The 69,124-nt window shown below is 53.1% G+C and overlaps 3 protein-coding genes across 4 annotated transcripts; 1 reads left to right on the forward strand and 2 right to left on the reverse strand.

Annotated features, from left to right (window-relative positions):
- The first annotated feature begins 7,375 nt into the window (after nt 1–7,375).
- Nucleotides 7,376–13,175, forward strand: LOC103348241 (cystatin-9-like). The gene is made up of 3 exons (XM_008256320.5): nt 7,376–7,643; nt 11,278–11,394; nt 12,297–13,175. The coding sequence occupies exons 1-3, from the start codon at nt 7,404–7,406 to the stop codon at nt 12,393–12,395; spliced, it is 456 nt and encodes a 151-aa protein (XP_008254542.2). The 5' UTR covers nt 7,376–7,403; the 3' UTR covers nt 12,396–13,175.
- A 15,510-nt stretch (nt 13,176–28,685) lies between these two features.
- Nucleotides 28,686–31,708, reverse strand: LOC103348240 (cystatin-9-like). Of its 2 annotated transcripts, none has more exons than XM_008256319.4 (3): nt 31,446–31,708; nt 29,893–30,009; nt 28,686–28,982 (listed from the first exon to the last, which is right to left on the reverse strand). In XM_008256319.4, the coding sequence occupies exons 1-3, from the start codon at nt 31,677–31,679 to the stop codon at nt 28,884–28,886; spliced, it is 450 nt and encodes a 149-aa protein (XP_008254541.3). In that variant the 5' UTR covers nt 31,680–31,708; the 3' UTR covers nt 28,686–28,883. The 2 variants fall into 2 exon arrangements, with proteins under 2 accessions (XP_008254541.3, XP_089165170.1); XM_089309044.1 differs by lacking the exon at nt 28,686–28,982 and adding an exon at nt 29,257–29,431.
- An 11,066-nt stretch (nt 31,709–42,774) lies between these two features.
- Nucleotides 42,775–46,236, reverse strand: LOC103348239 (cystatin-9-like). The gene is made up of 3 exons (XM_008256318.5): nt 45,881–46,236; nt 43,974–44,087; nt 42,775–43,104 (listed from the first exon to the last, which is right to left on the reverse strand). The coding sequence occupies exons 1-3, from the start codon at nt 46,115–46,117 to the stop codon at nt 43,015–43,017; spliced, it is 441 nt and encodes a 146-aa protein (XP_008254540.1). The 5' UTR covers nt 46,118–46,236; the 3' UTR covers nt 42,775–43,014.
- Nucleotides 46,237–69,124: the final 22,888 nt, after the last annotated feature.

Here is a 69,124-nt window from a genome sequence, read left to right on the forward strand (position 1 = left end):
GTGAAAACAATCTATTAGAATGGTGGAAGAGATCTGTAAATCCAATCAGTATCTAGAATATATTAAAAACTCTAACGAATCAACACCAAAAATACACACAACCTTATTTGTAAGAGGAGACTTCTCAAAGATGTTCAATAAGGTCATGATGTTCAACCTCATAGTCATCTGGGAAATCAAACCTAAACCAAGAGGAAGAACCCCGTTACACTTACCTACAATGGCTACACTCAGAAAAAGAAAATAGGGGTTGGCAAGGATTTGAAGAAGGTGGAATTGCTCAACTACTGTAAGTAACATCTTGGCAGGTCAAGATGTGAAACGTACAGTACCCGAATGGCCCAGTATTTCCCATCTACGTGCATACTTCCAAGCTCTGACAACTGGGGTGGGTCTTTGGGGCTGGGGTGAAGGGACACGTGGGGATTGCAGCCATCTCCTATCTGGCTGCATGGTTTTGAGGCCCCCTCTGCTTCTGATCCAGCAGTGGTTTATGAGGCATCCCAGGGCCGCCAACCGCCCCCTCTCATGTGGCAGTCCAGCTCCTGTCTTGTCGGTGTCCAATGCCCCCCCACCCCGCTTCCATCTGAAGATGGCATGCTGGCCACAGCTTCAGATACCATCTCATCCGAACCCTGAGGATGGTCCAAGTGCTTGGGCACCTGCACCTATGTGGGAGACCTGGAAGAAGCTCCTGGCTCTTGGCTTTGGCCTGACTCAGCATCCATTTGGGGAATATACTAGCAGATGGAAGATAGCTCTCTCTCTCTCTCTAATTCTGCCTTTCAAATAAATAAATATTTCTTTTAAAAATGTGCAGTTTTGATCATTTGGTTCCCTTCACTGTTGGGAGTTCAGACAAGGAAAGGACCAAGCGATACTCAGCTGCTGTCCTGAACAGCAGCACAGAGTCCCTCTCTGGTTACACACCCAAGGGCGCTGAGAGTCAGGGACTGCCTGGGGCCTTTCCTCAGCCCCTCGTGGAGCCTGAGGCTCCGGGTCCTGCAGAGACCTCAGGACAAAGAGGAACTCTCAAGTGGGAAAAACCCACCGGAGCCGCAGCTTCAGTAATGAATTGGAGGGCGGCCCTTCAGATGATCAATGACTACTAAAGTGAAGCCTATTTATGCATGCATTTCCATCAGTTCACCTTTGACATAGGCATATGACATAAGTATGGTTCCACGTATATTTCTATTTCTATACATTATGAATTCGTTGTGAGAAACATCAATTGTTAGAAAAAGCTATTGAGATATCTATCTATTTTTTTTTGACAGATAGAGCTAGACAGTGACAGAGAGAGACAGAGACAGAGACAGAGAGAAACGTCTTCCTTCCATTGGTTCACCCCCCAAAATGGCTGCTACAGCCAGGGCTACACCGATCTGAAGCCAGGATCCAGGTGCTTCTTCCTGGTCTCCCATGCAGGTGCAGGCGCCCAAACACTTGGGTCATCCTCCGCTGCCTTCCTGGGCCACAGCAGAGGACTTGAAGAGGAGCAACCGGGACTAGAACCCGGCACCCATATGGGATGCTGGTGCCGCAGGCGGAGGATTAGCCAAGTGAACCATGACACCGGCCCCGAGATATCTACCTATTTTCAATTAAGTTCTGTACAAATCATGTGCAAAGCACCCACCCACTCCCCAGTGCCCTAGAAGATCCAGGTTCTTGCCCAGGGGTGCAGAGGGTGCCTCAGGGGTCAGAGGGGTGCCCCGACACGTGCTCTCCACCCATGTGCCCATGTGTCCCTCAGGCAACAATGCAGCCAGGGAGGACGGCTGGGCTGGGCATGCAGGAGGAGCAGTACAAGCACGTGTCAGTCAAGGAACTGCCTTCCTACAGGTCTGCTTCTGTTCCCCGGAGCTGCTCCTCATCTTTTGTTCTCCTAACCTCGACTTCGCACTGTGGCTCCTGGCTCATTTTTTTTAAAAGGTTTCTTTATTTGAATGTCAGAGTTAGAGAGAGAGAGAGGGCGATATCTTCCATCCACTGATCCCCACTCCATCCCTTCCCCTAGATGGCCAGGAGCCAGGAGCTTTTTCCAGGTCTCTCACAGGGCTGCAGGGGCCCAAACAGTTGGGCCATCTTCTACTGCTTCCTTAGGCCACCACCAGGAAGCTGGATCAGAAGAGAAGCAGCCGGGACAGCAGAGGAGGTGGCTTTTCCTGCCGTGCCACAGTGCTGCCGCTGCCCCCAGCTATGCTTTCTGTCTTCTTTTATCCATTGGAGATGAGAAAAGTGTGTGGCTGATCAGCTGTCTCTAAGACTATTTCTTGCCCTTAGAAGACTGAGACCTGGACTCCCTTTATCCTGTGAACTGCCTCTGTCCATTTCCATCCATGCTTGTAGTGCTTGGCCAACACAGTGTTCTTACAGACGTGGGTTTCCTGGGACCCAGCTGTGCCTTGTTCCTTGCTTTGAAGTCAAACAAGACAAGCCCTTCTCTGCCCTGAGCACAGGGACAAAGATCTCCACATTCTCAGATGTGTGCTACTGGGGAGGGTCTACTCCACACAGCCCTATGTTTGCCAGAAGCCTTTGCCAAAGAAACCTAGCACCATACCCTTGACCTTCAACCCTGGGTCTCAATCGACTGAGAACACATGCCCAAGCCCAGACTGGAGAACACATCTCCGACTCTGCAAACAGTCCCCATCCTCGACCTGCAGCTTTACCCCCTACAGGTTAAGCCACCAAAGGTCGACCACAGCAGGATGATGCTGCTCTCTGTATTTGTCCTGACAGAGAGGCACCACGCACAGAACGTCCATCACAGTATCTTGCTGTCGCAGTGCTATTTAATATTAATCACTGTTCATCTCTTCCTTGCCTCCTTCGTAAATTAAATTGCATCGTGGGTGTGCATGCCTAGGGCCAGACATGGCCCATAGAGAAGACTCAAAGCCCCCTCCTCCCTTTGCCCCTCCCTGTGCTCAGGCAGCTTGGCCCTGGGCTGTGTCCCCAGCCCCCTGCCCCTTATCTCTCCTCGCTCTTCCCTGTAGGCCCCTGGATGCCTCCACCTTGCCCAGAGAGCCCCTCTGCCTGCTGATTCTGTTCCTTCCTCTCCTCCCTCCCTGGCCTCTGCCCAGCTCATGGCTGCCTCCTTCTGGCCCCGCCGTAGACTCCATTGCTCTCCTCTCTTGGGCCCAAAGGGACTCTGAAGGCTGCAGCCTTCCCACTCCCCAGCCGGCTTGTGTCCTCTCCCCATGTTGAAATGAACCCGACCCTGGGTTGATGCAGGGGCACAAACATTCCCTCTGTCACCTTATAGCCCCTCCCCACAGCTCACTGGAACTGAGTCTTTTTATCTTTGCTGTTTAGAGCAGTAAAGGTCATCTCTGCCCTCTCAAGAGGCAGTCCAGCTGCTACTGGAGAGGTTGCCCCAGGCCATTTGCATCATGATGACCAGCCTTGGTCCCCTTGGGATAGAGGAAGCATGGTGGATAAGGTGTGGAAACCCTTCCCAACAAACCCACTCCCTCTGTCTTGTTGTATGTGATTCACCAACATGCTTAAAATTATTGGGAATTCATTTGTAACTCTCTCTGTGTGTATATATATACACACACACACACACACACATATATATACACACAGATATCACAGTATACATACATGCATACATACAGATGGACAGAAAAAAACGGACTCCTAGTAAAACCCCCAGTGTATCAAGAAATCACGTCAGCAGCCTGAGAAACAAAATGCCCTTCTCTTCTCCTCACTCCCAGCCTGCTCCTGCCTCTTCATGGGTGTCTGCCGCCTTGTTCAGCTGTGTTGGGTTAGACCCCGGGCATGAATTAAATGCAGTTGTTCTGGGTAAGACATCTGGATTTGATCCTAGCTCCGCAAACAGTGTGTGAATATGGCCAAGTTGCACCTGTCCTAGCCCCACTGCGTCTCACAGGGCAGTTCTGAGATGCTAATTCACATGACACACTTGTGACCCTGCAGGCCTTTGGTAAAGTCTCAGTGTTTGCCACTCTGCCTGGATGCAGAGGTACAGAAATACTCACCCGAGGGCCTGGCGGGTCGTAGACATGCATGCACATTACTGGATGCGTACCATCCATTCCATGTTCTCATTGATTCCTTCTTTTTAAAAAGGTTTATTTATTTTATTTGAAAGGCAAAGTTACAGAGAAAAAGGGAGACACAGACACATACACACAGGGTGGTGGGGAATCTCCCATCCACTGATTCACACCCTAAATGGCCACAATGGCCGGGGCTGAGCTGGACCAACACCAAGACCAAGGTGCTTCTTCTGAGTCTCCCACGTGGATACAGGGGCCCAAGTACTTGAGCTACTATCCACTGCTTTCCCAGGTGCACTAACAGGGAGCTGGATCCAAAGTGGAGCAGCTGGGACTTGAAGCAGAGCCCACATGGGATGCCAGTGCCACAGACGGAGGCTTAGCCTACTATGCCACACACCGGCCCCAGTCGGTACTTACATAGTCATCATTTCCTCCATTAGGGAAAGTTTTTGTTAATTTCAGAATTTAAAATTTTTTATGTAAGAATCCCACTATAGGAACACACCATGCTGAAAAGTCTACTCGAGCCTGAACTAGAGAAAAGTTGTATTTCATGACCATGATTTATGAACCTCAGGTCACCAGCAGGCCCTAAGTTGTTTAAGGAGTCAGATGCGTGTGGATGGCCTCACGCAGAATCTGTTAACATGACCGGGTAAGGGCAGCAAAGGGCCCCAGAGCATAGCAGGCTCAGCAGGGGCAGCCCCGCCCAAGCAGGATGGACACACACAGCAGCGCTGGGCTTCACTCTCTAGATCTCCGCGTGTGTCTACACCAGCTCAGTACTCAGCAGGTCTGGATGAATGAACCACACCAGTGTGGGTCTCTGTTCAGGACGGCCAAGAGAACACTGCATGAACAGGGCTCCCTTGGGGGATGGCTTCACCTACGCTATGCTCTGGAATCTGAAACAGTTGAGAAACTCGGGAACTATAGAGAACAGGCAGGCTTACACATCAGACCTGGACTAGGTAAGTGCACACTCTTTAGTTTGAAGACGAGGTGAGTCTGCACCCATGCGCTGAGTGTGCAGAGTGTACGCTGACTGTGCAAGGGCAAGACTAAGGGTAAAGAAAGAAAAAGGTGACAAGACCCCTGGGACGCTCACCTGGGATCTGGCTGGAGAGCTGCTGGGAGTCCTGGTCATGTTTAGACATCGGACTTCAACTTGCGGGACATGCAAAGAACTAGCACCAGGAAAAGATGTGTGTGTGCACGCAGCAAAGCAAAGTACCAAGTATCCCTGTGGGAAAAGACCTTTGAGATGATCAGTTAGAAGGCAGGACAGGTGCAGACTCCTTCTCTTCAATTCCACGTTAGCACATCAGCTTCCAAAGGCCTATTTGGCTTTTACGAGAAGGACAGCCACAGAGGGAAGTGAGCTTTCCAAAGGTGGGGCCTTGAGGTCTGCATCTCCACGGTATCCTGTTCTAAGACTGGAACCAGAGAGTGCTGCTCACAACAAGGTTACCTATGTTACCTATGTAACATTTCACTTCCTGAGCACAAATGAAAGAAGTAAACACTGGGGTTTGCTTTTGCAGCAGACTTTTTTTTTTTTTTTTTTTTTTGACAGAGTGGACAGTGAGAGAGAGACAGAGAGAAAGGTCTTCCTTTTCCATTGGTTCACCCCCCAGTGGCCGCTGCGGCTGGTGCACCGCGCTGATCCGAAGCCAGGAGCCAGGTGCTTCTCCTGGTCTCCCATGCAGGTGCAGGGCCCAAGCACTTGGGCCATCCTCCACTGCACTCCCTGGCCACAGCAGAGAGCTAGACAGGAAGAGGAGCCACCAGGACAGAATCCGGTGCCCCGACCGGGACTAGAACCTGGAGTGCTGGCGTCGCAGGCGGAGGATTAGCCTATTGAGCTGCGGTGCCGGCCTGCAGCAGACTTTTTGTGGGGGAGGGGCTGAAACCTGGAGCTGAGGTCCCTGCAGTTCCCTTCTATGAAATCCCAGCGTCCACTACACCCCGAGGGTCGGAGCCGGTTTTTAACTGAGCTGTGAGTGATTTTCTAGTGTGCTTGAGAGAGGCTGAGGCAGTGTCATTCATTTACAGGCCTTGTTTTAGCCTGGAAATTCCTGTCTGCTTAAGGAGTGTTTCATGGACACCGTGTGTGTGCTACTGGGACCTGAGGTATAAACCTAGGGACGTGGCCCTCTCAGCCAGACCTGGCTGCATGCTTAAGAGAAAAGTAAAGTACAAAGCCGACTCCTAGCTACAGAAATAGAACAGCAGAAGAGAAATGCTCCCTACGGCTATGACCCTACCAGTTCCTCACTGCAGATGCAGACTGCCACATTCTGCTCGTTCCTGAGTGGCCTTTGCTGTCCCCTGGAAAGGAAGGGTAATGCCATTTTCTGCTCATCTCACCAAAGCCTTCATCCCCTGCCCGCCAAGCCTCTCGATCCACCAAACATCATTGACATTTCTAGAACGCTATGCCATGATATCTGAGTCCATGAATCCACAAATGGCTTCAGCTCTGTAAAGGAATGCTAAAGCAACACAGGACTTCTGGCTTCTTGGGTATGGGCATCTGAGAGATAAGCCAAGTTCAGCTTCTCAGTGCATCACTGTGGAACAGCCACAGGCCCTTTAACATTGTCCCTTGTGCATCCGGGTCTCCCACATGGGTACAGGGGACAACACCCATGGGCCACCTTCTATGCTTTCCCAGGCATGTTAGCAGGGGGCTGGATCAGAAGTGGAGCAGCCAGACTTGACCCAGCACCAATATAGGATGCTGGTGTCGCAGGCAGCAGCCCTCCCACGTACCCCATAATGCTAGCCCCATGGGCCGGTCTGTCCCTGTGCCGAGGCTGCTCGGCCCCAGACAGCAGGGCCAGTGCTGACGCACACACGGAAGGGAGGTGCAGGGCAGCAGCCATTCCTTGGCAATGACCTCCTCATCCCAGACCAGTGATGCTTAGGAAGGTTCTGGAACCACAGGCTCATCTCCCAGAGCCTCCTGGGATGCCCAGGGAGCACCTGCCTTGCACACCTCTTGAGCCTGGTTCCTAGATCAGGATCTGCCCTGGGGCCTCCTCACTCAGGTCTCCTCTAACTCACAGAGCTCTGAGAGAGCAGCTGGGGCTGGGCCATGTCCCCAGCTGGGCCCCTCGCTCCCATGGCTGTGCCTTCCCGTCCTTCCTCCCTCGTGGGCAGAGATGACAGAGTTCCCACTTGGACTGGGGGAGGTGAGGCCACACGAGTGCAAGGACAGGGTGTCCTGGCAGAGGAGGCCTGGAGGGAGGAGTCTGTGGCCAGCACTGGGACTCAAGGCCAGGGCCAGCCCGGAAGGCTCCTGGGTGTTCCAGAGCTGGGGGAACGGAGGCAGAGGTGCCAGCTCCTGCAGCAATGTCCTGGCGGCCTGGGAGTTGGGCTCTGCCCTGGGCCCTGTTGCCCCTTCTCTTCGGCTTCTGTCTGTTGGAGACCTACTCTGTGATTACTGAAGAGCAAAACGACCTAGCCGACCGAAAAGTGATGAACAGTTACCTGCCTGCCACGGTGGAGTTCGCCTTGTACACTTTCAACCAGCAGAGCAAGGACGAGCAGGCCTACAGGCTGGAGCGCATCCTGGCATCCTGGAGGGACAAGGTGGGTGAAGCCCCTCCCTGCTGCCTGCCTCCTGCCTGGGACAGAGAAGGGCAGGAAGGGGCAGTGGTTTTTTTTTTTTTTTTGACAGGCAGAGTGGACAGTGAGAGAGAGAGACAGAGAGAAAGGTCTTCCTTTGCCGTTGGTTCACCCTCCAATGGCCGCTGCGGCCAGTGTGCTGCGGCCGGCGCACCGCGCTAATCCGATGGCAGGAGCCAGGTGCTTCTCCTGGTCTCCCATGGGGTGCAGGGCCCAAGCACTTGGGCCATCCTCCACTGCACTCCCTGGCCACAGCAGAGAGCTGGCCTGGAAGAGGGGCAACCGGGACAGAATCCGGCGCCCCGACAGGGACTAGAACCTGGTGTGCTGGTGCCGCAAGGCAGAGGATTAGCCTAGTAAGCCGCGGCGCTGGCCGGTTGTGGGTTCTTCTGTCGGGGAACGGGACAGCCTGGCCAGCTGTGACCCTCCCGACATGTACGAGCACAAGAAGTTTAGTGCTGGGCTTTTTCCACCCTGCCCGTTGCTAATTGCAAGATCCTGTTTTGACTTTAAGCATCCTGTTATTGCATGTTTCCCACACTTAGTTGGTAACATGTTTTCCGTGAATGATATATATAAATAGGTGGACGGTGGGCGGGAGTGGATGAATGAACGCTGGTAAAAGACGGAGAGTGAATGAATGCTGGAAAAAGACGGGTGGATGAATGAACGCTGGTAAAAGACGGAGAGTGAATGAACGCTGGTAAAAGACGGAGAGTGAATGAATGCTGGTAAAAGACGGAGGAATGAATGAAGGCTGGTAAAAGACGGAGGAATGAATGAACGCCGGTAACAGGCGGAGTTGTGAATGAACGCCGGTAACAGGCGGAGTTGTGAATGAACGCCGGAAACAGGCGGGAGTTATGAATGAACGCCGGTAACAGGCGGGAGCTATGAATGAATGCGAGTAGTAAGCAGGAGTGGTGAATGAAGGAGTTGTGAATGAATGAGTTGTGAATGAATGCCGGTAACAGGGCGGGCGTTCGCGACATGTAACGCGAGTCTGCTGAAAAATAAAGTGAAAGCTGAAAAGCCGATAAACGCGTCTGGTGTCTCCGAGGTCTCGCCGGCGTTAACCTATCCGGAAGGTGTACGCCTGCATTCTTCCTTTTTTTTTTTTTTTTTTTTTTTTTTTTTTTTTTTTTGACAGGCAGAGTGGACAGTGAGAGAGAGACAGAGAGAGAAAGGTCTTCCTTTGCCGTTGGTTCACCCTCCAATGGCCGCCGCTGCAGCCGGCGCACCGCGCTGATCCGATGGCAGGAGCCAGGATCCAGGTGCTTTTCCTGGTCTCCCATGGGGTGCAGGGCCCAAGCACCTGGGCCATCCTCCACTGCACTCCCTGGCCATAGCAGAGAGCTGGCCTGGAAGAGGGGCAACCGGGACAGAATCCGGCGCCCCAACCGGGACTAGAACCCGGTGTGCCGGCGCCGCAAGGTGGAGGATTAGCCTATTGAGCCACGGCGCCGGCTCTCTTCCATTTTTTTTTTAATTTGACAGGTAGAGTTACAGACAGTGAGAGAGAGAGACAGAGAGAAAGGTCTTCCTTCTGTTGGTTCACTCCCCAAATGGCTGCTACAACTGGCCTGCTGCACCGATCTGAAGCCAGGAGCCAGGTGATTCCTCGTGGTCTCCCATGTGGGTGCAGGGGCACAATCACCTGGGCAACCTCCACTGCACTCCTGGGCCACAGCAGAGAGCAGGACTGGAAGAGGAGCAACTGGGACTAGAACCCGGTAGCCATATGGGATGCTGGTGCTGCAGGCAGAGGATTAACCAAGTGAGCCATGGCACCAGCCCCGGCAGTGGTTTCTGATCAAGGTTACCAGCCCGTGCCTCAGCCACCTAACTTGATGTAGCCCACAGTCAGTACATACAGCCTCATTAAATTGACTTCCCCCTTTAGGAAATATAATATTCAAATTTTTATAATCATTTATAACTATTTTTTCAAAAGTTTATTTATAACTATTAGAAAATTTTCAAAACGTCTGTGTCAGAGTCTGCTGCGGAGTAGATGTCTTACCCAGTCTCCATGATCCCGATGTCGTCATGGGGCTGAAGACTGAAGTCCAGGTAATCACCAGTGAGGAAGAGGACTCCTGATGAGGAAGTGTGGAGGAAGGAAGCTAGGAACGGATCGTAAACAATATTAAAGAGTTACGTAGAAAGACAGAGAGCGAGCAAGCCGAGGTCTCCAGGAGCAGGCCTTTCCCACCCTCAGTGCCAGAGCTGCTGGGTGCTCAGAACCTGTCCTCTGATTGGCACCTGCTCAGGCCCCTGGGGCTGTCGCTGCTCAAGGACCCGATCCTGACTCACACTCTCCCTCAGTCCCCTCGGGGTGCTGACTGTCCTCTGTCAACCTGCAAACATGACTGTGACATCAACCCGGGCTGGGGCAGGGACAAGGGGTGCACCTGCCTAGCGGGGACCTCTGCTACGGGGGACATGGGACAGGGCTCTACATCGCTCAGCACTGGGAGCCTAGAAGCAGGGCCCAGGACCAACCCTGCCCAGAGCCTCAGTGCAACCCTCTGAGTGAGTCTGTGGGTTGAACTGCCCCTGGCTACCTGTACAGGAAGTGTGACCCTGAGCTGCTGGGTCAGGTGGGAGGGTTGAGGCCATGGCTGTCACGTGGTGGAGCACACGGACTGAAGGCAATAGGATGGCATGAGAAGATGGACAGAAAAGGTGAAGATGCCTTTAGCATGAGGGCAGAAGGTGTTTCCTGAAACCAGGATGGCACTGTCTGGCCACTTCCTGAGCCCTGTGGGGCCCTTGGCTATATGTGGGCAGGAGTAAAAACTGACAGTTGGCAGGGTGCCCCGGCTCAATAGGCTAATCCTCCGCCTGCATCACCAGCACACCGGGTTCTAGTCCCAGTCGGGGCGCCGGATTCTGTCCTGGTTGCTCCTCTTCCAGTCCAGCTCTCTGCTGTGGCCCAGGAGTACAGTGGAGGATGGCCCAAGTGCTTGGGCCCTGCACCTGCATGGGAGACCAGGAGAAGCACCTGGCTCCTGGTTTTGGATCAGTGTGGTGCGCCGCCTGCAGTGGCCACTAGGGGGTGAACCAACAGAAAAAAGGAAGACCTTTCTTTCTGTCTCTCTCTCTCTCTCTCTCTCACTGTCCATTCTGCCTGTTAAAAAAAAAAAAAAAAAAAAAAAAAAAAAAAAAACCAAACCAGCTCCCTCATACCTGAGATTCCCTTCTCAGAGCCTGAGAGGATTCAGCAAATCCTCAGTAAGCCAGAGACCCCCAAGCTCTGGGGCCCTGCCCTGGGAGGAGGAGGTGGGAGGGTTGAGACACCTGCTGAGCACAAGGCCAGAGTCAATGTGAGAGAGGGGCTGAGGTACAGGATCCAGGGAGGAAGGGACGCCCTGTGACAGCCTGCCTGTGCCTGCCTCCTCCATCAGGCTCACCTGCTCCTCCATCTGAAAGCCCCAAGCAGTGAAGGTCACCCAGGCTTGTACAACAGGAGTCGTTCTAGGCCAAGGGCATGCATTCCCATGGAGGAGGAGTGTGGGTCTCTGCCTGTCCTGAGCACTGTGGTTACTTCCGGGCGTGCTCAGCTGTGTGTCAACTTGAACCTCTTTGTCCTCAGAAACAGTATAATGACATCGTGTTCTCCATGGAACTGTTGCTGCGCCGAACCACGTGTGGAAAACTGGAGGAAGACACGGAGAATTGCCCCTTTGAAGACCGCCCCGAGCGGAGCCGTGTAAGGACTCACACAATCTTCCCTGTTTCCCATGTCTATGAAATCAGCCTGGGTGGTGTGGGGGGCCAGGGGCCACCCAGCCCTTCTCTGGGACCTGTAGTCCTGAGCCTACAGCAGACACAATCTTACCACCCATCTGAGTGTCTTCATGGGAGTCTGGCTGGGCTGGGAACCCAGGGTGTCCCTTGAAAGCCCATACCAATGACATGGCCCACGCACGGGCAGGTGCCTGATCCCTGGGCCTCATGGCCTCTGATGGCTCCTCTTGTCCTCGATCCCAGAGCCCTGGCTCCTGTAAGGAAGCCCCCTCACTGGTCCTCATTCCCACCACTCCCCAGTCTTCTCCAAAAGGAGCCCAGTGAGGCCCCACATCAGGATTTCCAGGGTCTTCTGCACTGACCTGGACACCAGGCAATGGGGGCTGAGGGCGTCCCCTCTGTCCACTCTCCAGGCCCTGTCCTGGCCCAGCTGAGTGCCTTATACCAAGGGCTGGTGCTGCTGCAACAGAGACATCTCTGCCCCACCAAGTGGATCCCATGGTGAGGTTAGCTAAGAGGTTAGCCCGTTGCATGCATTGGAGAGTAGCTGTTGCCTGGAGCAGTGTCAGCCTCGCCTCCTGGGGTCTGATCCACACCTCTTGCCCTAGTGACATTCCTGGAGCCCGCTGTCCACGATGTGGCCTGGGCGGGGTGGAAACACTGGTGTCCTTGTGTCTGGAAGAACCCTCAGACCCTGGGGAAGTCAGCAGCTGCCCAGGGGTCGTGCTGTGGAACCAGGTCTGGGGTCAGGCCAGCAGCCTGGGGAAGGGCCACGTCACCAGGTTGAGCTGGGTGCTGGGTTCCGAGCCAGAGCCCCACGGCCCCCGGCCTCCTAACTCGGTCCCGTCTGTGCTGTGTCCTCAGAGCTTCACCTGCTTCTTCACTGTCCGCACTCTGCCCTGGATGACCAAGTTTGACCTCTTCAACAAGACCTGCTCGGAGGTCTCCCCTGATGCAGACTGAGCTGCACACCTGGCCAGGCCTGACCTCTCCCCTGGGATAACAGCTCCCCCCGCGAGCCTGAGGCTGCTCTTCTGGGCTCAGCAGCTCCGAGCTTCTTTGCTCTCTCTCTCACTGCTGTTCCGGGATTCCTGAGTGGCACCGGCCCCTGTCCCTGGACTGTCCACTGCTGCCCAGCTTCATGGTGTAGAATCAGTCATTAAACTCAGCGTTTCCTGATGACTGAGTGCTGTGCTTCTCTGTACTGGGCTGGGCTGCGATGGTGTGGGTCTCAGCAGGGCAGCCCTGGGGACATCAAGGTTGCAGATCTTTCCACATGCTGGGCTGCCCCAGGGACTCCAGAGTTCAGCACATGCCCTTCTGAGCTTCTAACTCAGGGCTCATGGAGATGACCCAGGTGGCCAGAGGTGTAGTGACTGTGACCTCCCGGGGCACCCGCAGGTACCATGGAGTTCACACACAGTCTCAGGCCCCTCACTGCACCTGTGCCTTCCACGTTGGAGGGGAGGCTCTCCCTCCTTTCCCTGGCGCTCAGCACGTGGGTTAGTGTCCACCTTCTCTTATGGAGTTGGCTGGCATCAGGAGTAACAGCATCTCCTGTGAGCCCCCCTGACGGGTGCCCCTCAGGATCTCCCCACTCTGGAATGGAGTAGCGTCCCTGTGCCAGGTGACCCCATGCGACATTTTCAAGGTGCATACTGGCACCCCCAAACAGCACACAAGACTGGATCTCAGCTTCCAGTCAGGAAACTACAAACAGAAAAAAAAAAAAATAAAATAAAATAACTTCAGGCAGTCCAGATTGAGCCCTGCCCTCTACTTCTAATCTTCCCTCAGGGCTGAGTAGCTTGGCGGGGGCAACTTTGCAGCTGCGCAGTCCAGGGCCGGCAGGACACAGGAGCCTGCAGGAGCCACCTAGGAACCCTCTGCAGGTACCTTGCTGGCCCAGCTTCTCACCCTGGCCCTTGGCCACTGAGCCCCGCCCTCTCCCTCTGACTTCCCTCAGGGCGGGGTTGGGGGGGCACTTTGCAGCTGCGCAGTCCAGCGCCGCTCTATTCGGGCCAGCAGAACACAGAGGGCCTGGAAGAAGGACCTGAGGCTCCTCCTGCATTCACCCGCCGGCCACCTGCTTCTACTGTACACAACTTCTGAGATCCCGGCCACCTCCATCTTGCTGGCTCCTGCAACTTCCGGTTCGCTGGCCGCTACCACTTCCGGCTCATGAGGTCCCAACGGCTCCTGGCCCAGAGGGTGGTGGAAGAGGAGGCCGTAGGGACTGGCTCGGCGGCTCTGCTGAGGCTGGGGCTCCTCTCCTCTTGCAGCTGGCCAACTAGGAGCTGTCGCTCCTCTTGGGGGTGCCACACAGGGGCTCAGGCTGGGACTCTGAGCTCTGCAGGCTCTCAGCAGGCTTTGGGAGCCGGCGGAGGAACCGTATACTTCGCTAAATCCAGAGGCAGAGAAGAGCGGCAAGGCGAGGCTGTCATGTGGAGCAGAGACCTCGCGGCAAGGTTTTCCCACGTTTGAATCTTTGATCTCTGGGAAAACGACTCCAGGGATCCATTGCTGTGGCTCTCAGGGTCTGATGATTCATTGGCAGTGATGCCTGGCAGCAAGCCGAGGCCAGCGAGGTCCTGCCTGCTTCTGGGTCTTGGTGGATGCCCAGCGCTGCACCAGGCTGACCCGGGTCTCCTTCGCCTCATCATAGAGGGAGCCAAACCACCAGTGAGCACTTGTGTGTTTGGCCGTTGGCCTCTGCTCAGCATCCATGGTGAGCAACCAAGTCAGGAGCTTCTGCAGGGACTGACTGACAATCTGTGCAATGAGGAACACCCCCAGAGGACGCAGTCGGGCAGCTCATCTGTGATCTCTCCCCAGAAGAGTGCTGTGCCGGATAGCACAGTGAAGAGCACCACTCCCAGGCTCCATACATCTGCCTTAAATGCGTCCCACGCTTCTCCTAGGAAGATCTCTGTGGCACAGTGCTCAGGGGCACTACAGAACCCTTTCATGGGCTTGCCCTTGGTCAGCCAGCAGCTCAGCCCCAAATCTGCAAGTTTTATAGTCAAGTGGGCGTCGAATAAAATATAGTTTTAAGTCCCTGTGTGTCACTCAGAAGCTGTGACATGAGTTACAGATGCCAGGACCTAACCCAGAGGGACCTGGCCTCCATCCCCCCAGGCCAGCTCATCACCAAGTACACATGCTCTTGTGTGTGTCTCACTCCTGCAGGACGATGACGGATGATGTTTTCATGCCTTGAGCTCTTTGGAGGCCACCTCCCTCTTCACTCTGCGAGGTGGAGGGACTATGGTCTCAGATAAGCATCTTCACCACCATGAACTTGTCGGTGGCGAGGTGATGGGTGAGACTCCCCAGGCCACAGCCGCCCTGGCCCAGGGTGTCCAGGAGGTGAAATCACTTGATCTTCGGATGGAAGACTACGGGGACTTCCATGATGGTGTTCATTGGTTCCTCAATCTACTCTCTCTAAACTACTCGACTCAGCCAGTGAGCACTAACTAGGCAACTACCCTGACTACGATACCTAGAACAGAAAAGGATCTCCGAGGACTGACTGCTGATGTAACTAATGGTCGACACCAGCTAAACTAACTATGCTCACTACCTGGTGCCCCTAATGACACCATGCTGAATGCTGCCCCCTGCAGCACCTGCATTTCTCCAGCTGGGCTCAGGCCCAGGAGCTGCATCAACACAGCAGGTTCACCTGTGGGTGTGGGAGAAGCCACGTCTGAGGTCCACCGCCACCCCAGCAGGGAGGCAGGTACATGTCCCATTCCCACGCTCCCAACGTCAGGGCCACCAACCAGAGGACAATTTCTGCCTTGGTTCTCCCAGCTTTCTTGGCAGCATTAATGCCCTTGGCCCATGCTCTGGGCTCTAGAAAGAGATTTCTGGAGACTCCAGCTAAAGATTCAACAACTTGCAGCCGGCGCCACAGCTCACTAGGCTAATCCTCTGCCTGCTAAACCAGCATCCTGGGTCCTAGTCCCAGTCGGGGCGCCGGATTCTGTCCCGGTTGCTCGTCTTCCAGTCCAGCTCTCTGCTGTGGCCCGAGAAGGCAGTGGAGGATGGCCCAAGTGCTTGGGCGCTGCACCCGCATGGAAGACCAGGAGGAAGCACCTGGCTCATGGCTTTGGATCAGCGCAGGGCGCTGGCCGTAGCAGCCATTTGGGGGGCGAACCAACGGAAGGAAAACCTTTCTCTCTCTCTCTCTCTCTCACTGTCTAACTCTGCCTGTCAAATAAATAAATAAATAAATAGAATTCAACAACTTGTGCTTTGCAAAGAAGATTGACCTCCTCTCCATGAGTGTGTCTTCTTCAGGAATCCCCAGCTTCGTCCAACCTGCAGAGGGTTAGTATCCAGAATACCCTGAAGGCTTTGTTCACTGTCCACTCATCCGAGGACATGAACCCAATCTGTGTAAGGCCAAGAAAACTGCATTTCCAGCCAACTCCCAGGGACTGGCCATCTCTCTTTCTTGGCACCACACTTTGAGGAGGTTCAGAATATGCCCCAGAGGGTGGAAGGACCCCCTCCCCCCAGGTGAGAGTGACTCAGCCAGAAGTCCACGAGGGCATATCCATGCCTCCTTGGAAGAGTCTAAGTGTTCCCTGGTTGTGTCAAATTTTTCCCATGGGACAGGACTCCTGCCAGGGTGCTTCCAAAACTTTGTTAAGTAAATAGAATGCAAGCATGCTTATTTTAGTTTCGAAACACTCTTTAAGTCATGTGCAGTCTGTCCCACTGTGCATTTTCCTTGAACTTTTTGAGCCTTGCCATAGAACAGCAGGTAAGAACTTTGTAGGGAATGCATTTGCTTTACGGGGGTCCTAGAAAAATATGCAGTACTAGAGCCAATGTTCACTAGACAAGTTATAGAGCAGGTGATAAGGTATTGTAAACACCATACAAAATAATCCCCCTCCCGTCCTGTCAGGTGGTGTTCCAGGGCTGCATCTGGCAAAGCTGACTGAATTGGCAGCATTGCTGTGGCCAAAGCTGTGGCTGTTGGCCATCCAGGCCACCAGATCTGCCTTCCTGGAGGGAACACAGTGGTGTTCCCTGAGACACCTTCCTGGCAGCCCTGTCCTTCTAATACTGGGAGCTCCTGCATCCCTGTCTCAGCAGATGCAGGCCCGAGTCAAGATGACAATGTCCCTGTGTTTGACACCAGGAGACCCTGCTACCACATCAAAGGAGGCTTTGTGACATGCAGGCGTACACCTTCCGGATAGGTTAACGCCGGTGAGACCTCGGAGACACCAGACGCGTTTATCGGCTTTTCAGCTTCCACTTTATTTTTCAGCAGACTCGCGTTACATGTCGCGAACGCCCGCCCTGTTATCGGCATTCATTCACAACTCCTTCATTCACCACTCCCGCTTACTACTCGCATTCATTCACAGCTCCCGCCTGTTACCGGCGTTCATTCATAACTCCCGCCTGTTTCCGGCGTTCATTCACAACTCCGCCTGTTACCGGCGTTCATTCATTCGTCTTTTACCAGCGTTCATTCATTCCTCCGTCCTTTTACCAGCGTTCATTCATTCGTCTTTTACCAGCGATCATTCACTACCCCCGCCCACCGTCCACCTATTTATATATATATCATTCACGGAAAACATGTTACCAACTAAGTGTGGGAAACATGCAATAACAGGATGCTTAAAGTCAAAACAGGATCTTGCAATTAGCAACGGGCAGGGTGGAAAAAGCCCAGCACTAAACTTCTTTGTGCTTGTACATGTCGGGAGGGTCACAGCTGGCCAGGCTGTCCCGTTCCCCGACAGTGACAGACCCCGGGGGAAACCAGATTTGTCACGACCTGGGACCTGGATGCTGGGTATTCTGAATCATGTCTAGTCAAACCTGGCCTTGAACCCATCATTAAGGGACCATCCCAAGTGCCTCTCTCTACCTACCTGCAGCAGAACATTGGGGCATAAAGGCCTGGGTCTATATCTCTCAGTTCTGGCCCCCAGAATCTGAGACTGCACTCCCAGACCCTTATCCACTTCTTATGGGGGGTGGTGGTTACGTAGTTTAATTGAAAAGTGGGTGGATACAGATGGGGTCAGATAGGGTGAGTGGGTGGGGGTCGTGGCCTCCAACTCACAGCTCTAATCCTGTCTGCCTGCCCATATCCTATGGGTCAATGACACCTACATGGGAGACTCAGATGGGCTTCTCAGCTTCTGGGTTGTGCTATCCCTGGCCTTTAGGATTCCCAAAGAAGAAAGAGAAGAGGTAAAGGCCTTTTGGGGCTTTGCAGAAAGAAAAGAGCAGAGGCAAAGGCCCAGAGATGGCCCAGTGTATGTGGCAAACAAGATGGCTCGAAGTATGTAGAGGGAAGTGGAGGGGAGGTCACAGGGTGGAGGGGGGTTCTATATGTTGGAGGAGGGGCTGGATCCTGCCATGAAGCGGACGACAAAGGCACATGGTTTTGAAGGAAAGCTACACTGGGCGTCCATGCGATGGGTGCTGAGTGAAAAGGAAATCCACCCTGGGACCAGACGGGGGACAAGCGAGCAAGCCTGCCACCTTGTCCCCAGCCTGCTTCCTGCTTGCCCAAGCCCTGAAGGACAATGACACCTGAGTGGGGAGCCCCAGGCCATCCATGGCTGTGACCACTCTCGGTCAGTGAGCTGGAGTCTTCCTAGAGGATTCCCTTGGAGCATTTCCCAAACCATACCCTCAGGGCCTCGCATGGAAACATCTGGTGACTGGGACCCCGGAACCTGCCCTAGCCAAGCCCTCTGCCAGCCAGCACTCCAACCCTCCAGGCTGCTGTCTTTTGCCATCCGTCTCCCTTCTTATGCCCAGGATTGAGGCAAGCTGAAACACCTGGACCTGGCCAAGCCTCCCAGAGGGACTGCTCCACACCACAACTCCCCAAAGGAGAAAATGTCAGCATGGTCTTCGGCCCGGTCCAATGAGGAAACGAGCACCTCGGGCAATTGAGCCAAGCCTCCTGGGGGCCCCGCGCAGGCCAGCTCTGTGACTCCCACAGGGTCGCTGTGTCCCTAGGGGCAGGTGCACACACACACACACACACAGGGACCTTCTGACAATGGTACTCAGGTCAGGGCGCATCAGGAGCTCAAGCAGAGTCTGCACTTCTGTCCTGCACACGGCTCAGAGCGCGGTCCCTTCAGGACCACCTGAATCTCTTGTCACTCATGGGAGTGTCTTTGGTAATTCTCCATTGTCATTTTTCTCCACGTCTCAGAGGTGTGAGGTGACTGCCCACTGAAGCGGGAACTTACGCAGCCCCAGTTCTGTTCTGGGAGGAGTCAGAGCCGCCAAAGAGCTGGGATCCCTCTCGGAGGAGCAGCCATTGTACTGTCAGATAGGGAAGCAAGCGTCCTTCACTAACAACCCTCTCCCCTGCCCCAGAAACTCAGAAGATGAACATCTGCACAGCTTCCCCAGGTGGAGCGAGACGGGCCCTCTCCTCTCCTCCTGGCACCAGCCCTCTTTAAGCTCACTCATGCTTTGCACAGGCAGCTTTAGAAGGCCAAGGCACTGCCAGGTGCCCTGCTGACCTGAAACCTTGCAGAGAATCTCCAGGTCCTTGGCTCACCTTCCCTCCTGTACTGAACACAGGCCTCAGACCAGGCATGCCTGGCACACAGCACCACTTCCCGCCCAGCTCCTGCTGGAAACTGTTCTGTTATCCACACAGCTGGTCCATCCCACACATGCTATGGTCAGGGTCCATGGCCCTGGGGGTCGTATTCTCCATTGACAACGTGGGGGCCATTGGGTTAGGACACACTCAGCTCTGCTGCAGTGCACAGCACTGTAGACTTGCACCTCCCTGCTGTCTGTGCCACACCCCTGAGACCTGTCAGTCCTCTGTGCAGCAGTGGATGCCTGGAGCCTCTCCCTCTTTCCCTCCCCCCTTTTCTCCCTCTTCCCTCCCTGCCCCACTCTCCTTTCTCTCTCTCTTTCCCCCTCCTCCTCTCTTTCTAGATCCCTCCCCCTTTCTCTCTTCCTCTCTCCTCCACTCCCCCCCTTTAACCCTCTCTCTGCTCCCTCCCCATTCTCTCTCCCACCCTGGCCTCTGAGACCCCTCCCCCCACACTTTGTTTTCTGCATCCATGAGGTCAACCTTTCTGGTGGGAGACCTCTCCAAGGCAATCCTCATGCATGCTGACCCCCCCGCCCCACCGCTGCCAGCTTGGCCAAGCTGCACACTGGGACCCAAACAAAGCAAACAGGAGCTGGTCTGCAGTTACATTCAGGAATCTTATTCATGAATATTTGCAAATGTGACACAAATAAAAACATTCACGTGGTCCAGCTTGAGCCCCGCCCTCTCCTAGATTTCTTTCTCGGTGGGGCTACTGGGCGCCACTGTGCAGCTGCACAGGCCGGCAGGATACAACAGGCCGCAGGAGGAGGAACCTCATGATCCATCTGCAAGTGCCCACCAGCACCACTTCTCTGACAATGGCCGCTCCCTGGCGGTTGCAGCTTTCAAGCTCGGTGAAGTCCCAACTGCTCCTGGCCCAGAAGGTGATGGAGGAGGAGGTTGTATGGACTGGCTCGGGGTGGGGGGTCTGCCGAGGCTGGGGCTCCTCTCCTCCTGCGGCTGGCTGGGCAGGAGCGCATGTCCCTTCTCGAGGCACCGTGAGTGCGGTTTGGGCTCTGGCTGAGCTCTGGAGGCTCTCAGCAGGCTCAGGGAGGCAGGGGAGGAATACAGGGGCAGAGACGAGCTATGCCGCACTGCCATGCTGTCGTGTGGGGCAGAGACCTCGGCGGCAGGAATTTCCAAGTGTGGATCTCTAACTGCAGGGATCCAGTGCTGTGGCTGTCAGTGACAGCAGTGACGCCTGGCAGCAAGCCGAGGCTAGTGAGGTCCTGCCTGCTTCTGGGTCCTGGGGGATGCCCAGGGGCTGCACCAGGCTGACCCAGGTCTCCTTTGCCTCATTGTAGAGGGAGCCAAACCACCAGGGAGCCCTTGCATGGTTGGCCCTGACCTAAGCTCAGCGTCCTTAGTGAGCAGCCAGGTCAGGAGCTGATGCAGGGTCTGGCTGACCATCTGTGCCAAAGTGTAACACCCACAGAGGATGCAGTCCTGCTACTCATCTGTGTTCTCTCCACTCCCGGCCTCCATACATCTGTCTAAAATGTGTCCTTCGCTTCTCATAGGAAGATCTCCGTGGCACAGTGCTCAGGGGCGCTTCAGAACCCCTTCAAGAGCTTGCCCTGGCCAGCTGGCGGCTCAGCCCCAAATCTGCAAGTGTCACTGTCATGTGGGCGCCTGTTAAAAAATATTCAGTTTTAAGTCCCCATGTGCCACTGGGTGGGCGTGGCAGCACTCCACAGCTGCCAGGACCTGACCAAACAGGAACCTGGCCTCCAGCCCCCCCAGGCCAGCTCATCATCAAGTGCACAAGCTCTTGTGCCTGGCTCACTTCCCCAGGCCGATGATACATTCATGCCTCGCGCTCTCCAGGAGGCCCCTCCCTCTTCACCTCTGCAAGGTGGAGGGGCTGCGGTCTTGCCTGAGCATCTTTACCACCATGATCTTGTGGAGGCGAGGTGCCGGGCGAGCCTCACCTGACCACAGCTGCCCTGGCCCAGGGTGTCCAGGAGCCGGAATCCCTCGATGTTTGGCTGCAAGGCTTCGGGGACTGCCATCAAGCCGGTGGTGTGTTCCTCTATCTACTCTCTCTAAACTACTCTCTCTACTCTGCCAATGACCACTTACTAAGTGACTACCCTGACTACGATAACTAGGAACAGAAAAGGATCTCTCAGGGGCCTGGCCACTGTCTAACTGAGCACTCTAGCTAGACTCATTAGGCTAACATTACAGAGCGGCAAGGCTACCTAAGCGAAACAGAAAACAAGAAAAGGAAAAACGCGGCCACTAATCGCACTAACAGTAGTTAGTCTGACAGCGCTGCCTAACTAAGCATGGCTGGACTGCGGAAATAAAAAGAACTGCAAACAAGATAAACCGGAGCAAAAACAAACAAACAAACAAAAAATAGGTGGAAATAAACAAACTAAACCAAATGGGGAAAAGAATAAACAAAATAAACTTAAGACACAAACAAACAGAGTCCCGGGGGCCTGGCCAAGGCGGCCACAGAGCCGGGATCACCGTGGACTGCGGGTACACAGCCACCTCCCGGGACCCCGATGGGGGACAGGCGGCCAGGACCCCTTCCCTGCTGGCTTCAGGCCCCCACCCCACTGACCCCCGACTCCATGGACCTTGAGCGCGGCCCTGGCAGTCTCAGGAGCCCAGGAGCTGGCAGCAGCTAGGGCGGCGGCTCATGGCGCCTCAGCCAGCCCCAGGGCCGCATGTGCAGGCCCCACGGGCCTCGCCCTCCCAGGGACAGGGCAGGGCCGGTGCCGAGGGTGACCAGGGGCTGTGGGAGCCACACGAGGGGCCCGCGGCGCAGCCGGCCACGGCCAGGGAGACTGTGCAGGTCACGGTGAGGCTGAAGCTCCAGAGAAGCTTTGATAAGTGGCTGGCTAGACCCCGGCTGGGGGCTGGGGGCTGGGGACTCTGGGGGCCTATGGCGGCAGAGGAGCAGTCCAGAGAGCCGCTGCGGGCCCCGCCCCCTCCGGGGGTGTCCACTCGACTCCCGGCCGCTCCCTTCCCGTTCAGCTCGGCGCTCCTGGGCCTGGGGGACAGAAGATGGCCGCCGGGCTGGGGCCTCTGCTGGGAGGGAGCCCCAGGCTCCTGGCTTCCGCTAGGTCCTTGCGGCTGTTGGGGCCGTTGGGGACCGAACCAGTGGGCGGAAGAGACCGAATCCCTCTCCTCTCTCCCTCTCCCTCTCCTCTCTCTCATTCTCTCCCCTCTCTCCTCGCTCTGCTCTCTCAACTCTGTTTTCAAACCAAATACATCTGGCAACAATCCTGGCTCCAGTTTCACAAGAGCGGAGCAACCCACAACAACGCCAAGACCATGGCGGCCTCGCAGGGTCAGGTCTCCTTCCTGCGGACAACCTCGCACGGAAGGAGGAAGCCCCGGCCTCATCAAGGTAAGAAGTGAGCCCCGCGACCCTCCATGGCGCCCCCAGCCCTGAAGCCCCTCCGTGCCTCCTGCAGTTCCCGAGCAGCCCGCTAGGGGCAGTCTAGCCCCCGTGTCAGGTGACTGTCCCCTCTGCACTGACCTGGGAAATGAGTGCCCTCCTCCGTGCTGGCCAGGGATGCTGGGAAGTGCGATTGCTCAGTGATTTCCTGCAGTGCTGGTCCCTCCTCAAAGCTGCGGCAGTAACCACCATCCAAGGAATTCTCAGTACATTTTTAAAAGAATTTATTTATTTGAAAGAGAGAGAGAAAGAGTTACCATCTTCTGGTTCACTCCCCAAAGGGCCTCAATGGCCTGGGCTGGACCAGACTGAAGCAAGGAGCCAGGAGCTTATTCCTGGTCTGCCACATGGGTATAGGGGCCCAAGTACTTGGTCTCCTTCTGCTGCTTTCTATTGGGTCTGGATCAAAGTGGAGCAGCTGGGACTCAAACTATGTGGGTTGCCGGTGCTGTAGTCAGCGTCTTAACCCACTAGGTCACAGTGCTGGCCCCTAAAATACATTTTTATCACTTATGATGAAAAAAAAAAGAAGTGTAAAAAGTTTTCCATTAAGGACCGATCAAAACCCATCCTACAAATGAGGTTTAAGCTCTCTGAGTAAATAAAACAACACGAAACACAAGTTATTTTCAAAAGTGCACCAAAAATATAATTAAAAGCTTATTGAGGTACAAAAAAGTGAAACCCATGCAGAGTTTTTCTTAATGTGTTTAGTTTGTTTCAGTTTTTTTAATCCATGTATAATTTTTTCATAAAATGCATTTAATGAGCTTTTTAAAAACTCCTTGTATTCATGGATTTCAGCACGTTTCTACCAAAATAAGTGGATATTTGTTTCATTCTCCATGAATATTTTGAAGGGATCTCATGTATTTTCCTCCATTTTATTTGAAAGGCAGGTAGAAAAAGAGAGCAAGAGAGACAGAGAAAGACTTTCCACCTGCTGGCTCACTCCTCAGATGCCTGTGACAGCGAGGGCAGGGCAGGGAAAACCAGCAGCACAGAACCCAATCCGGACGTCCCCCGAGGGTGGCAGGGCCATGATCACCTTAGCCTCACCTGCTGCCTCCCAGGGACACAGAGCAGGACGTGGAATCAGAAGCTGAGCTGGGATGTGAACCCAGACACCCAGACATTGGATGAGGGCGTCCCAGGTGGCGTCCTACCCCCACAGCAAATACCTGTGCCCGCCAGTTCTTCTTATCAGTAGACAGAGTGGAATCCGCCCAGACACACTTGGGTTCCTGATCAGTGAGCCACTGATGGAGAACAAAGTATGGCTGTGCCAGAAGTCCTGGCAGAGTCTAGAATTCCCAAGTACGGGTGTTCTTTGATAGCCGTGGACAAGTAATTCTCAGACGGTAGCTAAAGCGTGGGGAAGCTTCCAACTGCAGCTCTGTTCTGAGACTTGGCTAAATCTTGCACTTCCAGAACGGATCACTCTGAAGCCCTGGCGTGAGGAGAAACACCCAGACTTCCGGTGGCTGAGGTGAGAAGTACTGTGACGTGATAAGGATAGTTTCTGCAGTGTTAAGTACGGATCACCTGGGGCAGATATTTTGAATAAAATGACACGAAAGAGTGCATTGAAAAGAATTGTCAGTAGACTCTGATGGATAAAAATACTTAAAGAATTTCTAAAATATCCTGTTTAAGGGCTGGTGCCGCAGCTCAATAGGCTAATCCTCCACCTCTGGCACCGGCACACCGGGTTCTAGTCCCGGTTGGGGTGCCGGATTCTGTCCCGGTTGCCCCTCTTCCAGTCCAGCTCTCTCCTGTGGCCCTGGGAGTGCAGTGGAGGATGGCCCAAGTGCTTGGGCCCTGCACCCCATGGGAGACCAGGAGAAGCACCTGGCCCTGGGTTTGGATCAGCGCAGTGCACCGGCCGCGGTGCACCGACCGCAGCGGCCATTGGGGGGGTGAACCAATGGAAAAGGAAGACCTTTCTCTCTGTCTCTCTCTCTCACTATCCACTCTACCTGTCAAAAAAAAATTTAAAAAAGAAAGTGTGTGAATGAAAGACTTGGTCAAAAAACCTAAAAAATCCTGTTTAGAACTATTGATTTGCTGCTGGCAGAACTTTGTTTAATGCACATCTTCCACTTGTTGTCCAGAGGTTTTAGAGCAGATGACATTACCTAGTTACAAAAAAGAAAAAAACAAAAAACAAACAAACAAACAAACAAAAAAACAGAACAGAACAGAACTGTGGCAGTAAACGTGTTTCTGACATGAGTAGAGGTGTGGTAGAGCCTCCCCAAGGCCAGAAAAAGGGAGGCCTCTGTCCTGGGAGGTAAGTGCCTGTTCCCTGCTTGCCTGTGAATGCTCCAACTGTGGTCCTTCTCTGCTTATATGGAACCTTTTCAGGCTCTGCTTGCAGGTTCAGAACCAAGGGGTTAACTCTTCCCATGCAGCTTACAGCCAGGATGTGTGAAAAAAAAAAACAAAAACAAAAAAACCTTATAATTACCTTCAGTCAGTGTTAGTCTTGTGGCTGCCATGGCACATTAGAATATCCAATCAGATGTGTGCAGGTCACCATTTAAGGGAGACAGAGAAGCTAACCATATATAAGGGAAATTCCTTCTTAATTAGAGGCTCAGGATTTAGGATAAGAAATTCTACTGGGCCTTAAGCCGGCATAATAAAAGCCTTCTTCCTGCTGAGAGCGCTTGCTGTCTTGTTTGGTACAGGAATCTTGCTACAGAACCACTGAATCTTGGAGTCCACAGGATGTGAGTAGGGCTGTTACAGGTAGCGGTACAGAAGCTGTTCAATCTCTGTCCTGCCTTTGAGGCCACACTGGCCCAAGCGCAAGGCAGGAAGTAAAGGCTTGGCCACTAGTGCTCTTCTCTGGGGACTGGCCCTGCCTCCAGCCACACCCTCGCCCTTGACTGATTCTGCCTCATCCCCAACAGGACTCCCATCCCCAGCCCTCACCCATGACCCCAGTGTCTCAGCAGCTCCCTTGTTACCTTGTGAAAGGCTTCACGTGGACACTGTAGAGCTGGAAATACAGGACCTAGACTTTGACTTTGCCTCCTCCTTGCTCAGGAACTCGGACTGGAGGTTGTGGGCTCTGCATCTGTAACGGGTACAGTGAGTATTGGGTTGTGGGGGCAGGTGCGGCAGTTACATGTGATGCGAAGGCCAGTGCTTAGTTCTGTGGTTGGGACACCATCATTAAGTACAGCAGGTGATGACTTTCTTGCTACAAAGAGGGGAAATCTGTCCATCTGTCAATCACTCAATCCAGAAATCAGCCATCAGTCCACAGGCTCACACTGGCTCATAGCACGTGCAACCACGGTTGGGGGTCTGGCTGGACAGGAAGCTCTGGGGGCCTCAACGGCAGGTCCTGGCTGAGACTCAGGAAAGGGTACGCAGAGGATAAAGGCTCCAGAGAGGAGCAAAGGGGAGGTAAGCAGCCTCCAGAGGCAGGGCCGGCGCCTCAGGGAACAGAAGTGGACCCCAGGGGCCGGGCAGTAGGGGAGGTGTCAGGGCTGTGGCTTCAGGGCTGTCTGTCCTGGGACCTGCTATGTGGACTCTTGGCTGTGCCATGTGGAGCTGATTGGCCTGACTAATGCAGGTGGCCCCTAGCTGTGTAGCTCCAGTGGGGTCTCAGGCCTCACAGGTAATGTCTTGGACAGAAGGTCCCACCACTCCGTGACCCAGATACTTGCACATTGAAATGACCAAAGAAATGTTGTATAGTACTGGGAACACAGCGCACGTCTCCACTCTGCCCCAAGTCCCCGGACTGGCATAGTTCACAGGGAGGGGCCAGGGCCGAGCCTCGTCGCCAGCCCTGAGCCTCCGTTCTGATTTCCGAGTTCTGACGCCAACTCCATTTCCACTTCTAGAGGGGAGTGAAGAGAACATTGAGCCCTGCAATTGCCCTGGGCCAAGGGCCCTGTCCTCCTGTCTCCAGGATGGTGCCCCACAGCAGGCCCAGCCTGGAGGGTCAGGTGGGGGGGGGCTGCAGCTCCAGGCCCCCAGGCTGAGCAGTACGGGCCCGTGTGGCACTTTGTAAGGGAAGGCTGCACCTGAAGTGAACCTGCTGTCCAGGGACCCCTGAGCCGGCTGCCTTGCACACCAAGACCTCCCACAAATTATTGTGAGCTCTTTGGCCCTGTGAGACCCCTCGGCCGCCTCCTGTGCTGGCTTTCTGGGAGCTGGCAGGTGACCCAGAACCACAGAGCTGTCTGGGAGGAGGTCCAGATGTCTCAGGTGTCCCACAGTCCCATGTGGCTTCCTCGATGCCTGTCAGATGGCCACGGCTGTGTTGACTGAGACGCTGGCGGGAATATCACCCCCAAATGACTTCCTGAAGAGGAGGTACTCTGGCCAGCGCCCTGTCTGGCTGGGCTGGGGCATAGACAGTGGGAAGGAGGAGGGTGTGTCAGGAGCTTTGGAGTCGGGGACACAGGGAGCTGGACACTAAGGAGTGGACCTGGCAGGGAGGCATTGCCCAGCCATGCTGGTCAGAGCGCTCCCCTGTACACAGCCCCTCCCTGGGGTCCCCATGGAGCGGGCCCTTGGTGGCTGTTTCTGGGAGCCCAGGGAGCATTTGCCTTGGGGCCTGGGGAGAAGACTGAGCCCATGGAAGCTGCTGTGGCTGTGAGCGGCCAGAGCCCTGGGAGCTCCACAGGGCACAGGGCCTGTGTAGCAGGAACCCCAGTCTCCTTCTACCCCCAGCTGGCAGCTTTGTGCACGGGAGACCCCTGTCCTGCTGGCCACAGGGGCAGTGAGTGGAGGAGACAGCAGGCTGGGACAGGGAAGCGCAGCCCTGTGGGAAGAGCGGAGGAAGGAGCAAGCCGTGGCCCTTGCGTGGGATGCCCAGTGTTGCAGAGCTGCCTGCTCAGGCCCAGGAGGCTGTGCGTGCTGTGGGTGTGAAACACACAGGTGTGGCTGGGGAGGGCGGGCCAGTCAGACACATCCCACATCTAGGATCAGTCATCCTGGAAACCACTAGAGACCCAAAGAGGGTAGACGCCGCTCAGAGTGGGACCAAGAGGACCGAGGTCTGGGCACAGAAAAGAGCCCTCGCAGCAGGGGACCCTGCGTGATCTTTAGCTGGAGTCTCCAGAGCTTTTTTTCTAGAGCCCAGAGAGTGGGCCAAGGGCGTTAATGCTGCCAAGGAAGCTGGGAGAACCAAGGCGGAAATTGTCCTCTGGTTGGTGGCCCTGACATTGGGAGCGTAGGAATAGGACATGTGTGTGCCTCCCTGCTGGGGGTGGTGGTGGACCTCAGACGTGGCTTCTCCCACACCCACAGGTGAACCTGCTGTGCTGATGCAGCTCCTGGGCCTGAGCCCAGCTGGAGGAATGCAGGTGCTACAGGGGACAGCGGGCAGCACGGTGGCATTGGGGGCACCAGGTACTGGAGCACACACGAGAGCTCTTAGTGTCAGTGATTGAGACCTGCAGCCTGAGGGCCGAAGCTGCCCGCCCACTGCCTCTGTGTGTGTGTGTGTGTGTGTGTGCAGTGTCCCTGGAACACAGCCGCTCGCACTGGTCCACGTGTCGTCTATGGCCCCTGTGAACAGCAACAGCAACAGTAACACGGGCAGTGGAGAGAGGAAGCACCCGCCCCCAGGGGCCAGAACCCTGGCAGTCTGGCTGCTCAGAAAACGTCCTGGCTTCTTCCACACTGGTTCCTAGACTCAGCCAAGGTCTTAGTAGTGTCAGCTACGCCAGTGTCACTCAGCATCCGTTGTCCATGCCTCCCCCAGGGAGGTGTGGCAAGGCAGACTCTGTTCCAGAGCAGGAGGGGCACTCGTCAGAGGGGCTCCCAGGAGGTGCCACTGCTCCAGATGCCAGGATAACTCCATGTGGGAACCCGGGAGTCCTTGCTTCCCCAACCCGTGTGCTGATCGGCAGGGAAAGGAGGGTGAGCTCCCCTCCAGGGCAGAAGGCACAGGTGCAGTGAGGGGCCTGAGACTGTGTGTGAACTCCATGGTACCTGGGGGTGCCCCGGGAGGTCACAGTCACTGTACCTCTGGCCACCTGGGTCATCTCCATGAGCCCTGAGTTAGAAGCTCAGAAGGGCATGTGCTAAACTCTGGAGCCCCTGGGGCAGCCCAGCATGGGGGAAGATCTCCAACCCTGATGTCCCCAGGACTGCCCTTCTGAGACCCACACCATCGCGGCCCAGCCCAGTACAGAGAAGCACAGCACTCAGCCAGCGGGACACGCTGAGCTTTAATGACTGATTCTACACCGTGAAGCTGGGCAGCAGTGGGCAGTCCAGGGACAGGGGCCAGGTGCCACTCAGGAATCCTGGAACAGCAGTGAGAGAGAGAGAGCAAAGAAGCTCGGAGCTGCTGAGCCCAGAGGAGCAGCCTCAGGCTCACGGTGGGAGCTGTTATCCCAGGGGAGAGGTGAGGCCTGGCCAGGTGTGCAGCTCAGTCTGCATCAGGGGAGACCTCCGAGCAGGTCTTGTTGAAGAGGTCAAACTTGGTCATCCAGGGCAGAGTGCGGACAGTGAAGAAGCAGGTGAAGCTCTGAGGACACAGCACAGACGGGACCGAGTTAGGAGGCCGGGGGCTGTGGGGCTCTGGCTCGGAACCCAGCACCCAGCTCAACCTGGTGACGTGGCCCTTCCCCAGGCTGCTGGCCTGGCCCCAGACCTGGTTCCACAGCGCGACCCCTGGGCAGCTGCTGACTTCCCCAGGGTCTGAGGGTTCTTGCAGACCCAAGGACACCAGTGTTTCCGCCCCTCCCAGGCCACATCGTGGACAGCGGGCTCCAGGAACGAATAGGGTGAGAAGTGTGGATCAGACCCCAGGAGGGGAGGCTGACACTGCTCCAGGCAAGAGCTACTCTCCAATGCATGCAACGGGCTAAGCCCTTAGCTAACCTCACCATGGGGTCCACTTGGTGGGGCAGAGATGTCTTTGTTGCAGCAGCACCAGCCCTTGGTATAAGGCGCTCAGCTGGGCCAGGACAGGGCCTGGGAGAAAGGACAGTGGGGACGCCCTCAGCCCCCATTGCCTGGTGTCCAGGTCAGTGCAGAAGACCCTGGAAATCCTGATGTAGGGCCTCACTGGGCTCCATTTGGAGAAGACAGGGGAGTGGTGGGAATGAGGACCAGTGAGGGGGCTTCCTTACAGGAGCCAGGGCTCTGGGACCAGGGACAAGAGGAGCCATCAGAGGCCATGAGGCCCAGGGATCAGGCACCTGCCCGTGAGTGGGCCAGGTTGGTCGGCCTAGATTGGTGTGGTCCTTCAAGGACGCCCAGGGTTCCAGGCCAGCAAGGCAGGCAATGAGAGACACAGATGGGTGATGAGATTGTGCCTGCTGTGGGCTCAGGCCTGCAGGTCCCAGAGTAGGGCTGGGTGGCCCCTGGCCCCCCACACCTCCCAGGCCGAATTCATAGACATGGGAAACAGGGAAGCTTTTGTGAGTCCTTACACGGCTCTGCTCGGGGCGGTCTTCAAAGGGGCAGTTCTCCGTGTCTTCCTCCAGTTTGCCACACGTGGTTCGGCGCAGCAACAGTTCCATGGAGAACACGATGTCAGGGAAAGCACTCTGTGCACAAGGAAGTCAGAGACACACAGCTCAGCACACCTAGAAGTCACTGTATTGTTCCGGTCATTCAGAGACCACCGTTCCTTAGCCCACTGGGGAGACCGAGTGCGGCCAAGTACCAGCTCCCGGGGTAAAGCCCAGGATGACCTCCAGCAGTTGTGGGAGATCAAAGCCAAGATCAGGTGAGCCTGATGGAGGAGGCAGGCACAGGCAGGCTGTCACAGGGCGTCCCTTCCTCCCTGGATCCTGTACCTCAGCCCCTCTCTCACATTGACTCTGGCCTTGTGCTCAGCAGGTGTCTCAGCCCTCCCACCTCCTCCTCCCAGGGCAGGGACCCAGAGCCTGGGGGTCTCTTTCTCGCTGAGGATTTGCTGAATCCTCTCAGGCTCTGAGAAGGGAATCTCAGTTCTGGGGGAGCTGCCAGTCTCACTCCTGCCCACATATAGCCAAGGGCCCCACAGGGCTCAGGAAGCAGCCAGACAGTGCCATCCTGGTTTCAGGAAACACCTTCTGCCCTCATGCTAAAGGCACCTTCACCTTTTCTGTCCATCTTCTCATGCCATCCTATTGCCTTCAGTCCGTGTGCTGCACCGCATGACAGCCATGGCCTCAACCCTCCCACCTGACCCAGCAGCTCAGGGTCACACTTCCTGTACAGGTAGCCAGGGGCAGCTCAACCCTCAGACTCACTCAGAGGGTTGCACTGAGGCTCTGGGCAGGGTTGGTCCTGGGCCCTGCTTCTAGGCTCCCAGTGCTGAGCGAGGCAGAGCCCTGTGCCGTGTCCCCCGTAGCAGAGGTCCCCGCTAGGCAGGTGCACCCTTTGTCCCTGCCTCAGCCCAGGTGGAAGTCACAGTCATGTTTGCCAGTTGACAGAGGACGGTCAGGACCCTGAGGGACTGAGGGAGAGTGTGAGTCAGGATCAGGTCCCTGAGCAGCGACAGCCCCAGGGGCCCTTAGCAGGTGCCAATCAGAGGAGAGGTGCTGAGCACCTGGCAGCTCTGGCACTGAGGGTGGGAAAGCTTTGCTTTTGAACCTCCCCCCAGCCCTGCTTCCAGCCTCTCCCCTCCTCCCCTTACCTTGCCCAGTTTCTTTCTGAATAGCTTGCATCCTTGACATATTTTCTCAGGCTTTCATCCTTGCATATTCTTTGTGTCTCTCTTCCCCTGTGTGGGTCCCCTTTGTGGCTTTTTAGGGTTTCCCACTCATCTAAAGGTAAACCAGATCATAACTTTGCATAATCTTGCAATGAATAATATACCTGGAATTTCAGTGGATTGGGGCCCAACACCAAAGACTTTCAAATCAATGTTTCCCAGAGCCTTAAACTCATTGTACTGAGAATGGGCTCAAAGGGTGAGGCAAGATGGTTGATGACAGCCCCTGTGTGTACCCGGCCCTCCCTGAGTCACCAGGCATGAGGAAAGGAGCTCACCCACCTTCTCCCTCCAGGATCCCAGGATGCGCTCCAGCCTGTAGGCCTGCTCGTCCTTGCTCTGCAGGTGGAAAGTGTACAAGGCAAACTCCACCGTGGGAGGGAAGTCATTGTCCTGGACTCTCCCTTTGTCCTGTTGGGCTCCAGAGCACCAAGTGTGGAGGCCCAGGAACCAGAAGCCGAGGAGAAGGGGTAGCAGGGCCCAGGGCAGAGCCCAACTCCCAGGCCGCCAGGACATTGCTGCAGGAGCCGGCACCTCTGCCTCCGTTCCCCAGCTCTGGAACACCCAGGAGCCTTCCGGGCTGGCCCTGGCCTTGAGCTCACGTGCTGGCCACAGACGCCTCCCTCCAGGCCTCCTCTGCCAGGACACCCTGTCCCTGCCCTCGTGTGGCCTCGCCTCCCCCAATCTGAGTGGGAACTCTGTCGTCTCTGCCCACGAGGGAGGAAGGACAGGAAGGTGCAGCCGTGGGAGCGAGGGGCCCAGCTGGGGACATGGCCCGGCCCCAGCTGCTCTCTCAGAGCTCCGTGGGTTAGAGGAGACCTGATTGTGGAGGCCCCAGGGCAGATCCTGATCTAGGACGCAGGCTCAAGAGGTGTGCGAGGCAGGTGCTCCCTGGGCATCCCAGGAGGCTCTGGGAGATGAGCCTGTGGTTCCAGAACCTTCCTAAGCATCACTGGTCTGCGATGAGGAGGTCATTGCCGAGGAATGGCTGCTGCCCTGCACCTCCCTTCCGTGTGTGCGTCAGCACTGGCCCTGCTGTCTGGGGCCGAGCAGCCTCGGCACAGAGACAAAAGCAAGACCGGCAGGTGCTGGCCCGAGGCAGTTGATGCATCCCCTTCAGGCGCCGCTGGCCCCGCTGCTTGTCCCAGACAGTGGCCTCTGAGGTCCAGGCACTTCCTCCATCACTTCTCTCGGGGGGATCTCCTGTGGGGCCACTTTTCAGCAGTGCAGCCCAGGGCTACGCCCATTCTGTCCCGGCAGGACACAGAAGGCCTGCAGGAGGAACCTGCCAACTGACCTGCAGAGTCCCCGGCAGCCCCGCTTCTTCTTCTGGGTGGCAGCCGCTGTGGGCCCGGACTCCTCCAGCTTGCTGGCTGCGATAACTTCCGGCTCACTGGCTGGGACAACTTCTGTCTCGGTGAAGTCCCAGAAGGTGATGGAAGAAGAGGACATAGGGACTGGACTTGGGGGGTCTGCTGAGGCTGGGGCTCCTCTCCCGCTGATGGCCGGGTGGGAGCGCGTGTCCCTTCTTGGAGGCATCAGAGTGGGGCTTGGGCTCCGACTCTGAGCTCTGCTGGCGCTCAGAAGGCAGGCTTAGGGAGGCAGGGCAGAAGGACCCAGCTATTTCCCTGGAATGCAGGGACAGAGACGAGCTGTCCTATAGGGCAGTGATGCCTGGCAGCAAGCCAAGCCCAGGGAGGTACTGCCTGTCTTCTGGGTCCTGGGGGATGCCCAGGGGCTGCAGCATGGTGACCTGGGTCTCCGTGGCCTCTCTTGGTGGGACCGGAACCACCAATGTGCCCTGGTAGATTGGGCAGTCGGCCTCTGCTTGGGCTCCATAGAGAGCAGCCAGGGGAGGAGCTCCTGCAGGGCCTGGCTCACCGGCCTCAGCAAGGTGTAGATGCCGCAGAGCACCTGCTCCCCTATTTCCTCGGTGTTCTCATCACGGAAGGGTGTTGTTGCGGTGAGCATGCTGAAGAGCACCACTCCTGTGCTCCAAACGGCCGCCATAAAAGGGTCATAGGTGCCTCCCTGAAAAATTTCCAGGGCGCAGTATTTTGGGGTGCTGCAGAATCCCCTCAGGCACTTGCCCTTGGGCAGCAGGCGGCTCAGGCTGAAATCAGCAATTTTTTTAGCATCATACGGCCATCCAATAAGATGCTGTTCAATTTTAGGTCTCTGTGTGCCACTTGGTGGGCGTGGCAGGACGCCACACCTGCCAGTGACCTGGCCGAAGAGTGACCTGGCCTCTGCCTCCCCCAGGCCACCCTGCTGCATGACGTGACGTCGCAGCGTGCCCTTGCTGGCCAGCTCCATGATGAGGTAGACTTGTCGTTCCATGTGTCTCACCTCCAGCAGGCGGGTAATGTTTCTGTGGCTCAGGCTCTTCAGCAGGGCCGCCTGCCTCTGCAGCCTCCCTAAGGTGTTGTGGCTGTGCTCTCGCTCCAGCACTTTGATGGCCATGCATTTCTTCATGGTGAGGTGCTGGGCAAGCCTCACCTAGCCATAGCTGCCCTGGACCAGGTTAAGAAAGGGAGTCTCCAATTCTGAAGGCAGGCCTCTGAGGTTCCCGAGTTCCCACAGGGCCATCAGAGGACAGAGGCTCACTAACTATCAGGTCCAGGAAGCTGCATGGGAAGTAGAGCAGCCAGGTTGGAGCTGGCTCTCCAGTGTGGTCCCCTGTGTGGGAAAGCGGCTGCTTATCCTGCTGCACCCTACTGCCAGGACTCAGCATGAAAATGTTGAGTTGTTACACTGTGTATAAAAGTGCTTCCACAGGTAACATTCCTAGTGTGCAGCAGTAACTTGGCCCCCGTTGTTGCATCAGCAGAACAAGCTGGGGCATAGTTTTGGGAGCCTCAGCACTGCCATGGGGGAGCAACAGCTGGACACATGTGGAGATAAGGATAGGTGACAAGTGACTTCTGAGGCCTGTCTGGAAGGCAACCAACACAACTTGCTCTTTCCCAAACTGCTGTCCCAGAGAGCTTTAATTATCACATCCTCAAGCCACCTGGACCTCATAATGCTTTTCTTTGAATCCACCCACTTGCCTTTACCATTTGGAAGAAAAAAACAAAAAACAAAAAACAAAAAAACCAAAACCTCCAGGGACCAGCACTGTGGTGCAGGGATAAAGCCCTGGCCTGCTGTGCTTGCATCCCATATGGGTGCTGATTCCAGTCCTGGCTGCTCCACTTCAATCCAGCTCTCTGCTGTGATCTGGGAACAGAGTAGAAGATGGCCCAAGTGCTTGGGCCCCTGCACCCATGTGGGAGAACTGGAAGAAGCTTCTGGCTTCGGATTGCCCCAGCTCTGGCCCTTTTGGCTATTTAGGGAGTGAACCAGCAGATGGAAGACCTATCTCTCTGCTTCTGCCTCTCTGTAAATCTTTTTTTTTTTTATTTGACAGGTAGAGTTATAGACAGAAAGAGAGACAGAGAGAAAGGTCTTCCTTCTGTTGGTTCACTCCACCAAATGGCCGCTATGGCTGATGCTGTGGCGATTTGAAGCCAGGAGCCAGGTGCTTCCTCCTGGTCTCCCATGCGGGTGCAGGGACCCAAGCACTTGGGCCATCCTCCACTGCCCTCCTGAGCCACAGCAGAGAGCTGGACTGGAAGACGAGCAACTGTGACTAGAACATGGCACCCATATGGGATGCCGGAAGTGCAGGCGGAGGATTAATCAAGCAAGCAATGGTGGCGGCCCAAATCTGCCTTTTAAACAAATCTTTTTTTATTTTTTTATTTTTTGACAGGCAGAGTGGACAGTGAGAGAGAGAGACAGAGAGAAAGGTCTTCCTTTGCCGTTGGTTCACCCTCCAATGGCCGCCGCGGCTGGCGCACCACGCTGATCCGATGGCAGGAGCCAGGTGCTTATGCTGGTCTCCCATGGGGTGCAGGACCCAAGCACTTGGGCCATCCTCCACTGCACTCCCAGGCCACAGCAGAGAGCTGGCCTGGAAGAGGGGCAACTGGGACAGAATCCGGCACCCCGACCGGGACTAGAACCTGGTGTGCCGGCGCCACAAGGCGGAGGATTAGCCTACTGAGCCGCGGCACCGGTCTAAACAAATCTTTAATATATATATATATATATATATATATATATATAAAAAACTCCATAAAGCTACTGAAAATTTTAGAAGTAGTGTTTTGGCACAAAGGGACAGTAATTAAAAAGAAAGCCAATGGAAACAAAACTTATCCAATCCAGCAGAATTTAAGTGTTACCCAAAACAGGCAGAAAGTGTGCTCAGAGGCCTGAGTCATGACCTTGACCCAGGACCGGCTCTGTGAGGCAAAGACGCCCGGTATCCCTCCAGCCCCTGCCAGCGTGGGCTCACAGCTCCAGTGCACACAGACCTGGCCCCAGTTTCCCCACGTGTAAATAAGCTGTGGCACTTTCCCTGCGCCTCCCCCAGCACCAGGGCCCACCATGACCTCCGGAACCGCGGCCTCAGAGCAGACCCAAACCTGCGGTGGCCTTGGCGCGGATGTGGCCATAGCCATGGCCCAATTCTCGGGCGGAACTCTCTGTGGACTGCGGGTGCAGAGCCATCCTGGGACCTGGACAGGGGCAGGCGGCCAGGATACTTCCCTGTAAGCTTCAGACCCCTACGACCCCTTGGTGCGCCCTCCCCAATGACCCAACCCCATCTTCCGCTGCTTTCCCAGGTGCATGAGCATGGAGTTGGATCAGCAGTGGAGCAGCCGGGACTCAAGGAACTGGTGCCCATATGGGAGCGCAGTCTACAGTCAGCGGCTTCACCCACTAGGACACAGCGCCGGCCCCTCTCAGTGCATTTTTATCACTTAAGATGAAAAAAAAAAGTGTAAAGAGTGACTGTTTTCCAGGCACTGGTGCCGTGGCTCACTTGGTTAATCCAACACCTGGTGTGCCCGCATCTCATACGGGTGCTGGGTTCTAGTCCCGGTTGCTCGTCTTCCAGTCCAGCACTCTGCTGTGGCCCGGGAGTGCAGTGGAGGATGGCCCAAGTGCTTGGGTCCCTGCACCCGCATGGGAGACCAGGAAGAAGCACCTGGCTCCTGGCTTCAGGTAGGCGTAATTCTGGCCATAGTGGCCATTTGGGGGGTGAACCAATGGAAGGCTTTTCTCTCTGTATCTCTCACTGTCTATAACTTTATCTGTCAAATAAAAAAAGTTACTGTTTTCCATAGAGCACAGATCAACACCCATTTTACTAATGAGGTTTAAGTTCTCTGAGTAGGTAAATAGCACTTCCTAAAGTGTGCCCCATAAATACAAGCAATAACTTAATTAGGTACCAAAAAGTGTTTAAACCCATGCAGAGTTTTTTTCTTAGTGCACATTTTCTGTTAAATTTTGGAAGACACTCTCATATGCCTGAATTTCAAAAAGTTTGCCACCAAAATAAACTTACCCTTTAATTCCAGTTTCCATGAACTTTTTCGAGAACCTTCGGTCTCCTCCACGGATTGCACAGTAGAGCCAGCAGGGAGAAAGGGACCCTGCCATCTCTTATTTGAATCGCTCCACCCCAGTGGTCCTGTGAGCAGTTGCCCACCCACCTGTTTCCCTAAGGTGTGGTTATTAAAGGAAGGTTGGTCACACAGGCCGCATGGTCCTAAACCCACTGTAGACATCCACCCCCTCCCCAAAGAGGTCAGGGTCACGGCCTGCTCAAGATAAGGCCAGAGCAGGGACAGGGGCAAGGCATGGCTCTCCTGACGAAGGTCAGGGGCTGAATCCATGGTTTTACTTTCTTTGAGGCTGTGGGGCACCTTTTCCCTGGGATGTCAGTGGGAGAGGGGAGAAGGAATGGAGAGTGGTGTGTGTCAGAGAGGAAGCAGCCACTTAGTCTTTGATGGAAATCAGAAAGCTCTGTCCTCTCAAAGAGAGCAGGAAACAAACTTTGCCCTCCTAACACAGGCCAGGCCGGCCCTGAACAACACAGCCCTCCTGTCCATTCCCAGAAGTCTTTCAGCCATTGCCAAGGACAGGTGCAGAGGAGCCAGGAAATCTGAGGGGTGGGTGAGGAAGTTTCTGGAATTTCAGAGAAAGTTCTAATGGACCCGAGTTGTTTTCAGCAACCTGTGCTCTCTTCCGTGTGGGGAGCCCTCCACCCCTTGGCCCGAGCAGATGTGAGGTGAGAGCAGTGCTCTTCCCAGCCCCGTGTGCCCTTACCACCATTTCCTGGGTGCTCAGGAGAATGCACGTGACCTCCTGTGGGGGCCGCTGTGTCTGTGCTCCCTCCAGCGCCAGTGATGGGTCAGGGCAGCAGAGCTGAGCGCGCCCTTCTGTGCACTAAGTGTGAAAATGTTTCAGACAGGATCCATCTCTGTCCATCAGTCCTGCTCAGTTATGCTACTGTAACTCACTCCTGAGTAGCAGGGGAGGTTTCTGCTAAGATTTCCTTATGTATTTGAAAGGCCAAATGACAGAGATGGGCTGGGGGGAAAGGGAGAGGGGGACAGGGGGAGAGGGGGAAAGAGGATGAGGGGGAGAGGGGGAGAGAGAAAGAGAGAGAGAGCGTGTTCATCTGCTGGTTCAGTCCAAATGTCTACTATGGCTGGATATGGGACAAGCCAAAGCCAGGCGCCTAGAACTTCATCCATGTCTCCCACATGGGGGCCAGGGGCCCAGGTACTTGAGACATCTTCCAATATGGGACCTTGGTATAGCAAGCAGAGGCTTAGCTTGGTGTGCCTTAAAACCAGCCTCCCAAACCAAGGTTTCTTCTTGCTCCATATCTGGTATCAGTGAAGTAAAGGATTTTGCAACCCCTCAGAAAGAGGTACACATACAGGGCCAGAATGGTGGCACAGAGGGTTAAACAGCTGCTTACAATGCTGGAATCCATATGGGCGCTGGTTCGATCCCAGCTGCTTTACTTCCAATCCAGCTCCCTGTTAATGTCCTTGGGAAAGCAGGGTAAGATGGCCCAAGCACTTGGGCCCCTGCACCTCCATGGGAGACCTGGATGAGCTCCTGGCTTCTGGCTATGGCATAGCCCAGCCCCAGCATCCTAGCATCACAGCCATTTTGGGAGTGAACCAGTGGATGGAAGACCTCTTTCTCTGTATCTCTGCCTTTCTAATAAATAGAATAAATCTTTTTTTTTTTTAAAGTTACCACCACAATCCTCACGATGACAGTTGGCATCAGTGGGTATGGTGATGTGTAATCTCTTAGTGTTTTCAACATATTCTTTTGAACTTTGAGTTCTCCTTACCCTACTAAAGCCTGTTGGGCACGATATTCTATCAGAATGCAAATGCAGAACGATTGACAGCCAGGTTACTCATCCTTAGAGAAACTGTCTACAAAATGTGGTTTTACAGGGGCCACAAATCACATAACACCACGCTGACATGGCCTGCAAAGTCCTGGGACCCAGGTACAGCCTCCTGGCTTGGTCAAGCCTGTATTTAGATGAAGCCAAACAGACAGGCTGTGAGATATGGGGTTGGAGAAGGGGGCGGCGAGAGTGAGAGGTTGAATGGGAATGACTCTGTGTCCTGGAGATCTCGAAGCCCAGGTCCTAATGCTGGTTTGGGAAATTTCACCCTCAGAACTTGGCAGAATTTCACTATCAGTATCTTTTCCAGCCCACAAGTTAATAAAGTGTCTCAATTTTCCCTCTCATTCTTTCTGTGCTGTTTTCCTGTTCTCAAGTTGGTTGAAGAGAGATCATTCTGGAGACTATGAGCAGCTTTCTATTGTGCTGTGGGCTCTGTGAGCTGGCATAGAGTGTGGCTCTGGGGGTGACCCGCGGCTGTCATTCCACACTCATCGCTGGACACCCTGGCCCGTGGCAGTTCCAGCCTTTCCCTGGACACTTTCTGCTGCCTCTGACCTGTGCCCGTGTGGGGCTGTGTGCTCACAGCACAGTCACACACTGTAACTGTGGCCTCACTTCTCCACTCGAGAACAAGGCTGTGTATGTTCATGGGCATACAAGGGCACTGCAGACAGTCTGTGGAGGAATGGACTAAGGGGCAAGTTTAGTTTGGTTCATTTTTTATTGGAAGCTGTGCATAATTTTTTATAACATGCACTTCATGAGCTTTTTGAGGACTCCTTGTATTAATGGAGTTCAGCACTTTCGTATCAAAATAAACTTAATTTTTATTCTATTTTCCATAAACATTTTGAAGGGACCTCATGTATTTTCCCCCATTTTATTTGAAAGGCAGGTAGAAAAAGAGAGCAAGAGAGACAGAGAAAGACTTTCCACTGCTGGCTCACTCCTCAGATGCCTGTGACAGCGAGGGCAGGGCAGGGAAAACCAGCAGCACAGAACCCAATCCGGACGTCCCCCGAGGGTGGCAGGGCCATGATCACCTGAGCCTCACCTGCTGCCTCCCAGGGACACAGAGCAGGATGTGGAATCAGAAGCTGAGCTGGGATGTGAACCCAGACACCCAGACATTGGATGAGGGCGTCCCAGGTGGCGTCCTACCCCCACAGCAAATACCTGTGCCCTCCAGTTCTTCTTATCAGTAGACAGAGTGGAATCCGCCCAGACACACTTGGGTTCCTGATCAGTGAGCCACTGATGGAGAACAAAGTATGGCTGTGCCAGAAGTCCTGGCAGAGTCTAGAATTCCCAAGTACGGGTGTTCTTTGATAGCCGTGGACAAGTAATTCTCAGACGGTAGCTAAAGCGTGGGAAAGCTTCCAACTGCAGCTCTGTTCTGAGACTTGGCTAAATCTTGCACTTCCAGAACGGATCACTCTGAAGCCCTGGCGTGAGGAGAAACACCCTGACTTCCGGTGGCTGAGGTGAGAGGTACTGTGACGTGATAAGGATAGTTTCTGCAGTGTTAAGTACGGATCACCTGGGGCAGATATTTTGAATAAAATGACACGAAAGAGTGCATTGAAAAGAATTGTCAGCAGTCTCTGAAGGATAAAAATACTTAAACATTTAAAAAAAATCCTATTTAGAACTATTGATTTGCTGCTGACGGTTCTTTGTTTTAATGCCCATCTTCCACTTGTTGTCCAGAGGCTTTAGAGCAGATGACATTATCTAGTTTCAAAGGGAAAAAAAAAAAAAAGAACTGATAGTAAACATGCTCAGAAATGAGTAGAGGTGTGGTAGAGCCTCCCCAAGGCCAGAAGAAGGGAGGCCTGTGTCCTGGGAGAGACATGCCTGTTCCCTGCTTGCCTGTGAACGCTCCAACTGTGGTCCCTCTCTGCTTATATGGAACCTTTTCAGGCTCTGCTTACAGGTTCAGAACCAGGGGGTTAACTCTTCCCATGCAGCTTACAGGCAGGATGTGTGAAAAAAAAAAACCCACATCTTCAGTAACTACCTTCCCATGTGTTATATGGTGTCAGTCCTGTGGCTGCCTTGGCACATTAGAATATCCAATCAGATGTGTGCAGGTCACCATTTAAGGGAGACAGAGAAGCTAACCATATATAAGGGATATTCCTTCTTAATTAGAGGCTCAGGATTTAGGATATGAAATTCTACTTGGGCCTTAAGCAGGCATAATAACAGACTACTTCCTGTTGATGGCCCTTGCTGTCTTGTCTCAGTACTGGAGTCCTGCTACAGATCACTGAAAATTGGAGTCCACAGGATGTGAGTAGGGCTGTTACAGGTAGCGGTACAGAAGCTGTTCAATCCCTGCCCTGCCTGTGAGGCCACACACAAGGCAGGAATCCAAGGTTTCTGTGCAGACATTGGTGGGAGTCAAATTGTTAAAGCCATTGAATTAGAAAGAAAACATTGGGGGAAGAAGGAAGGGAACCTGTGTTGCTTTAGCATTCCTTTACAGAGCTGTAGCCATTGTGGTTTCATGGACTCAGATATCATGGCATAGCATTCTAGAAATGTTGATGAAATCTGATGGATTGAGAGGCACGGATGCTTGGCGGGCAGGGGATGAAGGCTTTGGTGAGATGAGCAGAAAATGGCATTACCCTTCCTTTCCAGGGGACAGCAAAGGCCGCTCAGGAACGAGCAGAATGTGGCAGTGTGCATCTGCAGTGAGGAACTGGTAGGGTCATAGCCGTAGGGAGCATTTCTCTTCTGCTGTTCTATTTCTGTAGCTAGGAGTCGGCTTTGTACAGTCTGGGCAGCCTGGACAGGGCACAGAGCAGCTGCGCAGTTCAAGACAGGACCGGCCCCATGCCATGGCCTTCCCCTGGTTGGGACAGATGTGGTGGAAGAGGATCTGTAACTGCAGTCAGCAAGACAGAGTGCATGTGGGATCCACATGGCAGAACCTTTCGGGAGGCAGGAGGTAACCAGCAGAGCAAGCTCTCTCTCTCTCTCTGACCTTTAAAAAACAACAACATAGGAATGTAGTTTTCTTGGCCTTGGCCAGACCAACTGGGTTCATCAAGTCCTAGGGTGAGTGGACAGAGAACTTGGCTTTGAACAAAGCCTTCAGGGCATTCTGGATGCTAGCCCTCTGCAGGTCGGGTGTAGCTGGGGATTCCTGCAGAAGACACACTCATGGAGAGGAGGTCAAGTCTTCTTTGCAAAGTGCAAGTTGTTGAATCTTTAGTTGGAATCTCCAGAGCTCTTTTTCTAGAGCCCAGAGCATGGGCCAAGGGCGTTAATGCTGCCAAGGAAGCTGGGAGAACTGAGGCGAAAATTGTCCTCTGGTTGGTGGCCCTGACGTTGGGAGCGTGGGAATGGGACATATACCTGCCTCCCTGCTGGGGGTGGTGGTGGACCTCAGACGTGGCTTCTCCCACACCCACAGGTGAACCTGCTGTGCTGATGCAGCTCCTGGGCCTGAGCCCAGCTGGAGAAATGCAGGTGCTGCAGGGGACAGCGGGCAGCACGGTGGCATTGGGGGCACCAGGTACTGGAGCACACACGAGAGCTCTTAGTGTCAGTGATTGAGACCTGCAGCCTGAGGGCCGAAGCTGCCCGCCCACTGCCTCTGTGTGTGTGTTTGTGTGCAGTGTCCCTGGAACACAGCCGCTCGCACTGGTCCATGCATCCTCTATGGCCCCTGTGAACAGCAACAGCAACAGTAACACGGGCAGTGGAGAGAGGAAGCACCCGCCCCCAGGGGCCAGAACCCTGGCAGTCTGGCTGCTCAGAAAACGTCCTGGCTTCTTCCACACTGGTTCCTAGACTCAGCCAAGGTCTTAGTAGTGTCAGCTACGCCAGTGTCACTCAGCATCCGTTGTCCATGCCTCCCCCAGGGAGGTGTGGCAAGGCAGACTCTGTTCCAGAGCAGGAGGGGCACTCGTCAGAGGGGCTCCCAGGAGATGCCACTGCTCCAGATGCCAGGATAACTCCATGTGGGAACCCGGGAGTCCTTGCTTCCCCAAACTGTGTGCTGATCGGCAGGGAAAGGAGGGTGAGCCTCCCCTCCAACGTGGAAGGCACAGGTGCAGTGAGGGGCCTGAGACTGTGTGTGAACTCCATGGTACCTGGGGGTGCCCCGGGAGGTCACAGTCACTGCACCTCTGGCTGCCTGGGTCATCTCCATGAGCCCTGAGTTAGAAGCTCAGAAGGGCATGTGCTAAACTCTGGAGCCCCTGGGGCAGCCCGGCATGGGGGAAGATCTCCAACCCTGATGTCCCCAGGACTGCCCTGCTGAGACCCACACCATCGCGGCCCAGCCCAGTACAGAGAAGCACAGCACTCAGCCAGCGGGACACGCTGAGTTTAATGACTGATTCTACACCGTGAAGCTGGGCAGCAGTGGACGGTCCAGGGACAGGGGCCAGGTGCCACTCAGGAATCCTGGAACAGCTATGAGAGAGAGAGAGAGAGAGCAAAGAAGCTCGGAGCTGCTGAGCCCAGAAGAGCAGCCTCAGGCTCGCCGGGGGAACTGTTATCCCCGTGGAGAGGTGAGGCCTGGCCAGGCGTGCAGCTGGGTCGCAGTTAGAGAAATTCCTCTTCGCAGATCTTCTTCTCGAGTTGGAACTCAAGTGACCAGGGTGGAGTGTTCACGGTGAAGAAGCACTTGAAAGTCTGAGAGAAACACAAGAAGCAACAGTGAGGAGACTGGGGGCTCTTGCAGCTCTCAGCAGGAACAAGTGGCTGTCTCCATCATAGCTTCTCATGGGGTATGTGTGGGGCTTGAAGATGGGACCACCCAGCCTGAGCGCTGGCTGTGTCTATCTTGGGATCCAGCCTTAACCCAGAACCCTTCTGTGGGTCCCTTCTTTACCCAGTGGCCTTTGGAGGAGTTCCCAGACTGTCTGCGGGATTCAAGCCCCCATGAGCAGTGAGAATTTTTCATCCTAGGGTGGCTGCATTGAAGCCTTGGTTAATTGTGACTTCCATCTCTGAACTGAAGGTTTTCCAGCCCTACGTGCTGTTGGCCAGTGATGGGCATTCCTTGTCCTTAACCCCAGGACAGCACCAGTGACTGAGGGCATGGAGATCCTCCCCAGCTTCCATCTGCTCCCACTCTGGTTCAGTGTAGAGGATGCTGGGAACCTCACATCCAGGCAGAGGTGGTGTTGGACTGCACCAGGCTCCTTCTGAGGAGGGCAGGGGAGGGATGTGGAAGAAGAGCAAAGAGCAGATGTCCTCTTCTTAGATCACAATGCCAGGAGCATGGGTGATGGGACAAGTCAGAGGCCACGTGGCTCAGGAAGCAGGTGCAGTGGTGTGAGTGGGCAGAGCTGGGAAACTCAGATCGGCCAGGTGCCTACAAATGGCCTCCTGGGCTGCCTGCCTGGTGAGGACATGGGCAATGTGTGTGTGTGTGGTGCGTGCTGTTGGCTCAAATTTCTGGGTCTTGCAGAAGGGCTATGCCTGGTGCTCCCGCACCTTGCTCCACCCAGGCCAAGCTCACAGCTGGGAAAGTGCAGGAAGCCAGAATGCTACCTTACCCGGCTCAGCTCGGGGCTTTCTTGAAAGGGGCAGTTTTCAATGTCCTTTTCAGTTTTCTTGCAGAGGGTTCGGTGCAGTCTCAGTTCCATGGAGAAGACAGTTGGGAAGATCTTCTGCAGAAGACAAAACATGTAAAACACACACCTCCCTCTCACTCCCTTCAGTAGGCTGTGTTCAGGGTGGGCAGAGGCCCACACGCTCTGCTCCATCGGGGGAGCTTGCCTGTGGGCCTCGTGTCAGCTCCTGGGGTGAAATTCACAGACTGCTTCTCTGATAGGGACAGGGAAGAGGAAAGGGCAGGCGTACCTGGAGGAGGAGGCCAGGCACAGGCGAGCAGAGCCAGTGTTCCGTGCTTCCTGTCTCAGATCCACGTCCTGCCCAGGGACGTGTGGCTTCACTCGCAGTGGGTGTCTCAACCCACCTGGAAGTCCCAGAGAACAAGGAGCAGGTGCCCAGGGGCTGCTGGCTCACCCACAATTTGATTCCTATCTATAGGGAGCTATCCATCTTTCCCCCTTCCACAGCAAGAAAAAAAGCCATATATTGATGTTCCCACACACAGGTCGTTAGGGAACCAGTGGTTGGTTTAAGAAACAACTTCTGCCTTGATTCTAAAGGCACTCTCACAGTGTTTTGGTCATTCCTCTCATTCCATCCTGTTTCATTCGCCCCATATCCTCCACCACTCCCCTTCCATTGGCTCCAACCCAGCAAAAGTCTACATGGGAGGCTCCATGTGGAGAGAGCCTGAGGCAGCTTAACACGGAGGACGGCACACAGGCTCTGTGTGCACTGAGGCTCTGGGCAGGGTTGGGTCCCTGGGCTGATCAAGGCAGAGCCCTGTCCCATGTCCTTCATAGCAGAGGTCCCCACCAGGCAGGTGCACCCCTCACTCCTGCCCCAGCCCAGGGGGACGTCGTAGTCCGGCTTGAATGTTGACAGAGGACATTCAGGAGCCCGAGGGGACTGAGCGAGAGCATGAGTCAGGGGTGGGTCACTGAGCAGAGACAGCAGGAGCAGGTAGAAGTCAGAGGAGAGGTTCTGAGCACCCAGCAGCTCTGGGGACTGAGGGCGGGAACACCTTGCTCCTGGAGACCTCAGCTTGCGCGCACTCTCTCTCTTTCCTTTTCCCTCCCTCCCCCCCTCACCTCGCCTCCCTCTCTCTCTCCCTCGTTACCTTCTCTCTGTCTCTCTCCTACTTAATGCTTGTGCCTCCCCAATTTTTCTACTTTTTTCTTCTCATATTTTGTCTTTGACAGCTTTCCCAGTCTCACTATGGTCATTTTCTCTTTCCTTGCTTTGTAGCTTCATCACTTCAGTCATCCTTATTTTAAATCCATCATTCAATTAGTCATAGGAATCCAGATCACTGAAAAGTCTATCTTGCACAACAATCAGTGTTGACCTTATTGAAGGGAATTTATAAGTTGTCATTTTCTACAAACCGAATCCATCCAAAGTAGCTTGTATTTTCACCAAGTATTGCCTGCACATGCTGAGTCGGGATCCCTTGATCAGAATCCCCTGCCTGGGGCCAGAGCTGTGGCATAGTGGGTAAAGCCGCTGTCTGCAGTGCCGGCATCCCATATGGGCGCCGATTCGAGTCCCTGCTACTCCACTTCTGATCCAGCTCTCTGCTATGGCCTGGGAAAGCAGTATAAGATGGCCCAAGTCCTTGGGCCCCTGCACCTGCATGGGAAGCTCCTGGCTTCGGGTCGGCACAACTCTGACCATTGCGGCCAATGGATAGAAGATCCCTTTCTCTCTTTGCCTCTCCTTCTTTCTCTGTGTAATTCTGACTTTCAAATTAATAAATAAGTCTTAAAAAAAAAGAACCCCTGCCCGTGCCGTTCCTCCCTGAGTAGCAGGGGTATTAGGGAGAGCAGGAGACAAGGAGCTCACCCACCTCCTCTTTCCAGAATTGCAAGGTGCGTTCCAGCCCGTATGCATACTCGTCCTGCATCTGCTGGTTGAAAACTTCCAAGGCAAACCCCACCGCTGCACTGAACAGGGGATACTTGGACTGTATACTCAGAATTTCCCTTTCCTCTTCAGAGCACCATGTGTGAATGCTCAGGAACTGGAAGCTGAGAAGGGGCAGCAGGGCCCAGGGCAGAGCCCAACTCCCAGGCCGCCAGGACATTGCTGCAGGAGCCGGCACCTCTGCCTCCGTTCCCCCAGCTCTGGAACACCCAGGAGCCTTCCGGGCTGGCCCTGGCCTTGAGTCCAAGTGCTGGCCACAGACACCTCCCTCCAGGCCTCCTCTGCCAGGACACCCTGTCCCTGCACTCGTGTGGCCTCGCCTCCCCCAGTCCGAGTGGGAACTCTGTCATCTCTGCCCACGAGGGAGGAAGGACGGGAAGGCGCAGCCATGGGAGCGAGGGGCCCAGCTGGGGACATGGCCCGGCCCCAGCTGCTCTCTCAGAGCTCTGTGGGTTAGAGGAGACCTGAGTGAGGAGGCCCCAGGGCAGATCCTGATCTAGAGGTGTGGGAGGCAGGTGACCTCTGTGCACACCCCAGTTTGTGCAAAGACACAAAGGATGAGTAGGAGGAGAGAGCCTGGGTGCCCCAGAGGCACCGTTACCCAAGGAAACATGTTTGTGTCGACAGAGCAGCAGGTGGGCAGGGAGCCCTGCACCCCAACTCTCCTGAGTTCTGGAGCTGATGGGGGGAAGGGAGCTGCTTTGGGAGGGTGGCGCTGGGAGCCAGGGGTGACACTCAGAAGCAGGAGGTCCCTTGACCCGGGCCCCAGCTCACGGAGTGCAGCTTCTAAGACTAGGGGCGGCCACCATGTGTGTGTTGAATATATGATGAGTGGCTAGCTGTCAAGAAAGAGTGGCCAGAGTTGGCTTCCCTGTGTCCATTGGGTGGTCACTGGTGCCCCCTGGTGGTCTTAGGCATTGCAGCGCCCTGAGCACAGTCTGGAAAACCTGTGTTCTAGGATGGGACCAAAGTAACTTCCAGGCTGGAGCAGCCAGGAGGGCTGAGAGACAGAGTGAAGCCCTCTGGGAGGGGAGATGTGGACTGGGAAGCAGGGGAGTCCTTCTAGAAGCTCTTGAGAAAGCAGAATTCTAAAGTAAATTTCTATGGGTACATAGTGTGACATCCATTTTGTTTTGTTGTAATACACATTGTCCATGGGTTTTTTGAGGTCTTTCTGTATGCATGGATTTCTGGATGCATGATGCACTTTCTGCATCAAAATGAGGTTAAATTTTTTATTTTTTATTTTTATTTATTTTTTGACAGGCAGAGTGGACAGTGAGAGAGAGAGAGAGACAGAGAGAAAGGTTGAAGTTAACTTTTAATTCCATTTTTTTTTGCACCACCATTTTGAAGTCCCCTGGCACTCCTGTAGCATTGATTGGCAGCTACTTGTAAACCTTGCAGGGCACCAGCACCCTCTGAGGCCAAGGTTGGCAGCCATGTCCCTGACCCCGCCATCATCCCGGTGTGCGGCCCACGGAACTGAGCAGAACCAGGAGACTAGTGTCCTCCCTTGGCGGTGGGTGTCAGGTATAGGGCAAGTGAGCAGTAACTCAGCTTGAAGGGCACGGGGGTCGGGAGGTGAGGCACAGGGCGTTGGGTTGGAGCATCGTGCTCAGTGGTGAAGAAGAGAGGGATTCTAGATGCAAGTGTCAGGCCCTAGGCTGGTGCCTCTGAGCGGCAGAGAGGCTGCTTGGAACCGAACATCCTGAAGCCTGCCACAGTAGTCCCTTGGAGCCATGGGCCTCCCCAGGAGCTCCTGCTCTCAGGCCCTTGGCTTGTCCACCTGCAGGGCACCCTGCTCCATCACAAGCCCTCCAGAGCTCCATGTCTCAGCTCCCCCTCTCCTGTCCCTGTTCGTGGGGGGTTGTGCTCCTTCTGCCTTACCCTCCACGCACCTTTGTGATTCTTCCTTTTCCAGGGCAAGTACCCACCATCTCCTACCAGACCGTGCAGCCCAGCAGGGAGATAAAATGCCACCCACAGAGGCCACGTCTTTGCCCCAGCAGCTCTGAGGCCACAGAACCTGCAGCTGACGCTTCAGCAAATGGTCTCAGCCAAGGAGTAAGAGCGCCAAGTCTACAGGTGGGACAGATGCATCGGCCATTGTAGAAATGTGTTTGTGGGGTTTGTTGGGGGACAAGCAGGCCATGGAGTTTCCATGAGAACACCTGGCTGGATGGATCTGTGGGTGCCCTGGCAGATGCTGGCGGCACCCATCAGCTTACTCGGTCTCTGCCAAAGGAGGGGATGGAAACCCCCGGGGGCTGCTCTGCAAATTGGCCATGGAGTCCATGTTGGTGAGTAGATGCCCATGGGCACTGCAATGGAGAGAGCATACAGGCAACACTGGGACCTTGTGTACCTGCGGGTCACATATAGCCACAACTCCCACCCAGCCCTGGGGCCGCAGTCGTGCAGTGCCTCTCAGCCTAACAAGGCTGCAGGGCCAAGCATGGCCTCCCGTCTCAGGCTGGGGGAGGCTGGTGCCGAGGACATGGGTGAAACACTGTGGAGGCCCGGATAGAACCCACTGACGGACCCATGGCTGCCCACCACAGCGCTCTGCCTGGCAGTCCTCTGTGGGATGCCTTCCCCTGTTGTCTCCATGAACCCTTACTCAAGTCACATGGCCCAGGCCAAACGCCACCCTTTATTCTGAAGCTCCCTGCTTGAGAGAGTTCTTTCTCCCTAAGCCAAGTCGCCAGCACGTGTGGCCCTGTCTGTCTCTGGGGACAGGGGGTGGAGGAAGCAGGGCTTCTGTGGGGGCTCCATCTTTGCATCGCCGGCACCACGCACTCCTGAAGTTCTCGTAGGAAGCCCTCAGGAACTTCCCTCGGAAGTGGGCCTGCCTCCCTAGACCCAGCCCTGGGCTTCTGGAAGGTGCCTCTGGGTACTCTGTAAGATCTGAAATGATCAAGACCAAGCCCCCAGCCCTTTCTGAGAAGCTGGGGGTGGGGTGGGGTGGCCAACAGGGTCATGCTGCTCTGCCGAGCGTCCTGTGACCCTGCAGCATGGGCCTTTCCTACCCTCAATGCCAGCCCACACCACCAGGCTCACTGCCTGTCCCTGGGTCCCTGGGTCCCTGGGTCCCTGCCTAGTGGGGCTTCAAGGTCCAGGATGGCCTGCTTGGCTTCCAGACCACTTTTTTTTTTTTAAGATTTATTTATTTATTTGTAAGGCAGAGAGAAGGCAGAGACAGAGACAGAGAGAAGTCTTCCATCTGCTGGTTCACTCCCAGGTAACAGCAATGGCCAGAACTGGGCTGATCTGAAGCCAGGAACCAGGAGCTTCTTCTGGGTCTCCCACGTGGGTGCAGGGCCCCAAGGACTTGGGCCATCTTCTACTGCTTTCCCAGGCCATAGCAGAGAGCTGGATCAGAGATGGAGCAGCTGGGACTAGAATCGGCCCATACGGGATGCTGGCACTGCAGGCCAGGGCGTTAACCCGCTGCACCACAGTGCCTCTCCCCGCCCCCTTCTTAAGGGCCCTGCACCTTCTGCTTCCTCCAGGGAACCCCTTGGAAAGATGCAGATTCTGTAGGCTCCCCCTATTGGTAAACAAGAAAGTGTCTGGACTACAAGGGATTCAAAGAAAAAAATGGATGGGATTCAGCAGGGAAATGCTCCTGGCTCCTGGCTTTGGCCTGGCACAGCCCTGGCCATGACCTCTCTCTATCCCTCTCTTTCTCTGTAACTCTGCCTGTCAAATAACTAGAAATAAATTTGAAAAAATGGCCGAGCAGCTGTTTGGCCTGGTGGTAAAGAAGCCCATATCCCACATCAGAGGGCCTGGGTTTGATTCCTGGCTCTGGCTCCTGACTCCAGTTTCCTGCCAATGCAGACCCTGGGAGGCAGCAGATGCTGGCTCAAGGAGCTGGGTTCCTGCCACCCATGTGGGACACTCGGAGTGAGTTCCTAGCTACCAGATTCCGTCCCTTGGCTGTGGGCATCTGGGGAGTGAATGAACAGATGGGAGCTCTCCCTGCCTCGCAAGTAAACATGTTTTAAAAGTCTTTTAAGTGGCAGAAGGAAAATATAGGGGTAGAATGCTGGGACAGACATTGGGCCGTTGAGACAACACTTGGAACAGCACTGTATCCTAGCTGTGTTGCTTCTGATATGGCTTCCTGATAGTGCACTGGGAGGCAGCAGATGAGGGCTCAGGTACGTGGGTCCCTGCCACCCATGTGGGAGACCTGGAGTGAATTCGGAGTCCTCGCCTTTGGCCTGGCGCAGCCCCAGGTCTCGCACACCTTTGGAGAGTGAATCAGTGGGTAGAAGAGATCGTTCTCTCTCATTCTTTCTCTGCCTTTCCAGCAAAATGGAAATAAGTAACATTCTTATTTCTAGAAAAGGAGTAGCAACTCCCAAAGATCCACTTCTTTTTTCTGCTCCTGAGGGCTCATCCAGGGGTTGCCATGACAACTGCAAACAGTGATTTTTTTTTTTTTTTACTATGCTAACGAGTTACAAGGGCGAGTTTAGTGAGGGTTGTGGTCTCCTTGAGGTTAGGGTAAGCAGCTTCTTGGAGTCAGCTATCTTGAGCCTGTTCCTTTGCCTGTGTCTTATTTTTTAGCCACTTCCCGGTGGCTGGAGCAGGGGCTCACCACCTGCTCTCTCATCATCACCTGCTGCCTCCCAGGGTGCAAATAGGCAAGAAACTGGATCAGAAGTGGACCAAGGCTCAAACTCCAGCACCCCGAGGCAATTTAATTTTCTTTCCTGAAAACTCCCAATCATTGGTTGAATCTCCAGATGTGGAACCCAATGTTCGGGGGTCCCGATGATCCTGGAGGGTCCCTAGGAGCCCCTCCTGCCTGCCAGGCACTCTCCTTGGTTCTTTTCAGGAGCTGACTCACCCGAAGCCTCAGTCTCAGGCTCTTAATACTTTGTATAGGCTTCATTTCTTATGACTTGATGCTTTTACTCAAAACCATATTTGTTTCTATCTGTAGATCCAGTTCCTTCAATATTGTTAGTGGACAATTGTTAGCCCTTGCTGCTTGCCATTTGGACATCCAACTCAGCAGACATGAGTGCTGGTAAGAGGAACAAATTTATTTCTAGAAACTGGCAGTGGCCAGCAAAAACTACCCCTTTTTAAAGGGGTACTTGCGGAGGGCAGTTAGGAAAAAAAAAAAAAAACAACAGTGAGTCCAGTCAATTGATAATTATGCAGATTTTCGGACTTTGGTGAGGTTCCGTCTGGGAAATGGGCTTCTTGATGGACAGGTCTACCATTCCTAGCCCTCTCTCCAGGAGCTCCTGGAATTCTTATGCACACACTGTTCACAAGAGTAGGAGCAGGGAAGAGCCTTCATTAAGTAACAACTTGAAAAGTGGAAGGAAGACGTCTTTGTTACTGTTTACGTGATCACAGTTTAGCTTCATTCATGAGAGCCTTGTCCTAACAGACTGCCGTTCATCAAATCATTCCTTAATGAGCTGATTTTACAAGGGGCCCTCCCAGCCTGCTTTCCATGTGCACACTCCTGAGGTTCTCCAGGGCAGACCTTGGAAGCAGAGTTGCTGCACCTGTGTGTGGTATGAGGCAGGGATCTGAGTTGACACCATTTCTCTCAGCACTGTTTAGGGAATGGTTTACTTTTGGGGGAGGTGTATCGTTCTTTGCCTTCAGACTCCAATAGCATTTCTATCTTAGGCCAATTTTCCAAAAGCATGTTGGCTTCTGTAATGTAAAAGCAGGACCGAGCCTTTCGTCTTGTCTCCCTTAGTCCAAGGTGTCCTCGCCTGTCCTTTATCAAAAGGAATTCACTGACTTGAGGGAGTGAAACAGCTGGCCAGACAAGATTCTAATTACTGGACTCCAGGAGTCATTTGCTTCTACAATGGATCAGAACCTTGATGGCCAGTATTGTCCAGAGGAGTTTGTTTAGGGGGATTCCAGGTCTGGACAGAGCACAGCTGCCAACTGCATGTAACCCCCAGGCCAGCTGGAGCCCACTTGGATATCACCAATTCTATAAAGAGCACAGCACCAACCAGGGACTTGGACATGAGCTGGTCATGAACCTCTCTGCCCCAATTTCAGTCTATAAAAGCCTTCACCCTAACTCTTTGGGGATCCTGGGAATATAGCAATAGCCGCCCAGCTCCTTGCTTCGCACTCTACAGTAAACACCTGCTTTCTGCCCTGCCCCGTGTCGGTGATTGGCTCTGTGCGCCGGGCAAGCAGGCCCGGTTTGGGGGTTCTACAGCAATACCTCCAGCTGGTTTGTGGTGTTGTTTGGCAACATTTCTGGGCCTCTCTTCTGTTGTATTGTCTGGGGAAAGGAGCTGTAGGCTTGAGGTAAGAAGGTCCTCAGGCGGCCTTGGTCACAAAGGGGAAGAAGGCCTGGGCATGTGTCTGGGCCATTTTTGCTGGGTAGATCTGCTCCCTGGTTCCGGCCTCTGACCCCCAGCCACATCCTTCCATCCTGGGACCTCTGTACTCTATGCCAAGGTCCCCACTTCGGGACTTATGGTCTGAATTCGGATCCCCACTGTTAGAAAGCTTTTCATGTATTACTCATTATTATCCATGTTATCATTCTTATCTCAAGCCCCCCACTGCCATGTAAGCTCTAAAAAAAAGTAGCTGAGGCTGGGTAAGTCCTAAAGGAAACAGGTTTGTTCAGCTCACAGTTCTGGAAGTCTGAGAGCATGGTTCTGGCATCTGCTGAGTTTCTGGTGAGGACCTCATGGTGGAAAACACCTGGTGACTGTTTGCAGAAGAGAGGCCATATGGTGAGATAGGAGAGGCTGACACATTTTATGACAGCCTACCTGCTACCTACCACAAACCGCTCTCAGAGCAACCAGTCCCATCTGGGGAGACCCAGCGCTTTGGGTGGAGTTCCCGCGACCTGGTCACCTCTGAAAGGTGCTGGCATCTCTCGTTGCCACTGAATGGGGGACCAGGCCCCAGTGTGGGACTTGGGGGGAACAAACCACAGCAGATGAGATGTTCTTGCCCTTTCCTGGATTTCCCTGGTTTTGTTCTTCAAGGAGCTTACTTCCCTGGGTGAAAAATGGAGTTTCCTTTTTGATGAAGGTGTAGAGTAAGAGGAGGAACTGGTACCTTACAAAAGAAGCTTGTTTAACTCGCAGTCCTGGAAGTTCAAGAGCCTGAGTCCAGCATCTGCCGAGCTCCAGGTCACGGCCTCCTGGTGGTAGGAGTACAGGTGCCTGCAGAAGATGGATCGCACTGAGAGGGCATCAGACGCAGACCTGGGAACCAGGTAGAGGGGAGACCTGGGAGGATTGGGAAGAAACTGTTCCATTGTTGGGTCTTTTCATAGACGTGGAGTTTCTGGATCTTTTTTAAGAGGAAAAAATACTAAAAATGAATTTATTAATTTAAGTGTCACTTTAATTATTATTGAGAATTATGAATTTTTCATTTTAGAAAAGCAACTTGATTGGGATAAGGAATGTTCAACTTGATACTGTAATCTCTCTATTCTGTTGAGGAACAGTACAGTATACATTACAAAGAAGAGATGCTATCCAAAAAATACATCTTAGAAGGTGTCTTGAATATGAGGTAGAATTAGGATGGACATCTTGGGACACGATGGTCCTTCTCTAGTGCTTGTTTATATGCCTGTGGAACTGTGGACTTGCTGTGTTTTACTTGTTGAATATTATGGTTAGTGGTGACTTAAGCCTGTGCATTAAAATTATGTCTTTACGAAAACTGATGAAAGAGAAGGGAGGGAGTGAGGGTGAGGGTCGTGGGGGACAAGGTTGGGAGGGGGAAATGTGGCCGTCTTCTTGGAACTGTATGAAATACATGAACTCTGTCCTCTTTATATTAATAACATTTAAAAATACTTTTATTGCTTTCAGAAATAAGAGCCATATTATATTCAAAGGATTATAATTAAATTTCCATAGAAATAATACCTTAAAACTTATGTTTTTCTTTTGAAATTTCTAATTTTTAATTATTAAAAATTTGTAAGCATTTTGCCACATTTACTTCAAATGTAGATATTATTTACATACACATGTGTATCATTTCTTTCTTGCAAGCAGATACTAATATCACACAGTGAGGGATTCCTGATAATGATCATGAAGTAGGAAAGACGAGCATATTGTCATTTACATGGTATGATCCAGTGAGGCAATATCAAATGATATGACATCCACACATGTTTTATAACCTCTGTATATATTAACTTCCACAAAGAAAACATATTTGTTTTTCTGATTCTGGCTTATTTCACTTATCATAATGATCTTGAATTCCATCCATTTTGTTGCAAATGTCAAGGTTTCAGTTTTTATGGCTAAGTAGTATTTCATCATGTATCTGTACCACATTTTCTTTATCTAGGATGTCTAGGTTGATTCCTTATTTTTGCCATTGTGAATTGAGCTGCTGTCAACGTGGGAGTGCAAGTAGCTCTTTCATATGCTGATTTCATTTCCTTTGGATACATTCCCAGAATTGGGATAGCTGGATCAAATGGAGATTTATTTTTACCTTTCTAAGGTATCTCCATATTGTTTTCCATAACAGTTGTACCAGTTTGCACCCAACTTTCTGACACCCTTGCGAGCATTGGTTAGTTTTTGATTTTTGGATAATAACCATTCTAACTGGAGTGAGGTGATACCTCATTGTGGGTTTTATTTGCATTTTTCTGATAGCTAGTGATCCTGAATATTTTTTCATTTGTCTTTGACCATTTGTATTTCATCTTTTGAAAAATGCCTGTTCATATCCTTTGCCCATTTCCTAATGGATTGTTTGTTTTGTTGTTGAGTTTTTTGAGCATCTCCTATACTCTGGATGTTAGCCCTTTATCAGGTGCATAGTTTGCAAATATTTTCTCCCATTCTGTCAGTTGCCTCTTCCTTTTGTTAATTATTTCTTCTGCTGTGTTAAAGTGTCTTAGCTTGCTGCAGTCACACTTGTCTATTTTTTCTTTCATTGCCAGTGTTTCTGGGGTCTCATCATTACTGTATCACCATGTAAACAAACCGTGGAGAGCAGTCAAGCAGTGGTTAGGGTAAACTCAAACTTGAGTTCACGTCTCATTTTTCCTCTGAGTTGTGTTACATGGGGCCCATTTTTGTTTTATATGCACTACTATTTTTGCAATAGAAAATCAGCTTTATTTGGTACCTCCTTCAGGGAGTTGTTATGAAATGAATGATTCAAAGCCAAGCCACAAAGTGCCATCCTTTCTCCCTGGCTGTCTACTCTGTCCCACGAAACCTGGCAAATGGTGACCAAGCCATGGAGCTGCGGTTGGGATATGATTGGACCTCTTACTCATACAGGATTTTAAGCCCCAAAGCTGTAAGTTGGTGATACTAAGAGGGCAGCAATTTAACCTAATTACAGTGTGCAAGAGATGGGGTCTGGTGGGAATTTCTTAGGTCCTGGAGGTGTGGAGGTGAACGCCATGCAAGGCATTGACAGAAAGTCCTGCAGAGCCAGGCACCCCCGAGATGACACTTGTGCTCGGGACCCTCAGTGATTATTGGATCAGTGCTTGGTTGTAAAAGTCCTCACCATCAGGCAGGTGGCGGATGGTGTCTGAGCTGTGGGAGCAGAGCATGCAGGGGAGAGCTTTCCAAGCTGTCAGTCGGTTTCTTGTGACTGTAACAGAATCACTGAGGTGGCTTCCTCATAAAGAGACAAAGCTTGTGCAGCTCTCAGGGTTGGAGGTTCAGAATTCCAACAGCCTGACACAGACTAAGGCTCTGGCAAGGGGCCCATGGCCGATGGCAGCACGTCCACAGAGGTGGGATTGCATGGTGGGCCAGGAAGCAGAGCGAAAGAGGGGCTGGGTCTCGACACAGGCTTCCAAGGGCACAGCCCCAGGGACCGAACTTCCTACCAGGCCCCAGCCCCCAGGCACCGTCATTAGGTTAAATTGCTACCCTTTTAGTATCGCTGACTTAGTGCTCAGGAGTTTAGAGGCCTATATGACTTTAGGGGCCAAATCATGCAAATCATAGCACCATGGCTTGGTCACCACTTGCCAAGGCTCCTTAGGGACAGTGTAGACACAGCCATGGAAACAAGATGGCACACTGCTGCTTGGCTTTGGATTTAGACTTTTGGTCCAGTTCAGACTGGGATCAGTGCTCAAGAAAACTCACTCTCTGAGGCCGGCACTGTGGCATAGCAGGTTAAACCACCATCTGTGATGCTGGCATCCCAAATAGGCACCGGTTTGTGTCTAGGCTTCTCTACTTCCAATCCAGCTCCCTGCTAATGTGCCTGGGAAAACAGCAGAAGATGGCCATGGGAGAACCAGAGAAAGTTCCTGGCTCCTGGCTCTGACCTGGCCCAGTCCTCCTGTCCATTGCAGTCATTTGGGGAGTGAACCAGCAGATGGAAGATCTCTCTCTCACTCTCACTCTCTCTCTCTATGTGTTTGTGTGTGTGTATAAAACTCTACCTTTCGAATAAATCAGTAAATCTTAAAAGAAAAGAAAAGCTCACTCTGGCTAATTAAATAAGATGGTTCTCTGAGAGCCAGAATCATTTTCCTAGTCTCCAATGACACTCAAGGTGTTGGGGATCCTGAGTTCAAAGTCTTGGGGTCCTTGCCTTGCAGCTGTGACACCCAGCAAACCCCAGCCTTCCCATGCCCCCTCCTCTTCTTCTGTGACCTGGTTTGTCCTGGTTTAAATGAGAGGTTTTATGCAGCAATGTTGTTTGACCTCACACAGAACAGCAATAAAATAGCTCCCATCCTCCTCCCCTGTGAAGTCAGAGGAGCTCTGGATCCTTCTTTCTGCCTGTGGGGAGCAAGTTTCACTTCATAATAAAGTAAGGTGTGAGTACAGATGGCATCACTGGCTGAGACCTGCCGAACCCTCCATTCCCACCACCGCGCCCGCTGTCACAATGTCGCTTTGTCACCGTCAGCCCTTTCCGCGGAGGGCGTGCGGGGTTGTCCGTCCCAGGACCACTGGATACACATGGGGCAGTGTTCTCAGGACTTGCATTCTGGCAGTTTTGGGCGATGTTTACCGGTCCTCCTTTCAAACTGTTCCCTTTGGCCTTGGCCAGCTTGGCAAACGTGTCCCTTTTGCCTCCCCCGAGTCTTCCAGGCACGGACAAGGGCTGCTTTCTCCTTGAAAGGATTTCATTCGGAGTCCTTCTTGGCTTCCCCACAGCAGTTTCCGTGGGCTCTGCCAAATCTCCACTTCCTCGGTTTGCGTTATTTAGAGATTGACTTCCAGTGTCCAGCCTTGGCCCTGATTCTGGAAATAAGCAGCAAGCCCCTGGCAGTGCTGGGACTCCATTTTGGGGGCACAAAACATGGGTTTGCTCTGGTTTCCATCTTCTCTGCTCCTCCAGGCACATCAGCTGTTCTTGCCCGAGTTCATCTCCTACTTGAGTTTCACTAGCATCCGTGTGAATTCAGGCTGAGGAATTGGAGTGTGTTTCTCTATTGTTCTTATACGGTGGTTCAAGTTAAAAGAGAAGCAATGACGGTTTAAAATATAAATCTCAAACATGTAAACATCAAATCCATGTTCCTCCTCTTATTTGTGGTTTTGCCCTCCCTGGTTTCCATTACCTGCAGTCAAATCACAGTCTGAAAATAGTAATATTTGTCTTGTTGCTTTTGAGACAGTGATCACATTCACACACTTTTATTCCAGTACCTTGTTATGCCTGTCCTGTTGCATAATTATTATTGTTCATCTGTTACTGCGCCCAATTTATACCTTAAACTTGGCCCTGGGTGTGTATGCATAGGAAAAAGTCATATTATGTAGACAACTCAGTGCTATCTGCAGTCTCAGGCGTCCACTGGGCTCTTGGAACTTGTTTCCCCGTGGAGTGGGTGGGGCAACTGTACCTTCACAGTGGCACAGTGGGTCGGGCCTGTGATGGAGGCCAGTCCTGGGGAGACAGGCTTGAAGCAGATGGAAACTGCTCATCTTCACTTTCTATCCTGTGCCTGCAACAAACATCAAAGTCTAGTTCTCAGTACTGCTGCATCTTTCTAAATGTCAAGAAAAGCTGTCGGGCCCAACAGGCTGATGTAGGCTGGGAGCCAGGGGCAGGACAATTGGGTGGCAAGAGGAAGGTCTTCCTTCTGATGGGGTGCTCCCCCAGGGTGCCAGGCAAGGGAAGTGAGCCGGCCACATGAAGAACAGCTCCGGAACAGCCCTGGAGGGGGCCAGGCACTTGTCTCTGGATTCTTTGGATTAAACATTCTGAGAGGCCGTGGGGGATGCTGCACCTGCTACCTTGTGTTGCAGGAGTTGAGGGCTGAGGCTTCACAGCTGAAACCTTAAGGAGGTAGAAGTTGCCCCCTGGGGCTCCCCAGTCTGCGCCCCATGTCTGTGCTCTCTGCTGTGTCTCAGGACTGCTTTCTACAGAGCTCGCACATTTCCCGGGCTCGTGACACTGCAGGACACTTTGGAAAAACCAGACTCACAGTAATGTTTTCTCACCGTGGTGCACGCACACACACACTCATGCATGCACACATATGCACACACTTGTACACATTGCATGCACACACAAACACATGCACGCACACGCATTCACACATGCACACATATACACACATGCATGCATGTATGCACACACACACTTGCACACACCCATAACAAAAGGGCTCTTTCATGAGCGTTCAAGCACCAGATTCAACCCTGGAACAGGTGGCCTGTGACCTGCTTTGCTGCATCCCCAGAGGGCTCTGAGAGTCCCTCAATGTCCCCTTGGGTTCTCGAAGGACTGCCAGGGACTGTTGGCTCCATATCTCTGTATGCCACAGGGAGACCCTCGAGCCTCAGGACTGAAGGTCAAACCCTCCAGCTCCAAATCCCAAGTACTGTTGGTGGCCTTTGCTCATCTCTCCTTGCCATTGTCTGCAATTCTCAAATCTGGCTTCCCATCCAAGCCACTTTGGTGGTTTAAAAATAAGAGTTCTGAGGCCTTACCCAGTAAACTCAAAACCTCTGGCAGTGGGGCCTGGGAACCTAGATTCTTTTTTTTTTTTTTTTTTTTTTTTTGATAGGCAGAGTGGACAGTGAGAGAGAGAGACAGAGAGAAAGGTCTTCCTTTGCCGTTGGTTCACCCTCCAATGGCCGCCGCGGCCGGCGCACTGCGGCCGGCGCACCGCGCTGATCCGATGGCAGGAGCCAGGAGCCAGGTGCTTTTCCTGGTCTCCCACGGGGTGCAGGGCCCAAGCACCTGGGCCATCCTCCACTGCACTCCCTGGCCACAGCAGAGGGCTGGCCTGGAAGAGGGGCAACCGGGACAGAATCCGGCGCCCCGACCGGGACTAGAACCCGGTGTGCCGGCGCCGCTAGGCGGAGGATTAGCCTAGTGAGCCGCGGAGGATTAGCCTAGTGAGCCGCGGCGCCGGCCGGGAACCTAGATTCTTAACCAAAATGAGGAAAAAATTTCCATGTTCAGTCAGATTTCTTTTGCCAGAGTTTGTTTTTTTTTTTTTTTTTTACATCTGTCCCATCCTTTTTTAGTAGTTCCAGACATGAACTGTTGGGCATAAGCAATTTCCTCTAGGCAAGGTCCTTACCCATCACCAAGATTGGGAGAGGCAGGGTCTCCTAATGGAAAGCAGCAGGTTTGGATTGTGGACTTCCCCCACACAGCGGGCTCCACCTGCTTCCCTGGGCCGGAATACTACAGGATCCCATTGAGGGCTGGGACCACGCGGTACCTGTCCAGAGACAGCACTCTCAGTTCTCAAAAGCATCCAGAACTTGGGAGCTCCCTGTGACAGGGGTGTGTATGTGTGGGTGGTGGGTAGTAGTAGTAATAGCGTAGGTGACTAAACTGTGCTATAAGTTGCGAGTAGTCCCAGGGAGACCGCGGACCCTCCCGCCACGGGGCTGCTGCCCTGTGCTGGGGATGCATTCATGGAATCAGTCACAAGCCCGGGAGAGACCAATACCCTGGAGACCTTAGGCTCAGTGTTTTCCAAATACCAGCCTGTAGGTGGTGCCCTGCCCACTGCATCAGAATCACCCTGGGGATGTGTGTCTTCTGGTTTTAACCAAGCAGTGTTAATTTTTGCAATGGAATCTCTAAAGCACCAGATGGATTTCTCTAGGTGCAACGAGAAGTGCCAGAACTGCACAGATTCTGTACTCTATGTAGGTACAAATTCTACCTTCTAGCATCCCAGCAATGGGCATCAACGTGCAGAGCGCTAACTCTGTATAGGAAACCACCAGCACGATTTTGAACAAACACTTGCGGTAGGGATGTTGCTAAAGTGACCCTCGTAGGACCTGCAGAGTGGCCATGACAGATCCAAAGCTCCATCGTGTTACCTGGAGCAGCTGCTGATTGCAGAGTTCTAAGCGCAGCGCTATCCCGCCAAGTGAGAGAGGCAATCACAAGCAGGGACAAATTAAGAGGGCCAGAGTCTTGCTGTGGTAGGGAGTCTTGTTCCAGTGGTCTTGAGAAAAGCCGCCCAGAGACGGAAGTCCTACCCATCCCGTCCAGCTTTGTAGTGGGATCATCTGGCTGCGCAGTGCTCTGCGTGGCCCACACATCAGCCACCAGACCTGTCCTTTGAGTGTGCAGGACTCCAGAAACTGAGCAGCCTTTATCTTCAGCTGGAGCATTGTAGCCAGATATTAGAGAATGCAGCCCAAGGCTACAGGAAGATCCTAACAACTCAAAAGCAATGAACAGGGCTACAGTCTAAGCACAGGTGTGCTGGGGCAGGGGTTGTGGCATCGTGGGTTAACTCAACATTTGCAGTGCCAGCATCTCACATGAGCACTGTTGCAAGTCCTGGCTGCTCCACTTCTGATCCAGTTCCCTGCTAATGCACCTGGGAAAGCAGTGGAAAATGGCCCAAGTGCTTTGGCCCTTGCACCCACGTGGGAGACCCAGAAAGAGCTCCTGGCTCCTGGCTTTGGTGTGGCCCAGTCCCAACTGTTAAGAACCAGTGGATGGAAGATATTCTCTCTCTCTGTCTCCTTCTTTCTCTCTGTCTCTCTCTCTCTCTCCCTCTTTTTCTCTTTCTCTGAAACTCTGCCTTTCAAATGAATAAGCCTTAAAATAGAACAAATGTGCTCAGTTTTCTTCTGAAATGTAATTTTTCTCTCTATAATCATGCCCATTTTTACCAAAGGTAATCACTTAAGACTGATTTGTTTGTGAGAACATTCTAGTGCCCTGGTGATTTGCTTAAGTGTAACCAGCATAGCCACATAGGCCTTGCAAAGTTTGTTTTGATGGAAGAGTCAATGAGGAATCTCAGATTGGACTTTACAGAAAACCTCCAGGCTAGGAACCAAACCAAGGAAGCCAAGAATTCCATGCCGAATTCCAGTCAAAGCTGTTTATTTCCAACTGTGTCTTGCTAAGAAAAGAATAGATTTTACTGAACTTACACAAACAACCATATTGCCAGAAATATGAAGGCACAAATTCTGGAGGGATTGGATAGGAAGAAAAAGTTAGTGCTTGCCTCAGTTTTTGTTTACAGAAACTGTTTTACCAAATCACTGTAAATTACAGACAGCTGAAAAGAAAAACAATACAATAGTTTCCTTAAGTCCGGAAACCAAACCTAAAATGAGTCAGCCATGTTTCAACTAAAACTATAAAAACCTATGATTTTCTCTACCAATTCATTCAATATCACATAATTAACTTTTTAAAAAAGAGTTATTTTATTTTACTTATTTGTAAGATAGAGTGACAGAGAAAGAGAGAAAGAAAGAGACAGAGAGAGATGGAGAGAGAGAGAAAGAGACAGAGAGAGGCAGAGGGAGAGAGAGATCTTACACATGCTGGTTCACTCCCCAAATGATCACAGGGCTAGGGCTGGGCCAGGCAGAAGCCAGTAGGAGTCTGGAATTCCATCCAGGTCTCCGACCCAGGTGGCAGAGTCTCCATCTTCTGCTGCCCTCCCAGGCTCATTAGGAGGAAATGGATCAGAAATAGAGCAGCCAGGACTGTAACCGTGCTCACATGGGGTGCTGGTGCCACAGGTGGTGGCCTACCTGCTGTTGTGCAACCCTGGCTCCATAGAGTTAATTATTGTTCTGCCTGATCATGGCTGGTATCAGCTTCTTCATGACAGCTTTGGAAAGATTTTACCCAGTCCAAACTGGGCAAAAACATACTTGATAGAGTTCTTTTTCATTGCTTCTGTGAACCTCTTAGAAAACACCATACATCAGGGCCAGCCTCGTGGCACAGCAGGTAAAGCCGCCGATGTGACACCGGCATCCCATATGGGCGCCGATTTGTGTCTGGCTGCTCTACTTCTGATCCAGCTTCCTGTTAACGTGCCTGGAAACCAATGGAAGATGGTCCAAGTGCTTTGGCCCCTGCACCCACATGGGAGGCCCAGATGAAGCTCCTGGCCCCTAGCTTTGGTCTGGTCCAGCCCTGGCTGATGCAGCCATTTGGGGAGTGAATAACAGGCTTATGGCTACAGCCTAGTTCAGCCTCAGCTGTTGTGGACATCTGGGGAGAGAGCCAATGGGATGGAAGGTTTTCTCGGTCTGTCTTTCTGTTCTGTCTCTGTTTCTCTGTGTTTCAGATAAGAAATAATAAAAGCAAATGAATACAATTTTTAAAAAAGGAAATTATTCAGAGAATCTTTTTTTAGGCCTGTCAACAAAAAGATAGAGAAGAGCACATCAATGGTTAAAGAAAATTCTGGCTTTCTAACACAGGAGATAAAACTCCAGCTTTGTAGCAGGGCACTGCCAGCATCAATACTCAGCGTGCACAAAGCACACGCTCACGTTAGAACAACCAAACTGTAACACAAACCCACTCTGTTTCCCTCAGCAAAAACTCACATTCCACAACCTCTTTCATAAAACATGGCATTTTTTCCTTGCATAGAGTAGTTACCCTTCTTCAGTCTAGTTTTAGCTAGCATTCTTAGCTAGAACTAAAAGAAAATACATGTGTAGTTATTTCCACTGTATTTGAAAGAGAGAGAGAGAGAGAGAGAGAGAGAGATTTTCTATCTTGAAGAAGCATTCTGTAGACTAACATGCTTTCCTAATTTCTCAAAATATGTTTGCTCAAAGTACAATTTTTCCTGTTTATTAACAGACCCAAGTAAGTTTGGCTTTTTTATGCTACACACAAAAACAACCCCAAGAAGCCAAAGCACCTAAGTCTGAAACTCAGTTTCATAATTGATGTTTGAGTATTTTTAACTTACTTAGAAATGAACCAGGCATCTAAAGAATATCTTTTACTTAATTTAATATCACATTGTGTAGGCCTAAATCTATTCTTAATTCTAGTTCTTGCTCCCACGAAGTTAAGAATTAAAAGCAGAGACATCCATAGTGCACAAGTGAGAGCAAGATTTCTCTAAAAGAGAGACAGTGAATATACACACACCCGTGGGTATGGCCACCCACACGGAGAGACACGCACCACGCATGGGCCAGAGAGCTGCCTATGAGGAGAGGGAGGGAAAGGAGGCCAAGGAAGGGACCAAAAGCAAGTTCCAGAAGCCAAAAGGTATTCAGTGACATGACAGTATCAGTCCCCTTGATGAGCTGCCAATGTTTCCCTAACTGAATATACAAACGTGGTGGAGTTGAGCATGCATGAGGCTTTTGGAAGGTTCCATGGCAACCACATTGCCATCATGGCGTCCCCTCCTTCCTGGTCCCCGATGAGACATAGGTGTATCATGGGAAGGTGGACATTCTGGATTGTAAGGGGTGGAGTCACAATGCAGGGCTGGCAGAAGCTGTAAGAAAATCTTCCAGCTGAACTCTTCCTACCTCATCTTCCTGTCCAGTTCACCCTTATCAGCCATTTTTTTCCAGAGTTTCAAAATAGCCAGCTGACATGCCAGAAAGTTTCATTTTGGAGACCCAGAGTTGAAAGGCAGGGCAGAGCTGTTAAGATGCCTTTGTAAGAACACAGCTGGGAGATGAGCAGAGAGTAGCATTTATTGAAAGGCAAAGGGACAGTAAGTGCTCAGGTGCCAATGGGGACAAACTCAAGAGAGAGGCCCCAGGCCCCAGGCTGGTGGCATTTTTTTAAATAGGATAAGGGGTGGTGGGGCTACAGTACACATGATGATCTCCCATAAGGCACCTGGTGTCTGAGGCAAAGTGAGGCTTGGCTGCATGATGAGAAGTGGGTGTGCTGAGTCTTCAGCCATGTTGGATCGGCATGGAAAGTAATGGGATTGGGGTGGTGCATACAGCGTGGGTCTTGGGTGGTCTTGGCTGCTTGTTCCTCACTGCCTGCCTGCCTCATCCACACCTACAAACCCTGAATCTAAGTCCTAGCCCCAATTGCTCTGTGATGAGCTGTCTGGTGGCCAGGGAGCCACTGCAGGTGCCAGGGGTCAAAGGTCTTTTGATAAGCCCTGAAGTGTGTTGGTGGTTCTTTTTTTTCCTTTCACCAGAGACACCTTGCATAATGGGTGGCCAACACCCTCTTGGGTGGCAAAGCTGCTTTAGGTAATCCTAATGTGGATGAGCAAGCTGTGGCATACAAGAGGGAATTAACCCGCCTCTAACCCCAATGCTGGCCCAGCTGCAGTCTCTAGCCCTGAAATCAGGACAGTTTGAACTCTTCATGATGCTGTTGAGATCCCTCTTTTGAACTAAATACTAAGCTTTCTATGTGTATTGTACTCTGCTTTTGATCAGCAACGGTTATTTATTTTATTAATGAGATAATAACCCCAAGATACTATACCTCCTGCAGAAGTGGCTGTTTCAGAAATTCTCTCTCTTTCTCTCCCCTTCTCTATTTCTATCTCTGTATCTTTCTCTATCTCTCTCTCTATCGCCTCAGCACAAGAGACAAAATTTAAACGTGGGAAATATTTTGTTCACATGCCCGATGGAAGTTGAAATTCTTAAGTATATTATGTCTTGAATTGGGTTTGTAACTGTTAGGAAACTGGCGTAGTTGTAGCCAGGTGGCCAAATGGCCCAGCTACCTGAGCCAGGCTCCACCCCCATCCTAATGGGATTAGCTGCTCTTGCTTCCCTGCCCGCCCTCAGGCAAAGTTTTAAAAGGGCCTGTTCCTGAACACGTGCTCTCTTGGTTCCTCTCTCCTGCACTCTCTTGGTTCTTATCTCTAACCTCCTCCTCTGGTCTCTTGCCCCCCCCCCCCCCTTATCTCTCTTCTTTCTCTTCTCTCCTTGCTAGCTCCTCTCCTCTCTGTTTCTTTCTTATATTCTCTTTCTCTCTTTCTCCTTCACCGCCCCTTCACTCCGGTCTGTTGGGTGTTCCCCAATAAACCCTTTCCCTTACTCCGGTGTCCGGTGTGTTTTGTGGTGGCTAACATTAATATATAACAGTAACCACACTTCCTGATTCTTAGTGGCTGCTTCCTCTGGGCTGTGTTCCGCCCTCTAATCTGGGATCTGTGATGCTGGCTCTGGGATTTTCAGGCACCTCCCCTCTCCCCACCGCTGCACTCCTGTGGCTTCCTGGGGGCTGCAGGAGGGGGGAGGGGACATTCTGAGGGACAGTCCCCTGGGGAAGACTGCGTTTGTCCCAGGGAAACGAATCTAGGGCAGATGGGAGCAGAAAGCTAGCTCTGGAGGCCAGGGCGCCTTCCTGGGTGGTCAGAAATCCCTTAAAACGGCTGGCGCCGCGGCTCACTAGGCTAATCCTCCGCCTTGCGGCGCCGGCACACCGGGTTCTAGTCCCGGTCAGTCGGGGCGCTGGATTCTGTCCCAGTTGCCCCTCTTCCAGGCCAGCTCTCTGCTGTGGCCAGGGAGTGCAGTGGAGGATGGCCCAGGTGCTTGGGCCCTGCACCCCATGGGAGACCAGGAAAAGCACCTGGCTCCTGGCTCCTGCCATCGGATCAGCGCGGTGCTGCATCCACACTGGGGGCAGTTCTGTTTGTTTTATCGGCAGTGAAGTAGAACTTGTGGGAAAGAGAAAACAGAGAGGCTTCTCTGTTTTTGTTAATCTGCTCATTCTCCGTTCTTTGACAACAGAATTCCTGAGCTGTGAGTTGGCCACTGAGCCCAGTGCCCCGCCCCTTGGGAGCTGGGTGTGGCCAAGTGGGTGAGAGAATGAGCAGTGAGCAGAGGGCACCGACCTTGCAGTGGGTGCTGAGTGCCCAGTGCCATGGGGAGAATTTCCTTGCTGTGCAGGGACATCACTGCAAAGCCCCAGGCCAGAAGGCAAAGTTTCCGTGTTGTGGCCTGAAGCAGAAAAAAATTCTGCCTTCCCCTGCAATCCTCAGTTTTTGGTCTGTAGGCGGTCCAGCCACACTTTGGAGGTCATCTCCTTCTGTGAAGGTCACCTGACTGTGTGGACAACCGCATCTAAACACCACCCTCCTTGGAACACCTAGAATGCTCTGCGCTGGACCAGACCAGCACAGCTGGTTTGCTTCTCTCTATTCCTGTGTCAAAAAACCAAAGTGAAGCTTTGCTTCCCAGAATGCTCTCCCCATCCCTGCTTATGCCCAGGGAAATCCGATCCTCAGGAAGAGCCATTTCCAGGCCATTGAAACTGGGGCCTCCCTTCCCCCTCCCCAGGAGGCTCGGAGGAACTCTGTTCTTCCCCCACCTTTCTGTGCTGGAGCTGGCCATAAAGAAATTCTGTGACCTACCTTATCTGATGGAGGGCCCATTCCGGACTGACGGGGTCCTCTCCCATGGCTGGGGGGAAGGAATGCTTCAGAGTGTGGGGAGCAACTCAGACTAGACTAAGTTACTGGAATTAAGACTTATTCTATGCATCTGCTCTCCCACAATATGGCGCTGGGAGAGGAGAAAACAGCTTCTACACAGCTGCCTCCAGTTCAACCAATAAACTGTAGGACCTGCTCCTGATTGGAGGAGAGCAGCGTACTCGGCGTGTGGGTAGCAGAGTTGGGATTGGTGGAAGAGGACTATAAAGGAGGAGAGAGACGGCATGCACCAGGAACATCTATCTGAAGGAACACCTGTGCAGCCCCCGAGAGAGCCGGCCGGCGGTGTGCCGCTCCCCCGCGGAAGTGGGGAAAGTGGCAGGGGGAACCGCCCTTCCACGGAGGTGGAAGGGTCGGTAGCCAACCCGGGAAGAACCAGCAGCAAACCCGGGGAGGGCCGAGCAGACAAAAGAACAGCGTAGGGTCCTGTGTCCTTCCTCCGCGAAGACGGGGAGCGACATAATGGTGCCGTGACTCGGATATGAAGCCTAGGCAGGGTTCAGTGTCGTTCCTCCATGAAGAGGGGGAGCGACATCAGAGAGGCCAGGAGGTGTCTGGACAGACAGGCCCTCCTGGGCTCCCCCACGTAGTCTGCTAGCATTAGGTCCCACCTTTCTTCCCCATCCAATTTTGACATGGTTGCCCATGCCCCAAGCCATGAACATATAAGGAAGTCCCCAGAGGATGGGGTTTGGAGGCTTCTGGACAGCTGGACACATGGTGGTTCCTGCAGGGTGGCCGCTCACCCCGTCCCCTGGTCTCCTGTGTCCTGTGTGTACCAGCATGCCTTGCTTTATTGCATGTGGTGATCCTCACAGGTCGTAGGCTGTGGCAGCCCTGCCCAGGGCATGTCTCATGCCATTTTTTTCCAACAGCAGGGGCTCACTTCCTGTCTCTGTCATGTTTTGGTAAGTTTTGTAGTACTTCACACAGTTTTGTTATTATTCTATCTACTGTGGTGATCCTTCTTTTTTAAAAGTGACCCAAACGCGGGTATTTTATTTTATTTATTTATTTATTTATTTATTTATTTTTTATTTTTTGACAGGCAGAGTGGACAGTGAGAGAGAGAGACAGAGAGAGAAAGGTCTTCCTTTGCCGTTGGATCACCCTCCAATGGCCGCCGCTGCAGCCGGCGCACCGCGCTGATCCGATGGCAGGAGCCAGGATCCAGGTGCTTTTCCTGGTCTCCCATGGGGTGCAGGGCCCAAGCACCTGGGCCATCCTCCACTGCACTCCCTGGCCATAGCAGAGAGCTGGCCTGGAAGAGGGGCAACCGGGACAGAATCCGGCGCCCCAACCGGGACTAGAACCCGGTGTGCCGGCGCCGCAAGGTGGAGGATTAGCCTATTGAGCCACGGCGCCGGCCTTTATTTATTTTTAAAAATTAATACAAGCGGGGGCAGTGTTGTGCATAGTGGGTAAAGCTGCCGCCTGCAGTGCTGGCATCCCGTATGGGTGCCGGTTCAAGTCCCAGCTGCTCTACTTCTGATCCAGCTCTCTGCTGTGGCCTGGGAAAGTAGTGGAAGATGGCCCAAGTGCTTGGGCCCCTGCACCACATGGGAGACCTGGAAGAAGCTCCTGGTTCCTGGCTTTGGATCGGTGCAGCTCCGGCTGTTGTGGCCAATTGGTGAGTGAACCAGCAGATGGAAAACCTCTCTCTGTGTGTAACTCTTGCCTTTCAAGTAAAAAAACTAAATCTTCAAAAACAAACAAAAAAAACCCACTGTTCCTCAAGAGTATAGACAGGGGCTCTAAACAATAATCAGATCTCAAAGTGAAAACATCTATGAGCGAAGTTGACATCTTGACATGTGGAGATCCATGAACTCTGATGGCACCATTGAAGACTGGGGGGCACTGCCACAGACCACCCCCATACAGGGGACAGACTTAATCGACAAAGTCTGACAGCGCCAGTGAACAGGCATTCCCCTGCCTCTCCCCTCCCAGGCCTTCCTAGTGCCGGAGACACATGGTATTGGAATGGAGTCAGTCCATGAGCCCACCAGAGACACATGGTATTGGAATGGAGTCAGTCCATCAGCCTGCAATGGCTCCTGTGTATTCAGGTGAAAGGGAGCACTGCACGGCTGTCATTTGAAATCAGAAGTTGGAAGTGATGAAGCCTCGTGAGGAAGGCGAACCGGAGGCGAAGAGAGAGGTGCAACCCCAGTGAACACGTTGACGATAAGGAAGCCAGATAGATCTTTTGCTCATCTGGAGAAAGCTTGGGTGTTCTGGGTAGAAGATCTAAGTGGTCACGGCATTCCCTTCAGCCAGAGGAGTCCAGAGCGAGGTCGTCACTGTCTTTGGGTCTATGAGGGAGACTGTGAGGGCCTGGAACTTGTCCAGGTTGGTTTGGGAGGGCTTAAGGAAAGAAGCCGACCCCCCCCCACCCCGCCCCGCGTGAACTGGCAAGAGAAGCAGCAGGTGCCATTGTAAAAGATCTCAGAAAGATGGGTGCTGAGCAACAGGTGTCAGTGTGGCTGAGACTGCCTTGCAGGGGACGAAGATGCCGTG

This window comes from Oryctolagus cuniculus, chromosome 11, assembly GCF_051225735.1.
Source record: "Oryctolagus cuniculus isolate XC-2025 breed Fujian yellow rabbit chromosome 11, ASM5122573v1, whole genome shotgun sequence".
In the NCBI taxonomy this organism is placed as follows: domain Eukaryota; kingdom Metazoa; phylum Chordata; class Mammalia; order Lagomorpha; family Leporidae; genus Oryctolagus; species Oryctolagus cuniculus.

Coding starts and splice junctions, on each gene's coding strand:
- LOC103348240 (XM_008256319.4), bottom strand. CDS start 31,679: ATGTCCTGGCGGCCTGGGAGTTGGGCTCTGCCCTGGGCCCTGCTACCC. Junction 30,010..31,445: donor TGGGATCCTGGAGGGAGAAG/GTGGGTGAGCTC, acceptor CCTTGTGCACAG/AGTGCTTTCCCTGACATCGT. Junction 28,983..29,892: donor ACCGCCCCGAGCAGAGCCGT/GTAAGGACTCAC, acceptor CTGTGTCCTCAG/AGCTTCACCTGCTTCTTCAC.
- LOC103348241 (XM_008256320.5), top strand. CDS start 7,404: ATGTCCTGGCGGCCTGGGAGTTGGGCTCTGCCCTGGGCCCTGTTGCCC. Junction 7,644..11,277: donor TGGCATCCTGGAGGGACAAG/GTGGGTGAAGCC, acceptor CTTTGTCCTCAG/AAACAGTATAATGACATCGT. Junction 11,395..12,296: donor ACCGCCCCGAGCGGAGCCGT/GTAAGGACTCAC, acceptor CTGTGTCCTCAG/AGCTTCACCTGCTTCTTCAC.
- LOC103348239 (XM_008256318.5), bottom strand. CDS start 46,117: ATGTCCTGGCGGCCTGGGAGTTGGGCTCTGCCCTGGGCCCTGCTGCCC. Junction 44,088..45,880: donor TGCAATTCTGGAAAGAGGAG/GTGGGTGAGCTC, acceptor TGTCTTCTGCAG/AAGATCTTCCCAACTGTCTT. Junction 43,105..43,973: donor AAAGCCCCGAGCTGAGCCGG/GTAAGGTAGCAT, acceptor TGTTTCTCTCAG/ACTTTCAAGTGCTTCTTCAC.